The sequence below is a fragment of the Stegodyphus dumicola genome, chromosome 5 (genome assembly GCF_044657685.1).
Source record: "Stegodyphus dumicola isolate Sdum_Otavi_A_Nest chromosome 5, ASM4465768v1".
Taxonomy (NCBI): Eukaryota; Metazoa; Arthropoda; class Arachnida; order Araneae; family Eresidae; genus Stegodyphus; species Stegodyphus dumicola.
In genome coordinates this window covers 196,350,083-196,411,030 of record NC_140772.1, presented here as the reverse complement: position 1 = coordinate 196,411,030, position 60,948 = coordinate 196,350,083, and the positions used below count along the sequence as shown (strand labels likewise).

At 33.0% G+C, this 60,948-nt stretch overlaps 2 protein-coding genes across 2 annotated transcripts; both read right to left on the bottom strand.

The window, feature by feature from the left end:
• Positions 1-264: 264 nt before the first annotated feature.
• LOC118199076 (peroxisomal sarcosine oxidase-like) lies at positions 265-27,403 on the bottom strand. The gene is made up of 8 exons (XM_035370866.1): positions 27,246-27,403; positions 22,135-22,283; positions 15,717-15,942; positions 13,380-13,568; positions 9,814-9,954; positions 5,579-5,734; positions 3,377-3,452; positions 265-701 (listed from the first exon to the last, which is right to left on the bottom strand). Exons 1-8 carry the CDS (start codon positions 27,345-27,347, stop codon positions 577-579), a joined length of 1,164 nt encoding a protein of 387 aa, XP_035226757.1. The 5' UTR covers positions 27,348-27,403; the 3' UTR covers positions 265-576.
• A 9,410-nt stretch (positions 27,404-36,813) lies between these two features.
• Positions 36,814-37,674, bottom strand: LOC146997383 (zinc finger BED domain-containing protein 5-like). The gene has a single exon (XM_085817859.1). It carries the CDS (start codon positions 37,672-37,674, stop codon positions 36,814-36,816), a length of 861 nt encoding a protein of 286 aa, XP_085673985.1.
• Between the last annotated feature and the right edge of the window lie 23,274 nt (positions 37,675-60,948).

Genomic DNA, 60,948 nt, shown 5'->3' with positions numbered 1-60,948 from the left:
TTTTCAAACTCAAATAATAGAAATTCACGAGTTTTAATGAATTTGAGATATTTCCCATACAATATGAAATACAGTGAAGAAAGAAGTAGCTGTATTCAAAAAATGTAGTTAATACAGCATAAGATACCTAGGATTTAATGAAAATTATTTTAATGGATTAACTGGATTAAATTCTATATAAAATGACAGGAAATAGATACTTATGTTTTTCATTTTAATTTGTTAAAATTAGCCCTGTAATGATACAATCAAAAATAGTACGGAAACATTTTATAGCTCTTTATTATCATGTTATCAAACACTGAAATTATTTTACCAAATTTTAATCTTCAGACTGAAATTCATGAAATAACATTTCAGGAAAATACTATAAGATATTTTATTCAACATAAGATATTTTCAGAAAGCATGTACTATTAAATTCATTTTTATTAACTTTTTTCTTACACATTGCCACAGACGAAATCAAGTCAATCAAAAAACCCAAACCTCTGAACAATAATCTAAAAGTTCTATAATTATGAAATTTCGTCAAAAATAAGTTCTTTTTTAGTTATTATGGTACCAAAAATACTACTACAATTTTTCTTTTGAATCAAATCTTGATAGACAATAATGCGAAACATCCAAAAACGGTTCGACGCCCACAGCCATTTCACTCAATAATCTTCCAAAAATAGGAGCAGTCTTGAATCCGGTCCCTAGAACATATATAATTTATTCAGTAACAAAATAAGAAGGCTAATTAGTAATATCAGAATTTCTGTAATTTCCAGTACATTTAAATACATAATTCATCATTTCAAAATGGGAATATTTAATTATTAGTGAAATTACACGAATTCAGAACGGAATGCAGCCTAGTTTCGTTTATTTTAAGAACATTTCAGAATTTGAATTATATATACAGTTATAGATGTTGTTATATGTTTATTAGCTAATCAACTGGAGTAAACCTTTCTAGAAAGAATTGAAATTGGAAATGGGAATCTAAAACACTGCGGCAACTTAAATCAGATCTTTTAGATTAAAAGATGTGAGGTTAATGATATGATTCCTGGTTTTTCAGTAACTTTTGGGTAAGAACTGAAAATTCATTCTTATGAAAACTTTCGGCAGCTTTGTATTATGTATATGTGACTTATTAAACTGTAGTTCTATCTAAATAAATCTATAAATCTATAAATTAATTAGAGCGTTTTCTTGATTTACAATTCAAAACGAAAACCAGCAAATTCTTATCAGCAAATTCTTTTGGTGCTTTAAAGAAAATTTTGAATAACTTCCGAACATTTCTGAACGGAAACCGCTTCACCAGGCATTGCGCTGAGGATATTTGTAAACTTTCATATTATTAAACGCTTAATATTCTAAACGTTACACTTGGAAACCTTAAACATTAACATTAAGAATAGACTGTTATAAATGTGCTTAGCCAAGCATGTAACCCATGCTTAAGTAACCAAAATTTAATAACAAGAATTGGCTTAACGTAAGTGTTATGTAGTAATTATAGATTCTAACGTTTAAATCAGCCTTCTTCAGAAGAAGTAAATTCTGTTTCTCCCTCGAAACTACAAACTTTACGTTTAATAACGTGGTACCGATTTCTGTTGCTTATACTAAAATTTCCTATTTCACAAAACTCTGAAATTCCTTGCATTAGTTTTAAAAAACATCAGTATATTTTCAACACATCTAAAAAGCTATTGCTTTGTTAGCAAATTTCCTGCCCTAGTAAAACAGAAACTGTATTCAGTTGATTTGCGGGGAAATTTTCGTTGCATGCCTCTTCTTTAGGCATTCCGGTAAGGAAAGGTATAGCTCTCTCTTCAATAATTCTTTTTATAAAAGGAAAGCAAATGTGTCCATATGTAGTTAATTTTAACAAGTTATTTTTGCTACATATTTCTCGTTGCAATTTGAAACAGCTAGATTTAATTATAGAATTTCATGGTCTGTATATTAAATTCCTGGAAATTGGAATCTGAACACAAAGATCACATAGCAACTTTTATTAATTAATTTTACTTTTTATCAGTTTTTTCATTTAAAATTTTTAATTAATTAATTATTTTTAATTATAATTTAATTTGTTATAATCGTCTTTCGCAAAGTCTTTCTAATTTTTTTTAATTGTTATATTAGCTTACGTTACAATGGTTTATCAACAGTTCGCCTTGACAGGTCTTGCCAAGACGCTTTTCTTTCATGAGATTCGTGCATAACTACAACTAGCATTATAACAATTCTGTTGTAGAGTCATTTGAAGCAGGATTCGTCTTCTGAAGCTGAATTTGTGTAAAATGAGCAATAACCTCGCCGGGACTCGAACCGCGGATGTCTCGATACGAGCCGAGGCCATTGCAGAGTCATTAGGTTATTTTGAACCTGGAGTCATAAAAAATGAGCTATGCACTCGCCAGGACTCAAGACACGGATTTCTAGATACGCGCTGAACGTGCTGACACCACGAAGGCATGCTAAGAAGGCGGGAGAAACACCTTATACGGTAAAACATAAGATATTTAAATTCAGTTTTCAAGCTTAATAAATTTGTAATTAAAATGTGAGCTTTAATAGTTAACAATGTATTTTTCTTAGTTTAATGGTTTATTTTTACATAATATAACTACTTGATGTAAAGTAAAACACTCTAAAACGCATGTTTGTAATTAATGAAAGAAAACATTCACTTCTTAGTTATTTACACGTGGAAAAGCATAGATGTTATTCTCGAAATACAAACATGAATTTTATGAGAAAAACGGAATGAAAGTATGAAACGCCTTTTTTTATTTTAATTCGTCTTAAAAACCTATTTGGAAAATAAAACTATATACTCCCCCTTTTAAAGAAAGACTGGTGATTAGGGAACCAATCACTAAATCCTGGTAGTGGAGAATAATCATCCACCACTTTTTTTAGTTCGGGAGCCACAGTAAAGTCTACTAGAATTTTTTTTAAACAAGAAATCGAAGAAATCCGCAATGCCCTCGTCAGAACTAGAACCTCTCGAATACACGCCAATTGTGCTGGCGAAGGCATGCTAAGAAGGCGGAAGAAACATCTTACATACTCCCCCTTTTAAAGAGAGACTGGGGATTAGAGAACCCAATCACCAAATCCAGGTGGTGGAGAATCATCATTCACCACTTTGTTTTAGTTCGTGCGCCACAATAGAGTCTGTTAGATTTTTTTTTAAACAAGAAATCGAAGAAATTCGCAATGCTCTCTTCGGAACTAGAACCTAAGGCCTTTCTAATACGCGGCGATTGTGCTTACCATTACATCACGAAGGCATTCTAAGAAGGCGGGAGAAATACATTATAAAGGTACCAATGTCCAGTTTTCATAGTATTAGAAAAATACTGACCTGAAAACCCTGCTCCAATGATAACATTTTTATGCTTGGGTAATTTATCAATGATGAAAACTTCGTCTGGTGTCATCTGTAAAAGAAATTGTATTATGTGTAGGTTAATAATTTATATCTGAATGCGAAAAAAGATTGTTTTCATTCTTAAAGCCTCAAAATATTTATAATTTTTTATTAGTTTATCTCATTACATTAGAAACCGCTAAATGGGATCTTGATTAATGTCATCATTCGGATATTATTATCGAATTGCAGAAGTACCCTTCCCCATTTACATACGAAAACATGGAAAATAACTTTGCTTATTGTGATCAATAATTTGCCTAATAGCGTCAAAGTGTTATCAAGTTGTTTTTTGATGCAATTGAAATACAATTGCCAGACAACGAACAGGTAGGTTACAAAATTTTACAAAAATGAGAAAAATGTCTCCAAGTAAGGGTTTATGCGTCCAATCAGCCTTTTTCGAGTTTAACCAAAACATTTAAAATTAGGCAAAAGAATAGCCTTCCATTGGTTTAGATTTTGAATAAATGTATCGAATTTGAGGGTGATCAGACACAGACACAGGTCCCTCTTCATCAGGAGCAAAAAATCTTGCAGAGTTCTTTTTTTTTTTACTTTTTTCCCTGCCTAGATTGCATTTTCCCTAGTTTTAAATTTTATATTCGCATGCACATTTCTAATGAGGAATACCCTCTGGGTATTAAGACAGGGAACAGGATCGATCAAATAATTTCGAGAAATTTTACGAACAATAAAGTCAAAATCTATGCGTTATGAACAAATTTACTTTAAAATGTTTTCGCATTTTTCTAATTAAACGTCTATGAAAGGACTTATTTATATGTACTTGTTGAATTTATAGTAAACCCATTGCTGTTTCGAAGGATATTTTTACACATTATCATTTGGTTAATGTTATAAAAAGAGCAGTGTATATGCATACAAAATCACGCTTTGAGAGTAATAGCCTTTTTGGGCTAATAAAGAGGCAAATATGTAATTACGCTAGTATGAGTTTAGAGACACCACCTTTTATATATGTCCAATTATACTTAATAAAGAGTAATCTAAAATATATCGTATCACAGATATTTCTATGTACTGGAACAATACATTAAATTTTATTTACAAAAGACCAACTGGAAGTGCTCGTTGCTATATAACCATAAAATTGGCGGGAAGTCATGTAATGGCCATATTAGACTTTTCATATGTATGCATATAAATAAAAGCAATTCTTTCAACGAAGCTAAGATTTAATGAATACTAACACAGAATGGAATGTTCTAGAGAATATAGGCTTTCAAATTTCGTTGCACTAATATTTTGCGTAGTTTATATATATAGTAAATTATCTTAGGACTTGCCTCAGCTGTTATTTCACACATATTGCGAAATGAATTGTCGTGAGCTTTGGAAATAGCAAGACATCCTGAATAATGAAATGTTAGTTTTAATGCGTAATTTTACAACTTTAAAATAAGCGTTTACTGTAGTCTTGAATATCAGACTTAAGGACTATCTTTTCTTTGTAGCAGAAAATCTTCCTTTCGGTACAGAAGTTCTGCGTTATTCCCATGGCTTGCTGGCTAATTTGTTCTTCATAAATAAGTTTATTTTCGTATATTCCTACAATACCATACGTCTTTACAATTTGCTTCTTTGAATACAATATTCAGAGGAAAGAATATCATAAACAATAGCCCTAACAGTGATTAAAGTGCAAAGTTTGATAATACGCAATAGTAAAATACATAATAGAGTCATAAACATAATATTTATGTTATTGCAAAATTTACAACGAGACTCATAAAAAACAGCAATGATATGCAATTTGAAAAGTTCTGAAGAAATATCATTTAGCTAGTTTTTCCTCCTAAAATCGTTTCCATTTTGATAAAACTGTCCTCTCAGACAAGTAGCATTACATCATTTTGGAAACATGAGTTGAAAGTTTTCTCAGTAAGAATAACATTACATTTAGGACACCTGATTATTATGAAAATCATTTCTGAGACGAAAGAGTAAAAAGGGAACGCCATTTTCTAATTTGTTGGTTTTTTTCCAAGAAACGTTTAGGAGAAGTAACTCAAGAAAGAGTTAGAAGATTTTTCAATACTTGTTATTTTCATAACTTCTAGAGAATACTTAGAAATTATTTTATTGTGGAAACAAATTGCAGAGGTGCCTCACCGTATACATGCAGTTTTCGACAATAACTGGCTCTGTTTCCAGGAGAGGTAAATGCTCTTTAATGTAGTCTTTCAGACTATTCAGTATTTTGTTATCCGTTGGGGTTTTGTCCCTTTCGTCTGGATCATTGATAGCAGGCCCTCCGTGTAAGCAGACCTAAACAGTATAAAGACAGAGATAGAATACAAAACATATTTCACTGAAACATTTTAATGAGACAGATTCAGCTGCAGAAAGTACACAGGTTACTTGGAAAAGAAAGTATAATGTTTATTCTTGTTAAACGAAGAGAATGGAAAGATTTATTGGGTGCGGTAGCTCTTATTCAAAGCGGGTCTAAAAATCGCTAACACCTCGCGCAGTCAAAACGCAGTGCTGAATTTCCAATATCATTAGCTATCAATTAGGTCGCTAACATGTAATTGGCTGTCAATAAAATTTTTTGGGCTATATTTCGCATGTATTGTATTCTTAAAATGGTATAAATAAATCAATGAAAAATTATTTATTCTATAATACCATAAAAACGTAATACTGTAATATTATTGTAAGGCATTCAATGGCAGTGTGAATTTTCTATGATAACTCCAGAATCAATTTACGTTATGAATCATCTATTTTTAGGCATATATCAATACTATTTTATATAGCAAAAACCATTATAAGTGTTATACGTATAACTAATACTAGATAATAAAAATGAAAAAAGTACTTTTTATATAATTCATATGCAAAGATTTACTTTATAGAATCTCATGTTAATTATTCATTGATCTTAATATTTTGCCTGAATTATGAACTTTCTTTGTCTTTCTCCAGGATGCAAATTCTAAGAAAAGATCACTTTGGCAGCACTGATCTTCTCTATATTAACACTCCTGCTTAAAAATAAGCAACAAAACCAAAACATGGAATAAAATAAAAGTAATGTAATGTATATGCGTGAAATTGATCCAAGAACTTGGTGTAGCATTACTAGACCACACAGCAAACAATAAAGCAAAAACATACAAAAACACACGTATCACGATTATCACATTGCGAAAGACGAAATGGGTCGCAAGACTGTTGTAATAAAAATATGGTGGTGTGCACAATAAACCAGATATGCTCGATAAAGTGCAGAATGAAATGTGTGATCTGAAAGAAATATAAATTTAAGTAACTTACCCCAAAAGGATGGCACTTCAAATAATGTGAACTAAGTAATATTTATTATAACTTGACATCATAAAATTTTGTATTAATACTAGCATAAATTAAGTAAATATCGCCAGACAGAAGCTTATTAACTGTGATCGAATAGCGGCTGAAAGAAATAGTCCTACCACTCTAAATCCTAACCTTTCGTACAAGAAACGCGTTATATTCCAATCAAAGTGAATCTCAGTACATCGCCTTCAAAAAAGTTTCATGATAAAAAGTATCAAATTTTATAACGGAGGAAATAACCAGACCAATATTGACTGGCTATTCCAATATATTTTTGAAGAAACACAAGGCGAATATTCGTATCATTAGGAAAGTGGAACACGTGCACATGAAGTCCTTTCGAGGATACTCAAGTCGTAGAACATCATTAATTTACTGCAGAAGTCAGCATCTAGATAATTTAGTTGAATCTCCAGTACCAATTTCTTTACTCGGCGAAATACATTACTCTACACACAATATAGAGATGGCAGTCAAAAAACAACGAAAAAAACAAACATGGCGCACACTTCAACCGGAGTCAAGACAGCCAGAAGAACGACCTACACCTTCGGAGCCAACAGCAGGAGGAGGAAAATCCTTCCGTAGTCATCAATTTCGCTCTGTTATTGAGCGGTCGCAGTGAACAGACTTGATGTTGAATAAATGTGGAGGCTTTCCTGCACATTCCCTCCGGCCAAAGAAGAAAGGAAAACGTAGCACAGTTCACAAAAATCATATCACAATATTTTGATGAAGCACAACACTAATTTGTAGATGAAACTTGATCTATTTAAAATCATGTAAATCAGAATTTTGGGATCTATTATCCATTTGAAATGAGCACATGTTAACTTAATCAAATATGTCTGTCTGGCATAATCCAACTTATGATCAAATATTAAATTATCACAATCTCATTCTGGCATAATCACGCTAATAACGGGTATCATAACCTCTCTAGCTGAAATGCATGCTTGACAACGGCGAGTCAAGCTGGCAATAGTGTCGTTGGTCGTTTGTTGTAGCAGTAGCGTCCATTCCTGTAGTAATGCATGTCGGAGATCGTGGAGGGTTCTCGGAGGCACACTGCTATCCGTCATCTGAACATGTTCCACACATGCTGTAAGAATATCAAGTCCGGTCATCTAACAGACCACGGCAGATGTGGAGTAGTTTCACTCTCCAGATAGCTGTGCATCACCCCCCCCTCGAGCTTTATGCTGGCTAGCATTATCGTCCATAAATATCGTATCGGTACCCACTGAATCGACAAAAAGATGCACAAGAGAAAGTATGATATCGGCGCGATATCGGATGGCTCTTACGGAACCACCAGAAATCGTGTAGAGGTCGGTACGGCCGTTCGTTGCTATCCCAGCCCATACAATCAAGCCTCCTTCTCCTCTGTAATGGCCTCTTTCGACGGCGATGTTCACGGGCTCAATTCAACAGCACTCTATTTGAATTCAAGGGTCTCTACGTCATACGTAAATTGTATTCTTTAGTTTCAATTTTTACATCTGTACGTTTTCTTTTAGCGTTTGTTGCTTATTTTTTGAGAACCAGTGCATTTTCGCTGAGTTTTGAAATTCACTTAAAACATTTTAAGCTTTTGCTAGCCATGCTGATTCATATGAGTCGAGAGCCCAAGACCAAACTTATAGGCGGATTTCGTTTTGTAAATACCACATGAAATTTTACTTTAACTCTTCTTTTCTGTTAATCCTGTAAGCAATCGATGTCTTGTTAATGTTTGTGATAATACACGAACTGTCCAAATTTTATGAGACGAATGAAAAATTATTTTAAATCTTCTTCTAATTTGGTATTGCTTTAATGAAGGATAAGAATGAGGCGACAAATCACCTCGATTTCTTCGCGGAGAGAGAGAGATTAACAGCATTAACAGTTAAAGCAATTAGGTTGCATACAACTTCCACATAACTGATGATTACTTTAAATGATAATGATCAGTTTAAATGTGAAAAATGCAATCCGTGCTATTGCTTGATCAATATCTGCCTGTATAGAACTGGGTCAGTAATACGAAATTGAAACTATTTTGAAATATCATGACTTTTTTCTATTCTTGGAAGGAAACATAAATATTGCGCTTGGAAGGAGACTTGTGTCACTAAAGTTTTCCAAAATTATAACGAAGACGATATAATGTATTCTCATAATGTCAGTTAAGTGAAGAGAAAAGAAAATCTTAAGACAGAAATTCACAAAACAGAGAGAATGTATCTACACGCCTGGTACTACATTTATTTATAATATTCGAACACCCTAATAAATTATGTTTAATTGAAATGCTTAGCTTCAAACGAATAAAGTTTCAAGCGTAGATGCGCAACATAATAAGGAGTTTTAAGCAGGCATTTAACGACAACTGAACTCACTGCAGTACTAAGAGACTACGAAATTATTGGTGAGGGTACGAGGTGCAGATGTCTTTATTTAATACTGCAAATTTAGTACTAATTTAAGTTTTACATTAAGAAAGAGCGCCAATGGAAATCTCGAAGATGTTAATATTCTGAAGAATTTTAACGTTTTGTAATTGTTTAGTTTACATCATTAAACTCATAAAATATAATAATAGGTTTGTTCATTTTATTTATTGATGACGTACATAATTTGTAGGTCACCTAGCATTTTAATACCTTTTCATTTTATTTTTTATTTAATTCTCCCGCAAGAATTGTGTATTTGATTAAAGAATTTTGAATCACATTTACAGAAATTTTCAATATAAGCAGATTCAAGCAGTTTAAGCTCGTAGTCAAGTGTCATTTAAATGATACAAATTAGAAATACAAAGCGTCTTTTTCCCCGTGAACTTTCTAAGAATTTGAACACTTTTTTATACCAAAACACTTACAAACATTTTGCCTAAAATAAGCGATATCGTAAAAGCACTCTGTTATTTCATATATTTTCCTTTATTATTTAAAGAAACTATATTACTGAGTTTAGTTGTTATTAACTTCTGTATGAACCTCTTTATGCAATATTTCTTTTAACAGAGCACTACTTACTTTTAAGAGACCAGGATATTCAATACCGGGCAGCCCATAAATATGAGGCTCTGAGATTTGAAGAAAAGCTGGAAAACCAGATTTTGCAGAATAGGCTCCCTTGACTTTCTCCTTCCAATAATATACCTTTATTAAAAGTGGCTGAAAAATTAAAGAATTCTATTTTAGATACAGAAATATTAAGCCGTGTATTATATTCGATGTAAAGAGTTTAGCTAGCTAAGGTAAAGGAAGAATAAATAATTGAGAATCAAGTTTTAGAGAAATTCTTAATATATTATTGTAACCGAAATACATATAGAAAGCATGTTACCAAAAGCTTTCGTAACTGTTTTAGTGTTTGCATATCAGGTTTTAGTGTTGCATATCTAAGAAAGAACCTTAAATTTATGAAAATTAATATTAATTTTAAAATAAGCATAATGCAAGTCTCGTTTAGAATTAATTTTAAATGCTTATGGTTTACTTTCGTTTGCATGTAGCACTGTTAAAGCAATGTAGACTACATGTGTACATATTAAAAACTCATACTCTATTTCAGCGAACGGGCTGGCTGCATGGGTGTTTTCGTGGTTTTCCCCGTGTGTAACGTGTATACGAGCCAGTTTCCCTTAGAATGTCCTCCACGAAGGCATCCCTTCCCTTAGGAGGATAGCCCTAGTGTGCTTTGCCATAATTAACTACACATACACATACTCTATTTTAGCAAAAATATGTATTACAGCTTTATTAAAGAAACTTTAGTTTACAGTACTTCATTTGATATACAGTATTGATTCAATGTGATATGTTTTATGCGATAAGTTTGTTTACATATATATTTCATATTAACAAATTACGGTTCATGCCATAGAAAGTAATTTATTACATCAAAGAAAATGAAGTTTTCTACTAAACGCATAAAACTACTTTTTGACACATTTTCGCAATTTTGATGATTAAAAACAAATATGTTCAGGCTGTAGAGCATATTTATATTAATATTCAATTTACAGAGGTGTTTTCATAAAATTCCTTCTTTTCTTTTCTGTTTCTTTCCTTTAAGAAACCTAGCTTAGCTTTCAAAAATGAAATTAGCTTTTAAACAAACTACTAAAATAAGGAAATTTAACGTATTTTTTCCGCAATTGGTAAAACCAAATTTTGTTTTTCAGACTTTGCTGGCAATGTAAGATGCATTCAAGATTCTTCGAAATTATACTTTTATTTGTATCTAACTAGAAAATACTAAAATAAAACACTTAACAAAAATTACGGTTCACCAGTGACCAGTGGCCCAGCAGTAAAGTCGCTGAACACTGGTAGTTCGGTCTGGGTTTGAATCCTGGCGAACGGGCTGACTGCATGGGAGTTTGCGTGGTTTTCGCACGTCTAACGCGCGTACGAGCTAGTTTCCCTTAGAAAGTCCTCTACGAAGGCATCCCTCACCTAGGAAGTTAGCCCTCGATTGCTTTGCCATAATTAAATAAACCAAACCGAACTTAACAAAAGTTTCAGAAGACTGTCTAAAGGCATCTTAAACTAGCAAATATAAATTGTAAAACGTAATGTGCAAATGAATATTATAAATGAAGAAATAACAATTAAGCAGTATTTTTAAATTATATATTTGTCTTAAAATTATCATAATTCTAATAACTTTGCATTAATGTTTTACAGGATATTAGAAATAAAATATGGGGAGGTCGTAAATTAAGTTGAATTACTCATAGGTAGGAAAGCGAGGAATTAATTGCAGGATAACTAAAAGCCTCATTGTGTTTTATATACGAATAGAAAGGAATTATAACTATCATAGTTATAGTTAATTTAAGACAACAAACATGATACGTTCATTAAGGGAACCAACTAAAAGTGTAATCTGATATCAACCTAAAATATTTAAAACATTATCCAAATCCAGAAATTTATCTCAAAAAGAAAAAAAACTGCATCTTATGACAGTTTATATGCATTTGGTAAACATTAATCTTATCCTTATTTCAGTGAATTATAGTTTTTTATATAAGCTTGGTTTTAACGGAGCATTTTCTAAACGAATCATGACATACTTAAGATGTTTATACTAATTATTGCATCCCTGTTTGTGTAGTTGTAAAATAATTATAAATCAATGTTTAAGGGTATCACTGGATAATTTCTGCATCAGATGTAATATATGTCGTTCGTATTTATTTCGAGACTCACAACTAAGTGCATGTAATCAACTCACTAATGCAATTTTTTAAAAACTACAGATTTTAATGACCAACTTTTAGAGTAAGGTATTCTAATTACAGAAAATAAAAACATGACCAGTTTTAAACAATTTTAAAATATATTAGAAATGCTTGATGGTCTAACACAAACAGGAAGAAAGTGTGACAGATGATTGATAGTAACAAAGTAAGTGAGTTAATACTATATCAGTTATTGACAAATATTATTGGTTGAGTATTTTAATCAGTACTTAAAATGAGCATTTTTAAAATTGCAAAACAGAACTCATAATATAAGTTTTCTGTTCATAACAAATAGAATCTTCTTTACATATATTAAAATAATGTTTGTTTACAATATAAATTTAAGTGAAAAATAAATATTTCCTAATTTTGTTCCTTTTTATACATTATTCACTATTTGTCGTTATGAAAAATTTATAATTTTGTTCATAAAACACTATTGTTAAAGTTGTAAAGGTCCATTTCTGAGGACACTTTTCAAGAACCTCTTCCTCCGGAGAGACAAAAGAACTGGGGGGAGGGAGATTACGACGGAAGAACCTAAAAAAACTGTTCAGAAGGACTGATGGGCCAAGAGAAGGTGAAATTGGGCAACAAGGATTACCGAAGAAGAACGTGATGTGCATGTGTGGGGATTGGAGAAAAGAAAATGGTTTTGAGCACAATGTAAACAGAAATGTATAGGGATTTTTTTTGTGTGTGTAAATTTAAGATGTGCATAGTAATACCGTGGTTGTTGGTGGGAGTTCCTAAATTGACGAACCTACTTTCAAAAGAACCAAGACTCAAGCGAGGAGTTACAAGAGCGACATAATATAGCGACTTCTACAACAACACTCATATGTAATTATAAAACTCTTGAATGAGATGACTCCATTAGTCACATCAAGAGTCGCTATCGACGATTCTGTTCTTCTGTAAGAGGACTACTCCAACAGGAAACCAAAATAGTTTAAAAGCATAAGCGATTGTCTTACAAAAGGTTCATTATATATACGTCCTCAAAGCAGTCTCTTTATCCTTCGGTGTATGGAAGCTCTTTATCCTGGTTTCTCACAACCCAAAAAATCTAGTACCTTCTCACTTTCTTCTTTTCGCATGCCAACGTTTTTGCAATCTGAACACATTTTGGACCTGATAAGAAAATCAGGCTGATGAATCTCCTGACCTGTCAAATTAGAAGAAAAAACTAATCATCTTCTTTCCCACTGTTTGAGAAACTTTATCCCTCATATTTCTCCAAATTACTTTTTGATTTCCCTTACTCATAAAATTTTACATTGAATCATTAACATCTTGTATTACTTACAGTATTTTACATAGAAGGACAATATTGATACTTACCTGAAGTGGCAGAGAAGGAATTAGTGTAGGAGTGAGCAACTTCTTAGTCCATGGACCTGCACAAACCACTACAGAACGGACAACGACGTCTCCTTTAGCAGTTACGATCTTTACCTTTTCTTCTTCAGGGATAATTTCAGATACTTGGCAGTTGTCCCAGAAGGTGCCGCCACGTAGACGATATAAATCCTGGCAAAATAAAATGAAAAATAAAATTATACTAACTTTCAGATACTATAAATATCTAAAACGTGTGAATAATCAGTTACGATTTTAATCTTTGATATTAAAATCCGGAAATGTTGTTTCCAATACATGAATACAAAATTTCATTTAAACCATTAAATAGATTAATTCGTTGTAACAAACAGATTACTTAGGAGCTGGAGCTCTACTTATGTTGTAGGATTCTCCACTGTGTAGTTCATGTGACAAGAAACAACAAGATAGAAGGGTAAAATAACCCCTTATTATTCCAACTAAAGTTTTAACAAAACTCCGTCTTGGAGTTATACAATAAAGCCGACCACTTGAGCTTGAACGCAAGAACGTAAGAATTAAACTAAACTAATCTTAACTAAAGAGATATAGCCGAAGCTACAAGATTATAACAAAGTTGGCCCCTTAACGCTAATCGACTGTGAAGCTATCAAGGGTTTAAAGTGCGGCCGAGCGTAATAATAGCTTACGAGAGAGTAGCCTAAAAAGGCGGACGCGTGCAGGCAGAATATCTTAGTATATCTCTCACTAAGACTGTAGATCTTCGCGGTTATATACCGCTCTTCCTCATTAACATTCAGACGTGATTCTGAAACTACGTTCTGGCCGGAACGGGTACGTTGAAGTAAGAATCGATAGAAAAGGAAGTTTAACTCAAAATTTAACTGTTCATAAAATTAACATAATCCTTACAATGTTATTGTTCATAGTATTTGTAGTATATTATATCGAAAAACAGGATGATATTTTATTTGTTTGCAAAATTTTTCTAGCATCTTGATATAAAAGAAATGTGTCAGATACGATTAATAGGAAACCTAAGCAATGTTATATTTCTGTATTTAAAAGCATTTAACATGGCTTATGGGAATAAATGCTTTTAAGTGTAGGATCAGCACAAATGCAAAAGAAGATTATGAAGTAAGCTTTTGATTCGCCGAAGTCTCTAGAATCTGACTCAAATTGTAATGTTGTTTTTTGGAGATTCGACAAAACGTTTGCGCACGCACCATCTTTGCCATTTAAAAGAATTGAGGCAACCAGTTGTTGTAGTACTCCATTTCGAATTACCAAGCAATTACGGTACTCAGTAAGAAATTACTATTTTTTAATGCATTGATAACTTTTGCAAAGCGCACACAAATAATCATTGAGATCTGCAACGTCAAACTCTTATCTTTACTCGTTAACTCATTAATTTACTGATAACTTTAACTAGTAAATTTAACGAGTTAACTCGTTAATTTTCTCGTTAACTTGAGATTTGATTTCCTTATACAAAAATTAGATGCTGAAAAATGACATATTATTGCATTGCATATATTGCTCTATATAATATTAAATAGAAAGTGCAATATCACTTTCAGTCACTTGGTCAGTTACTTATAACTGACCAAGTGAAGTTCAAAAAAAAAAAAAAAAAAAAAATGACAAAATGCCTTATACTTCAGGAAAAAGCATTGTAAATGGCAAATATAAATACGTTCTTATTTAATTTTTATTTGAGAACTGTAATTATGCATGAAGTGAAAACTAATATTTTCTTAGAGAAATTGACCAAAATAGAAGATATTTTAATTTATTTGTCTTTAATTTTAATTTTAATTGTTTTAATTTTAATTTTTTAATATTATCCGCTTCTATTTAAATATTAAACGTCTATTTAAATCTCGTATTAGGTATTAGTACGCTCATTCATATGTAAACTATGTAAAATCTTAATTACAATGTCCTGAAAAATTTACATCATATTCTTCCATTACATAGTCCCTCCCATAGATAACGCAGGTTGGTTGCCTTTAAGACAGAATTTTTTTTTAATTTACTTCATATTGAAGGTAAATAGGTCGTCAAAACATGCTCGATGTCGAAAGAGACGACATTCATAAATATTGCAGGTGGATATCCATCGTATTTTCAAACGTTCATCGTTTTAGCAAGAAAGCAATAAAGCCTCCTGAATTTCATTTAAGCCAGTTTTAGTTTTCAATTATGATTTTCATTGTCTCAGAACGTAAGGAAAATATGCATCAAAGAAGTACTTCTAATGTCAGCTCTTTAAATAATTGTAGCTGATAAGTACTTTGTATGTGGTTTTAAGAATACTTAATAACTTACTTGAACAGTGAGAAGCGCTTTGTGTGCTAGCATTATTCCTCCAGTTTTGTCCAAAAAGACTCCGCCAAGTGAATCGTATTTAATTTTTCCGTCATATTTAGCTACCATTTCTGTAGCAGTCAACTCCACAAAGTTCTCTGGGGAGGTCTCCTTCATGTACTTTACGTATTTCTTATAATCATCACTACTTTCTTTAGATGCATCCAAACACAGAAATCCAGTTTTCCTGAAAGAATTCAGATTAATCAAGGTTAGGCTGCAAAAACCGGGCAGTCTCCCTAGCAAAAAATCTACCAACCTATCAACAAAATCTAAACATGGCTTTAAAGTACTCTTCCATAAAAATATTTTGACTTCTTTAAACTTCATAGATTATTTATTACACTAAGTAGTGCTCTCTTGAATCCATGATTTTAATCAGATTTTCATCCAGTTAGAAAGACCCTGTTTACCAATAATATAGTTTCTTTCTTTTTGTTGTATAACTTTCTCAAATTGTGACAATCATAATACATTTAAAATCGTAATATGAATTCCGATATATTCCGATTATCTTCTACAAAAAATAAGAGATCGTAATATAGAGAGAATGTTAGAGAGTATATTACTACTGTCTTTTCTTTATCTTTCAGCATACGCAAACTAATGCAAAGTATAGGACATTTTTAAATAAAAATTATTTAACGTTATATTTGAATCAAGGAATAGACGTTAAAATGATAAAGTGTAAACTTGTTATAATCATCTCATAGTAAAGTCAGTTAAAAGTTTTCTTCTTTAAAGACATTCAAGTAGATGTGTTCTATCCTTTTGCGGCACTCGCTAACTTCCGTAAACTTACACGAGTCTGCATATTCTGGCTCTAGTGTTTTAACCAAATGTGTCAACAGATGTGACAGAATCATGTTAAATAATTTGATTTTCCATCTTGAGTGAATATAGCAGTGGTTCTCAACCTATTTTGCCGTGTGATACTTTCCACCATTGTTAGAAAATCATAACCCTCGCGTTGCAAAACTCGAAAAATACAAGTATATATTTGTTTAAATTGAGATTACGTTTTAACGTGTTTTATAAATTAAACAACAATAAGTTAAAAAAAACCTAAAAAACAGAAAAGTAGTTTCTTATAGTCATGAAATAAAATAAGTATTTTAGAGTTAAATAAAAGGCTGACCTCATTCCCCTTTAACGCAGATATGCCAAATGTGCCGGGCCACAATTTTCCAGAGATTGCACCAAGAAAAAAGAGAACAAACCACACTGTGCCAACTGTCATCATACACACCATTTCACTGAGGAAGGGCCCACCAATGGCAGAGTAGTAAAGTCGCTGAAGACGAGTAGATCTGACCTGGATTCGATTCCAGGCAAACTGGCTCGCTGAATGGGCTTTTTCGTAGTTTTTCCGATGCGTAACGTGTATACGAGCCAGTTTCCTGCAGGAAGTCCTCCACAAAAGATCCCTTCTTTTAGGCAGATAACTCTAGTGCGCTTTGCCGTAATCAAATAAACAAAATCGCCCAGAAAGACTAACATTTTAGACTTAACACTTACGAAATCTTGTATCTCTATGGGAACAGATAATAGATGCGCTCACTTCGGACCACATCTTTATCATAGTTGCACTGGTAATATTAAAAATCAAATAGCCCAGGATAAAGCTCATACAGAGTGGCTGCTGTTTCATAATATCCTCAACACAAAACCTGCCGAAAAGCAAAGGTCTCTCAAATATTTGTATTGGTAAAACAATTGACGAATGTGCCATGAGTTTAAAAGACGCTTATCATGAAGCCATCAATATTATGAATGTAAAGAATTCTGCAGGAAAAATCTACAAAAATAAAAAGTAACTTATTACAATAAGAAAACCTCTACGTAACGTGGGATCCGGCAATCGAAACAGAATTAAAATGCTTTAGCAAGAAGATTAAAAAAGAAATTAGGAAATTTCGTACCGAAAATAAGGGAGATAAAATTGCAGATGTAAATCAAAACTATCAAAATGCAATAGGTAAGTTGGAAATTAATGATGCTCCTGGCCTTGAAGAAAATATCAACAACATATTAGGCAATATATCTTCCAACATTATCGCCAAATTAACTGAAATTATCAAACCCTGCCCGACTCTTGAAATATTTGTCCAATCCTTAGAAAAGTGCCATTTGTTCTCGCGAGTCTTGGAAAGGACAAAACCAAACTGGAGAATTTTCGCCCAATAAGTTTGTTTTACAATATCAGCAAAATTTTCGACCGCATTATTTTATAAATGATGAATCCATATCTTAACTACTTTTCTCCAACCAATATGGATTTAGGAAGCAACCGTCTACTTCAGAGCAACAAGTCGAGCTGGTTTAATTTATCATGGCATCTCTGTACCATATGAAATGCCATGCACTTCTTATGCTGGAAGTGGCGAAAGCATGCGACCGACTCTGGAATAAGGAGGTGAATTAAAAACTGAACAAGATGAAAATTTGTCGGGAAATTATTCTTCTCCTCAATTTCTTACCTACCGACAGAATTTTTACTGTCAGTCAAGAAAATGTCCATGCAGCCTCCAAAAACATCACTCCAGATGTGCCCAGAGATCCTGTCTTGCACCCGTTCTCTACCTTTTTTATATAATTGATTTTTAAAAAGATAAACTGGATCATAACTGTATGTTAGCTTGCTATGTCGAAGATACGGCGGTAGCCATAAACTCTTATCCAAGTCAATAATGCCATCTCCAAAATTCAGGATTTTGTTTTAGGTATTGTGGATTGATACAAGAAATGGAGTATCAGTATAAATGCCTCAATATCTAAGTTCCTTTTGGTAAAGAGGCGCAAGATTCGGAAAATAGCATTGACAGTCTATTTAGAGTCTATAAAGTCTACTTGTTGGAGGAAATTGGGAATTGTGTAAATAATATAAGTTATCTGGGGGTCATTATTAACCAAAGCCTCACATGGACTTGTCATATTAAAAGTGTCGTAGGAAAATCCTGTGGTATCACCAGCCAACTTTCTGTACTTCTAGGATATTACTCTGGGCTGTCTCTCAACAAAAACAAAAGGATATATCTATGCATTTTAAGGTCAGTTCTATGTTACACATTTGCAGCCTGGGGGTAGCTTCAGAGACATAACCCCACAAACTTCAGGAAATACAGAATAAGATTCTGATAAGAATAGTTAATGCTCATTATCTGATTAGAATCAAACTAATCTATGACGACTTGAAATTCAACTGTATAGTGGACCACATTACTAAATAAACTTTTCTTCGAAACTAGACCTAACCGTGATTATTAAAACTTTTTCAGAAATTCTTAGTTACCAAACCCTTTTAAAAAATAATTTTATCAGATCATTTGCTCTTCAGATACATAAGAGTTTACAACTGGCTTTGCCTGACAACTAGGCTGACTTTGTTTACTTCTTCTGACGTGACTGTTTTTGTTTTCATGCGTGGCCTCACTTTTATCTCTCATCACTATCCATCTGAATGGCCCACATGCAGTACGGGAGACAACGGTCTCGCCACTTTTACCTCACTTTCTTGCCCTTCTTGGAGTTTCACCTTCTAGTTTGTCAACAAATTAGGGATTAAATTATATGAATATGTGTGTAGCATATTCTCTGAATATAAGTCATATGTCCTCAGAAGTTTTATTTTCTTATCAAGCTTATTAAAGCTCCTTCTGGACCACATAATCAACTTCATAACCCGTATCCTCTTAAATTATGAAATGCCTTCAAAAGGAATGGCCCCCTAGTTGTTAACACCTGATCAATAGGCCAAAAAAGTGAAAATTCGTGCAATTAAATTTACGTGCAATTAAAGTATCATTACATAGCTCATTAATTCAGACAATTAATGCGTGTTTTTCGTTGTTCAAAGTAATGGTTTTTCCTTCTGGTACTTCTATTGAACAGGTCTAAATATTTTGCTCAAATGACAAACTCTGTCGCGCTAACCTCATTCGGATAGTTTTTACTATGATAATTAAAGAAATGAAGAACACTATACCCATTTTTGGACAAATATATGCATTTACATAAATGCACATTTTGTATAAATGTTATCAAGTAGGTTACATTATGTAGCGGTTTGCCATTATTATCCACATTCTGTTTTATATATTCCTTTGCAATAATTCGAAAAGTGATCAAATTAAAGATGAATCCATTTGCTGCTGCCAATTTATTGATGCCAACATGACTAATTACTTCCCTTTATATTTTCTGTTGTTTTCCCATACTAAGACCTTACCTTTAAGTATACTGATATTAATAAACCACAATTCAGCAATACTTACTGAGATATTTCAAAGTTTCATCAGTTAATTCAGCAATATATTTTGGTTGAGAAAACGATGATGAAGAGAATAATCTGATAAAATAAAAGTGAAAAAACCGCAGTGAAATTAACATTTTCCATCTTCTATTTAATCTGAATTCATTCCATCTGTTAAATATTTTCTGGAATAATAATAAAAATCTGGACGAAATTATGCAATCTCATTGCCATGAAATTACGCTCACAGTTTTTATCTTAATTGTGATAAGACAACTTCAGATGCTTCTTACCTAATTAATTGTCCAGGAGCTATCTTTCACTTCAAAGTGATGACAATCTGATGTTAATAATTATTAAATATTCGAAGATCAGTCACCAGCGATTTTGTTTGCATACAAAAATTATGTAAAACATCTATATGTTATAATAGTAAGTTATTTCAAATAAAACATGTCACATCTTAGAATTTTAACTTGTTTCTTTAGCAATCAAGCTGAAGTAATTGTTAATTTATTACGATGTAGTTTTAGCACTATTCCATGAAAATGAACAATTTCAACAATAAGGGACAATTTTGAGAATTTGTGTTTGGCTGGTTGATTGAGTTATGGCACAAAGTCTATTGACACTTGTGCCATTTAATTATAATAATATAAAATTCAAACTAAATTCAAACATAAAAAGAAATTTCAGTTGAAATGAAAATTTAATACAAAATATACAGATTAAATTCTTAAAATTTAATACAAAATGTACGGATTAAATTCAATAAGTATATCTGTAACATATTTGCTGAATATATAATTCAATTATTTAAAATCCGTTTCTACAATATGGGACTGAAGGAAGAAAGTTTAAAGTTTACATGTATAAGCAAGGTGGATACTAAACAAGAAAGAAAGGATTACAAAGGTAAAATATATCTGAAGCTATGAAATTACATTAAACCAGACTGTAATAATAAATATTTTTTATAAATTCAATAATTCAAATATGGGGATTCTTTCGAGTTAAAAAATTATAACGCAGCTGTTAAAATTATATTCTGGGAAGTGATTTAAACTGGGCATTCGAATGCTGTCAGCTTGGCTATTACAATGCTTTTGCCCCGTCATTTAACCTTTGATATATAAGTTATAATATACGATGACATGAAAATCAGATTGTTTTAACCCTTTAAGGACCTATGGAATTGAAAATAAATTATGAAATAATTCACAAAATCAGAAAGACGCGATTGAGCAATTTGTAATTTAAAATTATAACAAATTATTATAATAATTAATTTACAATTATAACAAAGACAATTATAACAAAGCCATCAGCTCTCATGTACATTATAAATTACCTGAAAATGTTCAGATTCCTGAATCTTCTGGTTTCGAGACTTTTGATTTCAAATTACTATTCTAGAGTGGTATGCAGTTGAGTTTATTTATTTTTGCACTCTTTAGGATTATGTGCTACTGGTCAGCACAATTTCATATTCCTAAATTTATTGGCTTGCAAATATTTTAGCATTTCCTCGCATCATACATCAAATTTTTACTATGGTATTTATGTTTTCGATATTTATGTTTTATGTATTATTATGTTGATATTTATGTTTTTGGTGTCATTATGTTATTAATAATGTAATTCTGCATAATATATATCTATTAATTTATTGACAAACTAGTATTAATATGCATATTATGTAAAATATTCAAAAATTAATGCATGATCAACTTGTTGAAAATTATGCTTATAGCATTTAAAATGTGCAACGCAATAACCATATGTACTCTGTTAAATGTACTTATGTTAAAAGTAGATGAAAAAGGTAAATGATATAAATATTACAGTTATCGAGACAATAAGAAAGCAAATATCAACACTTTACTTTGGTTTCAGGCATTGATATCGAAACGATTTAATTTTAGCACTTTTTAATTTATTATGTATCCAAGCAATGGTTGCATATTCGTGACAGTAGATCTCATACAAAATCTGATATTGCTGTATGTAGATATAATTTCGACTAACGGTTTTTTGTAATATGTTATTTTTTTCTCTTAATTGTATTTATTTCAAAAAAGAAATCAATATTTCGATAATATGAGTGAAAAAGAATTTTATTCTTACACGATTAGTTTCTTCTTGGTATATTCTTCCACTTCTTCCCACATTTCGAATGCTAAAGGCATCATTTCTGTAATGAATTTATCTATGTGAGTTATCCGTATGATCCGACTTTGGCCTTGAGAACTTCCCCGAGTATGTGGTTCTCTGAACTGTAAAAATTCATTTAAATAATAGTTATCATCATCAGTATCCCAGAATATGAGAATTTAAATATAAAATTATATTACATCAAATAAATTTGCATAACATAGAATTGGAATAATTATTATAATTGACAAATGTCACACCCGCTCTCGAACGGAACCATCCATAAGACGATCACCCACAGTTTTAAATGACTTTAAATTATCTCTATTGCTTTTTAATTATCTGTACAGATAGTCGACTCAAAGACGATGCTGTAGGGAATGGTGAATATTGATTTGTATGATAGATTTACTCTTGAAATGCATTATAGAGAAGGAAGAAAATGTACATCTTGCGTTAGTGAGTAAAGAACAGGAAGCAAAATTTAGGGTAAAATGCCTTATATTTAATTTCTGAACTATATTAAATGATTAATGTTTTAAAATGCAAAAATAATTTTTCTGTATAATGCAAAAAGCATAACGAAAGTCATAATTCACTATGTAAGCCCACCAGAGGCCGAGCGGTAAAGTCACTGAACATTGGTAGTTAGGTCCGAGGTTCGAATCCCGCGAACGGGCTGGCTGCATGGGCGTTTTCGTGTTTTTCCCCATGTGTAACGTGTATACGAGCCAGTTTCCCTTAGAAAGTCCTCCACGAAGGCATCCTTTCCTTAGGCAGATAGCCCTCGAGGCTTTGCTATGAGCACACACAGGAATTCACTATGTAAACCAGCTACTTTATCATTTACTAAGTTATGACGTAATTGTTTAAATTGTTCACATACTTTGGGTCTTCATAAAGCAGAAAACTGTGGGCATTTCTTCACCTTCTTCCTTTATCAGAATTTCTTCTTCCCTACTCCCCTAATTTTGTTGATACTGATCAATATATGTTACCATTAAAATGTATATCAGGTATTCAGTTATTTCATACATTGCCTAGATATTTCTTGAAATAACAGATTCAGTTAAATTTTGTAATAAATTAATAATTCCTAATTTTAGCTAGTTATTTCAGAGAATAACTAATTACATGTAGTTAAAGTGTAAACTGAACAATTTAACAGATTTACAAAACATACAGAATGTTGCAACATGGATTATTAAAATGACACTTAAAACTGCATAGAACATTATTCCGAAAATGAATAAATGTTTTTTAACACATTGAATTTTCGTGAACATTTATAGAATTCCTGACTGGTGCCTAATCTTTGAGCTGTGCAAACCGGCCACAGCGATTTCAATCTTAATTAGTTCATTAGTTTTTCAAAGATGCTGACTCGGCATCAGGAATACTGTTTTGGGGGCTGTTTCTTGTTCCCAACCGGAAACTCCTTCTTCGATTATTTTCGCTATAACAGCTAAAACAAATCTGGCGTCACCTCTTCCTCCGTCAACATTGTGTACCTGCATACGAGCTGTAATCCCCTTTATCTGACAAAAGTTTCATTTTCAGAGCTTGAATTTATAAATATTCTTTAGAATTTTCTCCTTCTCTATGAGCATTCAGCTTGTAGAGTACAGTGAATGAACTTCTGTCTGTATACTAGAGTAGTAGGAAACTACACAGGAGAAGGGTTAAAATACCCTTTATTAACTCTTTAAAATTTACAATGCGTCAGCTCGACGTTAACAAACTTCGCCCTTACTTGGGCGGTAACTACTAGCGGTAACTAAGTCAGATAATTGAAACTAAAAATTGAAATGTTTAACAAGTGATAACAGGGGTACTACAGGGCTCAGCGAGATCCCATAATTTTAACCCCCTTCTAAACTAGAGGCAGCAAAGCAATGCAATTAAGCCACTTAAAGCAGCAATAAGCAAACGTAACCTACGGCACAGACGGCAGTTAGAGCCTAACTCTCTGTTTCTCCTACCGAAACTCGGCTTTTAACGGCTTCCTTCAATATAGAGAAAATCTGTATTCGTTCACCCGCGCTACATCATTTAACTGACAATTAGGGGAATGAAGACTTACAGGAGAGGTCTAAAATCAAACTTTAAATTGTTAGTTAAAATAAATATAAATCCCTACAAGCTCATTAAAATATAATCTGCAGATCTTGCAACATTGACTTCTAAATCATGGTTTTAAACATGATGTGTAGATAAGCTCATTTCATTTTAAATAGTTGCCTTTTTACTGGATTCTTGTGAACATACCATACCTATTTCACTAATGGCATTATGTAATCTTCTTTTTTAAACTAGCACCTCGTTATTAAATTGAGGCGAAATAATACTCAATACTGTCAACTGTATATATCTTCCTAATCCAGTGAATGAAAGCACTATTTTACATATTCTTAAGAGAAACGTAATATTAAATATCATTGTTATAACACTTAATAGTAAGTTGAAGATTATGTGTTATTTCTGATTATGAGTTTCACTTTACAATCTTTATAATTCGGCATTTTAAATAAAGTCATCCTGTTTATTGCAGTACGAGTATAGTAGTTAATACTAAAAAGCGGGATAAATATTGTCGATTATTTGACACTTGGAATATAGATCGTTATTGTGTGTTATAAGAACTTACAGCACGAAATTGATAATTTATTACATATTTTAACCACGTGATTATTTATTTCATAAATTCACTAGGTAATCTAGGAAATAACAGATTTCGCACTTTAATGGTTACAGTCTGAATCTGGAAGAAGCCCGAATCTTGAAGTATAGGAACATTAATTCTGCAAATTTTGTTTTTGGACTCGATTTACTCAAAATACTTTTTAATTGGTCTATTATTTCACAATTTTTTAATTTCATAATTCATTTCATATATAATGTAGGTATTTTAACTCAGTGTAATTATTTTGTTTGTAGCATACGTATTAATTCATTATTTATTATATTTCTGTAGTCAATACAAGAAAAAGCTTTAATCAGTGGCAAGCAATATGTAGATATCTTTTATTTTGTTTTAAGCAAAGATGATTTGGCACATAAATTGATAAATTGTGTCGAGTTTTGTCTGGTAACAGAATTAAAACTTTATTAATTCAATCTTTTTGCAAGCATTGCCAGTCAAAACAATACAGTATACTCGGAATTTTTATTATCATCTGAACTTAGACCAGCTGCCAGTTTCACTATGTTCTACAGCAGGGTTATCTAACACGGCTTACGAAAGAGTTTAATCCAGCCAAACATTTTAATTAATTATTTCAAATTTAAAAACAATAGAAATTGTAGAAAACTCTTCAGGATTAAAGAAAGTATCATTTCCCCAACAAAATAAGGGCTTTAACAAGCAGTTTGACAATTTCAGTCATAAAATCGCCTTTCATGGTCTGTCAACTACAAAAAATGGTCTCTAAACATAGAAATGTTTGAATTTCGATGAGTTTAAATTTCGGTCAAAGTTATGTAAGAGGTTTTATACGCTTTTAATAAAACATTAAATGGAGGAGAGTATAGAAAGGTTTTTACAGACAAATTTAGTCATTCGAAGAGAAGAATTTAAAAGGATTTTACACACACTGCGATGTTGGTTTGTCCAGATCTTGATTTTTTACCATTCTCAGGCATAGTTCTGTGATAAAAGAGTACCCTTACGTTTACATTGGTAATCCAATTTTGCAATTAAACATTTTTCTCACAGAATTATTTACATTAGCTAACCATGGTGCTTTGTTATTTATACGCAGAAGAAATTTTGTAAAATAGATGACGTTGAATAAATGGGACTCTCGTAAAAAAATAAGCTGAACACGGAGTATCTTGAGCAAATGAATTTCCATTATTTAGCAGAAGGGGGGGATATCGTCTTTCTTACAGTAAGCGACGAAACGGTAAATAAGCAATCGTGTAAAATTTCTCTTCTTTTTCATATCTCATTTTTCGATGGAAACATTTTTTCAAAATAGAGCTTAGTGTCTCTTTTAAACCCCTTCACTTAAGTTTGTTTGTAGATACATTAAGTTATTTAGACCCGGAGAGATGAAAAAATGAGCAAAACCTTCTCCGAGAATCGAACCTCTGGAATACGCACCCAGCATGCAGACGACTATACCACGAAGTCACTCTAAGAAGTCCGGAGAAATACCTTATGTACTCCTTCTTTTAAAGTACGACTGGGGTTTTTAGGGGACTCAATCGCCAAATCATCATCCACCACCCTTTTAGTTCAGGCGGCACTGTAGTTGACATAAGGATTATTTTTTTAGAAGGAAAGGTGAAAAATGAGTAACGCCCTCGCCGGGAATACGCGCTCAGAATGAAGGCCACTGCATCACAAAAGCACGCTAAGAAGGCGGAAGAAATACCTTATATGTTTATATAAAATTTAAAGAAATAGTGTTAAACAATATTTCTTTAAAACTCTAGTGGATTAAGGGAAACGAAAATCCTAATACTTCCTTAGATACTACAATTTAACTCTTATATAAATAATAAAACCTTCTTTTTTCTTTAATCGGAGCTTGAACTATATTTTAATATGACATTTATTAATACCATCGTCTACATTTGTGCGTATATCAGTAATTCAACATTCAAAGCATTTTTTAAATTATAGCGTATGAAAAGTACGCATTTTTAAAAATCAAAATAATGTAATACATTAATCTAGCCTGTCATTTTCAGATTCTTAGACCCCCGGGTAAGTTGTTGCAGAACTTAAAACTTCTTTAATTTACTTAAACTTTTTATTGCACATATGTGTTTATTTAAACACACATTGGAAATTTGATTATCATTTAAAACCAGTTCTAGGTCAGACAACTGGCAAACGTATCATTATCTTAGTCAGTAACTAAGGCTCAAATATAATTTAATTTATATAACAAGAAGAAGTGCTCTCTACCGGCGAGATTTTGAACTAAACATGTTTGCTGGTAAATAACATCTTTCTTGCGAGCCTTTTCTTGCAAACTGCACTTCTTTATCATGATTTCTTCCTTTTTTATGAATTTTTAAAATTTTAACGAACTTTTCGCTCACCCTGTAACTGAAATATTTAAAATACTTACTTGATCTAACAGCAGTACTTTTTTTCCTAAACCCAGCAGGCGAAGAGCTGTCCATGATCCTACTATTCCCGCCCCAACGACAGCATGATCAAATTCAGTCATTGTCACCCTTCAGTAGAAGTGATTTGTGAAGTATAATTACATTTTCCTATGTATATATTGTTAAGCAGCTTATCTGATAAAAAATAAGTGACGATTTTGAGTCACGTGTTGCTTAAGCTCAAACGCTGAAGTATTTTATATCCATATTACTACGATGATTAAAATTTATAAACCAAGAAGAGAACATGGCTATGGTTTGATTGACAGATAGATAACGATCTGTGAGATAAGCGTTTCAAAAAGGGCTTTTTGCAGAGAATGCGAAACCGCACTTTTCAGATAAAACAAACTTTTTCTGTAGCGATGCTGATTAAATTATACATTCTTAAGTTCCAAATGAAAGTGCAAACTTAAAGCGTATTTTATGTTCGTTTTAGTTAACTTGAAACATCGAAGGAAAATGTAATGAATCACTTTCACACATTTTTTAATAAACATAACTTATTTTCCTTCTACCGTGTCTGAGTTACATTTTTGGGAGATTCCGGAAATTTCTTGAAAGTAATTTATAACTCAGATTATTATATGAAGCGTACGCAATTTTTTTAGATAATACATTTGCTTTGGAAGTTAAACTATTCAATTTTAGAAACTCGGTAACTGAATATAATGTCAACACCATCGTATAGTAGATTCTATGCATTTTCCCAGATCGTTGATCATTATAATGAATGGAATCGTTTCAATATCCAGCAATCAATATGATTTAAAACTGATATTTAAACAGAAATGCAATTCGTTTAGACGTATAATATATGAACAAAATTGCAAATTATGTTTTGTTTAAAAAAATACTAAGCCATTAAGCAAAATGCATTTGCTAAATAAATACAAATCCTTGCATTTTAGACGGTCGAATGTTTCCTCAAACATCCTTTTATCTAAAAAATAAAAACCTTCTATATAAAATGGTTTATATTTTTTTCATACATCTAGTTCCTTTCACTTGTAAACTTTAAATTCGACCTAGATTGCTACATCTATATAATATCTAATAGTATATGATTGTTACTGTGATGCTTCTCTGGCGAAATGAAGCAACTCCAATGATGGAACATAGCAATAACTTTTATTTAACACTCAAAAAAATGGCGACATACAAACAAGAAGATAAAACATACTCTAACATTTTAAAATAAATTACATTCTTCGTGCGAGAGTCGCACGAGGCACTCGAGTCTGGTTTCAAATATTGCCATTCACAATACCTTAATGTTCATCTATTTAAATTATTTAAACTACAAGATTTTAATATTATTTAAAGCTGTTACAACCTCTTCCCCAACGGAGAGACTTTTACCGAAGGGAAAAGTTCTGTAAAATTCGAAAGTTTATAAGCTCGGCTTGCTCAATTGCTTAAAGAGAAAAGATAACTTCTCTCATAAGTTTCCAAATTTTCAGGCCGAACATTTTAAGTTTTAAACAAATATTTTTACACCACATTTAAATAGGAAGAAAAAAATGGAAAACGTTAAAATACATCAGTTGAATATACATTAAATAAATAAATAAATCCTGAACGTGGTTACATTACTTAATTCTATTCAGAACATCTACGTTCTTGTGCAAAGATCCTTTGCGATGAATGACCTTAAAATTATAAGGTTGTAATGAGAGTGCCCAGCGCATCAATCTAGAGTTACATTTGGCGTTGGATTGTAGCCAGACCAAAGGATTATGATCAGTTTGAATCAAGAATTCTTGCTGACCATCCAGATAAAAATGCAGTTTCTTGATAGCGTAGATGATAGCAGCGCACTCCTTTTCAGTAGTACAATAATTCTTTTCAAACTTAGTAAATTGTTTGCTTATATACAAGATAGGATGTTCACGTTGTTCATCATCTAATTGGCATAGTACTATACCCATGCCATTGTCTGAGGCATCGGTTTGTATAATAAACCTTTTATCAAAGTCGGGAGCATACAGAATTGGTTTCCTGCATAGCAACTCTTTTAAATTTTTAAAAGCTTTGTCACATACTTCAGACCATTGTATATTTCCTTTTTTTGTTACCCCCTTCAAAGCGTCCGTGAGAGGTGAAGCAATTTCCGAAAATCTCGGTATGTACTGGCGATAATACCCTACCAGTCCTAAGAAAGCACGTACTTCTGTTTTGGTTTTAGGTGTAGGATACTCCTTTACAGCCAGGATCTTTACTTCATCCGGGGTTCGTTGTCCTTGTCCCACAACATGGCCTAGGTATCTCACTTGATCTTGTGCAAATTTACATTTTGATGGTTTTAGTCGTAAATTTGCTTTCTGTATTCTCTCTAGAACAGAAGTTAAGTTTTTAAGGTGCTCTTCCCAGTTTTCTGAGTAAATGGCAATGTCATCCAGGTATGGTACAGCGAAACCTTCGCATCCAGCCAGGACTTTAGTCATAACTTTGCTAAAAAAATATGGGGCATTTTTTAATCCAAAGGGTAAACGTAGAGGCCTGAAACTTCCAAAACTAGTTACAAATGTTGCATATCTTTGGGCTCTTTCTGTTAACGGAATTTGCCAGTAGCCTCTAGATAAATCTAATAGGGTAATATATTTTGCTTTTGCTACAGTTTCGATACGTTCTTCAATATTAGGCAAAGGATGGTATTCAGTTTTAGTAACAGCATTGAGTTTACGATAATCAATACAAGGCCGAGGATCCTTTGATGAAGATTCTATCAAAATCATGGGAGATGTATAGTCCGATTCTCCCGGCTCTATAATTTTAAGATCGAGCATTTTCTGTATTTCCCTTTTGAGAATTTCAGTCTGTCGGGGTGACAGTCTGTATGGCTTTATTTGTATTGGTTCGTTATTTAATAGCTCAATATCGTGACAAACTAAGTTTGTTAGTCCAGAATTATTTGAAAAACAACCAGAATATTTCCATAAAATCTTTCGTAAATCTTCTACTTGCTCGGGTTTCAACCTTTTCTCGAGTTCATTCTCCTCTATGATGTCCGAGAAATTTAATATACTTGGATTGGGAGGTAAATGAGGAATGTTCATTTCTAAGTCTCCTTCCACTTCAGTTATCATATTAATAATTTCTGGTCTTTTGTAATATGGTTTAAGCATGTTAATGTGATATACTTGATTTGGCTCATTTTGTTCCTCGAAACTTACAATATAATTGGTTTCTGAAATTTTCTGCTCTATTTTTCCAGGTCCTTTCCACTGTACTTCTAGTTTATTTTGACGATTCGTTGATAAAACAAGAACTAAATCTCCTCTAGCAAATTCTCTTTTGACTGCATTTCGATCGTACCATGTTTTCCTCCGTTGTTGAGCTTCTTTCATATTTTCCACGGCAAGTTCTTGGCATTTCTTCATTCGATTAATAAGTTCGAAAACGTAACTGACAACATTATTACTTTCTTCAATCGGTTCTAGCCACTGCTCATAAAGTAAAGTGACTGGTGTTCGTAGGTTTTTGCCATGAACTAATTCTGCTGGTGTAAAACCAGTGCTTTCGTGTGTGACTGTTCTGAGAGCAAAAAGAACTGATGGTAGATAATTCTCCCAATCCGAAGTCGCTCCTATACATACGACTCTTAACACCCTTTTTAGCGTTCTATGGAATCGCTCAACGGGATTACTCTGCGGATGATACACAGAGCTTCTTACATGTTTAATGCCGAAACGCTCCAAAAATTCCTCTGTCAAAGCACTGACGAAAGAGGTCCCCTGATCTGTTTGGATCACTTTTGGGAAACCCATACGACTGAAAATCTGTAAGAAAGCATCAATCACAGATGGCGAAGAAATGTCTGTCACCGCAACAGCATCTGGATATTTGGACGACATACACAGAGCTGTAATAATATATTTTTTTCCAGTCTTTGAAATAGGTAGCGGACCAACGGCATCGGCATTTATTTTAGTGAATATTTCGGAAATTACTGGTACTAATGTCATTGGAGCCTTCTTTTTGTCATTTCCTTTTCCAGCGCGCTGACAAGCATCACAGGTTCTTACAAAATCTTCAGTTTCTTTGTAACACCTCGTCCAGTAAAAATATCTAGCAAGTCTGTCTTTGGTCTTTTTGACACCCAAATGACCAGAAGTTCTTTCGTGGCACATCTTTATAATTGACGGCTTGAGTTTTTCAGGTATAACGACAAGCTGTCTTTCAAAGCCCATTTTATCCGTCGTTTTTTTAACTAAAAGTCCTTTTCCTGTCAGACTATAGTTCTCATTTTTGCATGTACCTTCTTTAACTTCTTGGATGATTTTAGACAGTTCCTTATCAGCAAGCTGAAGTTGTGCAATTTCTTCTGAGTCAATGTTTACCAGTTTCATGAGAGTTTCATCTTCCGAATTTAGCTCTGGTAAATTATCTTCTTCTTCAAAAACATCTCTGGATGCTTTATTTTCTTCCTTCATCAGTTCCAAGATCTTCTCTTCGGCTATTTCTCTTTTTTTTTTTTTTTTTTTTTTTGAGCTCTAGTAGAGACAGCATTAACCTGGTGAGGACAACTATCAGGTTCCTTTCCTTGTTTATTCAACAGTGCAAAAGTTCGATTGCCTAATAAATACCTTCCTTTGTCGAGTTCATTTCTAATAATGGCAGCCTTAGTTATTACTCGTCCAAGATCGCAATTTAGTTCGATCTCAGCCAATGGTAAACAGGAGATCGCGAGTTCGTATCTCGCCGGTGCCTCCAAAATAATTAAGACTGTGATGCTTCTCTGGCGAAATGAAGCAACTCCAATGATGGAACATAGCAATAACTTTTATTTAACACTCAAAAAAATGGCGACATACAAACAAGAAGATAAAACATATTCTAACATTTTAAAATAAATTACATTCTTCGTGCGAGAGTCGCACGAGGCACTCGAGTCTGGTTTCAAATATTGCCATTCACAAATACCTTAATGTTCATCTATTTAAATTATTTAAACTACAAGATTTTAATATTATTTAAAGCTGTTACATTACGTAAATATAATATAGTAATTTATTGTAATAAAATTAAAGAGACAAAACTAGATAGATTTTACAATAGATTGTACATTAAATTCAGATTTCTTGGAATCTTTTAGTTATATCATAATTAAAGTATTTATCAATGGTTGAAGATTTGTTTAATAGATGAAGGCAAAACACACAGGAACTAAGGAAAGAAAGCCTTTATTGGGGTCTTTCTTAGCAAAGTTCAACGAAAATCGTTGCACATGGAAAAAAAAAACTGATGTTGTTGGAATTTACAAGAGTATAAACATTAGGTACTCGAGACCTGTCTTATAAGAACTGTAAGTCAGTTTTTGGATGGAAGCCAAAGTTAAAATACAGCGGGAATGAAACGAAAATTATAAGAGAATGCCCGTCTCGTCGTTATCTAAAGTATAGCACATAGACGTCTTTTGTCGGTGCTGCTAATATCTACCTTAGACGTTTGCAAAAATGGCTTCAGCCAAACTCCAGGTACTCCATGTAGCATCATACTGACATGATTACGTCAAACAACAAAAAACTTTCTTGAGGCTAACAAACACGCACACTGCAGAAACGACAGTTTATAGATCTTTTGTGTTGATCTTGTTTCTTTGCTTTATCGTCCTTTCCCTACTTAGTTATAAAAATGTGAGATAAAAATGTGAGGTGTTCAGTATCAATTGTTATCTCGAACAGCTTCTTGACTTGTTGCTCACACATTGAATAATAAGCATTCCTAACCACAATCGTAATTATTTTCATTATTGAAAATGCACATAGATTTGTACGTGGCAGAAACTTAAAACGAATCATTAATTTGCAGTATCATGAAAAATTCCAAACTGGCTAGCCCAGATGGATTCTGGAGAGGTACTGTTCGAACTTAAATTCTTGACATTCAAGTTTCATGCCTGAATTATAAGTTGTGATTAATTAACTTACGACAGAAATTCTGTAATAATTTACACTCAAAAATATTTACCTTCCAAATAAAGACCATTCCCAAGCATAAAATTCATATAAATGTTCTACACGCTATGTAATTTTCAACAGATGAAAGCCACGTGCGACCCAGCTTGAAAGAAATACTATTATGAAAAATAAACAATGTATAATGATTCTAATGAATCCAACTAATCAGCTAATGAACTTTTATAAAAATATTCAAAGATTTTAATAATGAACCAACAAGAACATACGGTATTTTAATATTCCAGGAAGTAGCTCCTCTACTTCGTTGTAGATACAGTAAATACAGCAAAAATATTGGATTTTGATTACACTACTTTATTCAATCACTCTAGCAAAGCCATTCCAGACATTAGATACAATAAAAACAATACAGTAAACAGTAGTGATTGTTTCTTATTATGCAATTTCTTTACTATGGTAACTACTATTAAGTATACTCCAAAAATGACAATATTCAAGAAAAAACAAAATAAACCATTGTATTTTTCACAGCACAAATGTATCTTACTGTTACATTAAATACATCGAAAGAAATAAAACGTTTAACGAAATTCAATTATTTCTTTCAGGTCTTCTCAGTTATATTTATATTATTTATAAACTTTTTATTTATTTACTGTATTCCTCACATTATACTGGCAGTACTAATGTTAGCTCAAACATCGATTAGTTCATTAACTTTTTGTTCAAATATTCTATGATATGGGAGGCAGTTGTCATTTTGTAGCAATCCTCATATAAATTTGTGATCATTTAGAAGTTGATGTCGCAGTGGAGCAGAGAACATGACGGAAATCGTATAGAACAGGCCTGTCCAATAAAAACACTTACGTGGAAATACATTTTATGCGCTTTGGAAAATATTTGCTTTAGAAATGCAATCAATGCGCTTTGGAAAAAATTTGCTTTAGAAATGCATTTTATGCGGTTTGGGAAAAAATTTGCTTTATAAATGCATTTTATTCCGACGGGTAAATTAACAGTAGTACAGTTAAACATTTATAACTATATACGAGTATAAATAATTGTAACACTAATAATCAATAAAACCATCAAATAATATTATATTTACTATAATGACGGCGATATTTGTTTCTCTTTTCTTTTATTTAGTTTTTTTCGATCGATCTCAATACTTGTATTTGCCCATCGTAATGAATTTTTAAAAATGCCCGTGAATTATATTTCGTCAATTCCATTTTTGAAAAACGATTCACAGATACAAGTTGATCCAAAAGTACTAACAAAGATTGTGCCATATTTCTTCAAGTTAAAATTTTCCTTTTTTATGTAAGTATTCATTTCATCGTTGTATATCAATCAGCTCTGTTTGGAGATTTTTGGAGCCGATTCGATATCATTGTGGAAAAGAGTTGAATATCTTTCAAATACTGCATCGCATTTGCCTAAATTACTGAATCAAATGTCAAAAGCAGTTACAAACTGAATTATTTCTTTGTCATGTTTGGAATTATTGTCGCATTCCGTATTTTTAAATTCCTTCAATAATCGAAAATATTCAATGTTATTACTCGTATTTTTAATTGCGATTTAAATAACATCAAATTCTTAAGAGCTTTAATCTGTTTAAATATATCGATTATTAATTATCATTCTCTTGTAAAGATATGCTTAGTTGATTGAGATCTTTTTACTATTTGCGCTGAAAACCATAAATCCAGCAATCACTCATGATTACTTAATTCTGGCATTAGTTTTATTTACTTCTCATTCATAAATCAATTTCTTGGCATGACTCAAAAGGTCGTTCTAAATCTTTTCCACGACTTAACCACCTGACATTCCTGAAATATATAACGTAACCATATTCATTTTATAGCACCTAATTCTATTAGAAATTCCATGAAGTGGATGTGATAGAAAATTATTTACAGTTTTTATGATTACTTCCATAACGTAGGACACTGATAATACTTGACAGCCCAAATTTTGTTTGATAAATCAAACAAAGTAATTAAATCTACGGTTTTAAAGTTGTTTGATTCTATTTATTTACTAGTAATTTTACAGCTTCCTTATCTTGCCTTACAGCCTGAAAAATGTCTTCCGCTTTTATACTGCCATTCAGACTGATCAATTTCACCACTGATCAGTCTGAAGGTTACTAGAATTCATTCATTTATTTCACTAACGAATACTACACTTTGAGCTGTGTCCAAAATATATCTACTTTCGTCAAATGCCAAAGCGAAATAATTTAAATTCGGATAGCGCAGATTTTCGATAATTTCATTTGAAATGTTGGCAGTTTGACCAAATACTATTGTGCAAAGGTAAACTAATATTTAAAAATAAATTATTTTTATCGCACGCAATATCTTTTGCAACAACTTTCAAATATTCTTTTACAAACCTGTTATCTGAAAACGGTTTTAATTTTAAAGAATTAAATATTAAACGGAATTACTTGCCTTCACAATATTAGATAGTTGTTGTAATGCTGAAGTAAGCATTCTTTGTTGAGCTTTTAATCGCTTTTTAAATTCTGTCAACTTCGATTCTTTTACTTTTTCCTCCTATATCATATAATCGCTTCCTTTGCTTTGGTAATTAGTTTTTGCATTTTACTCTTTAAACACAGCTGCAGTTTCTCTACAAGTTAAACACGTTATTATGGAGTTTTGAATAGTAAAAATGTGTTTTTCTTCCCTTTGTTTACTGTATTGTCTACTCTCATCAACAAGTTTTCTATTCTTTGTACTCATACTAAAGACATCGAGCAGTCAGTATGTCTGTATTCATGTGTATCAGTGCCTAGTACAGGGGTCGACAACCTGTTTGTCCTTAAGGGCGCAATACTAAATTTGAAAATCACCGAGGGCGCATATTTTACAGATAATCAACAGGTATAAATAGGCATTAAAAAAAACAGATTTTTTATAATTAAATGCTTTATAATTTTGTTGGTGTCATACATAATGATACATATAATTCAGTGTGCAACTTGGGTGTCCATATTTTCAGCTAATTTCTTATAATTGGGATATATTTAGAGTTCTCGGTCCTTAAACGATTATCTAAATGTGAGTCATTAAGCTTTGTTCGGTATTTTGATTTCAAATATTTCATATTTGAGAACAAAGACTCGCAATTTTATGTTGTTGCACAATATGAATAAATTTTTAGCGCACATTTCCTTAAAATAGGATACTTATTTTCATCGACTAAGTTCCAAAACATTTTATCATTACTATGCGCTTTTAAAATAATATCACTTTGCAAGTATATTAGTTCTAATTCTAGGTCTTCGATATTATGAAGCTCGAAGTACACTGAAAATATTTCAAGGACATCATCTTCAGTAACATTGAATGGATTTATGAAAAATCTTAGAACGGGTTCTAATACTGCAAAATCTTCAAATATAGAAGAAAACTCTTCTATTAGCTTATCTATAATTTCTAAATATGATGTAGCAGTAAAATTTTCATTATTCAAATTTAAACTCTCAACAGTATATTTTATATTTGGGAAATGTGATAAAGATTTTTTCAATAGATGGAATTTCAACAACACTAACTTGCATTTGAATGCATTTACTTCACTAATCATTCAGCGATATGCTGAATTTTCCTTGTATTTTTAAATTTAATTCATTCAACTTTGCCGTTATATCTGTCAGAAATCCAATGTCGATTAGCCAATCCTTATTTTCTAATTGCTCGTAAAATTCACCTCTTGATGCAATAAATTCCTTTATTTGTGGCAAAAGCATGATAAACCGCTCAAGTATTTTACCTCTGCTCAGCCACCTCACTTCAGTATGTAAAAGAAGATCTGTGAACTGAACGTCCTCATCTTCTAAAAGTAATTTAAACAATCTGTGTTGCATAGCTCCCGATCTTATGGAATTAATAATTTTTGTTACTATCGTAAATACGTGTTGAAAACCGATTGTTTTTTGCGCATAACATTTCCTGATGTATGAGGCAATGATAAGAAATAAATTTCGGGAATAAAGAATCCTGTTTACATAAGGCAATAAATCCTTTTTCTTACCAGTCATCGCTGATGCCCCGTCTGTTGTAATTGACGATAACTTTTGTACAGGTAATTTTACATCTGTTATATACTTTTTAAAAGTAGAAAAGATATCTTCTCCTCTGGTGCTTCCCTTTAATGGCAGAATTTTAAGGAATTCTTCTTTTGTTGTAAAATCAGAAAATACCATCTTCACGCAGATTGCTAATTGTGATATATTTGTCACGTCTGCCGATTCATCCATCTGTAGCGAAAAGAAAATACAATTTTCCATATCATTTGCTAATTCTGCCTCCAAATTCTCCGCAATTACTTCAATTCTTCTAGTAACAGTTCGTGCTGATAATTGCAACGTGTTTATAGCTGAAATTATTTCCTTTTTATTTTTAAATTCTTCAAAAAGTGAATCAGCAGCTTCTAACATGGCTTCTTTCACTAATACTCCATCTGTAAATGGTTTTTTATTCTTAGCTAGCAAATGAGATATTTTATATGACGCGATCGTTGCTGCTTTATGTTGTTGCAGTGGTTTAGTAAAAAAACTTTGCTGGTTAGTTATTGAAGATTTTAAAGAAATAATTTTTTTATTCTAATTTCAGAGTTCATTGGATAGTCACTATCAAAATTGGTATGAACGGTCTTAAAATGTCGTTCAATATTACTTTTCTTGGGAATAGCAACACTATTATTACACAACAAACAAATACACTTCCCTTTGTAATCAACGAAACAATATAGATGTTCCCATTCATCGTTTAAATAATATGTTCTTTTTCTTTTACATTTATCCATGAAGGATTTTGAAAGAAAAGAATTATTTCGGATTACTTGGTAGTTTTAAATGCACGGTCTACGCGTGGTCTATTCGAAATACGGTCACACTCTAACAAAAAATACGTGCGTGTTATTAGATACGCTCAAGGTTAGCAAACTGCTAATCTATGCACAATCCTAAACTCAACTGACTACTGTCTAACCACGCTAACGAGAGCAGTTTGGCTGAGGGCCAAGATGAGTCAGTTTAATTGAAGGGGTGTGTGGGCGAAAAGCGCAGGTATTTTTCCCTCTCGAAGGTCGAAGGGGTGTGGGTGAAATCGAAGGTCAGGGGACATTTAGTGTCTACCGGGCTACTGCACTCACCCCTACATAACTGATAGATGTTCTCGCTTCCGCCCCAAACCGGCTGTTAACAGAGATCTGGAATACGTGGTCAGACAGTACTTCCTGTATATCGCCGTTTGACAAGAGTAAGTAAATCGCTCTGGCTATCATACATTTACATTAGTCCAAGGAGGGCGCATTAAAAATCGATCGGGGGCGCCATGGCCTAGCAATGTTAAACGTGATTGTCACGTAATCGCTCCAGCCTTGTCTTTATTGTTTCTTTGACCAATCAGAAGTCGTGACGTCGCAGTTGCAACATACTTCTTTTGACCGCTACCTTGACCGTCCATCTTTTTTTTTTTTTTTTTTTTTTTTTTTCCCTCAAGTTAGTACGAATTTTTTAATTTTTAGTGTGTTAGCAGAAGTTATCAAATTATAAATTCGATTAAATCATAAAGCGCGAATGCGGCGGCAAATCGCAAAATCTTACCAAGTGGGCCGCTGATTGGCCCTCCCTGGCACTGAAAATATAGCAGACGTATAGGAAGATTAAATACACTTTTCTTTGTTCTTGAGAAGCATAATCTAATTTGCACACATAGTAATGGGCACCCGTTTGGATTACGGTTGTATCTTTTGCACATCTTATATCTTTTAGCAGCACGATTGACGAAAGAGAGAAGCAACATGCTGTATCAACTTGGCTGGACAGCAACTTAACAAAGAGCACGAATATGATTTGTTTAGGATAAAAGCTAGTTTCAGAGTGATTTGAGTTCTGGTTCCGAATTTTCCTATTGGCTATTAATAAAAAGTTTCAGTTCCAGTTGAAATTTTGTTTGCTGAAGGCTTTATATATGCGAGCGCTTCATAATCATCACGTAAGAATCACATGACATGGATTAATTTGGAAATCAAGCAATTTAGAGAGATTTCTTATCAGCAGTTACTATTTTAAGATAAAAAAATTTAAATAGCCACACTAAAAGCAGACTTAAGCGACTATTGTAAATTAGACGAAGTAAGAAGTTTGAACTTTGTCATGTATACTTTGTTTTTACTTAGTTAGAACTTTTTGTATATATTATGTCTATATTTCTGTTTAACAATACAATGGAATCTGGCTCAACGTTTCCGAAGCCCATCAAAAAAGATCAATAAATGGGCTTAATGATAATATCACAAGATATTGAATAGAACATAATAAATGTAGAAATAAACATAATGAATATAGAAAAATTTACTTATGAATTAATAACACGAGTCTAATTAGACAAGAGAATTGCCTAATTACACTAATAACATGCCAATAGTTTAAGTTTTATTTGATTAATATTAGATTAGTTGCCATATTAGTTTCATTACATTATTAGGTTTCAATTAGGAATCAGTTCCCAAGCTCTCCAGTGAAACTTATTAGATATTCCAGATATCATCAAATGGCGATTACAGTTTTTCTAAAAATGGATTTACATTATTCAACGCTCTAGAGTCTGTTATAGAAAAATAATTAAGTTAAAGCACATTATTATAATTTATTTATATGAGTATTCTAATAAAATTGCACTTTTTTCAGAAAGAATAATTTAGTCAAAAAAATCCAATATTTAAATTTATATAAAATATTATATAAAATTTGTTAATATAATTTACAATTATACAGAATTTGTTTTTACACTTAGTTTTCTCAGAAAGGTATAAGAGAATAATTCATAAAATACGGAAGCCCACCAGCGGCCGAGCGGTAAAGTCGCTGAACACTGGTAGTTCGGTCCGAGGTTCGAATCCCGCGAACGGGCTGGCTGCATGGGCGTTTTCGTGGTTTTTCCCCATGTGTGACGTGTATACGAGCCAGTTTTCCTTAGAAAGTCCTCCACGAAGGCATCCCTCCCCTTAGTCAGATAGCCCTCGTGTGTTTTGCCATAACTCAACACACCAACACCACCATAAAATACGGAAAACAGCTTATTGCAAGAGTATTCGAAGTAATAAAAATCATTCTCCGAGCTTGATTTCGTGATGTAACTGCTTTCATTTCCGATTGAATCCCTACAAAAACATAGATGAGTTTTTCAAATTTCTAGTTCTAGGAAACTTAAAGATTTAACTGTCGTTTGATTAAAATGTAGGGAACGATAATCCATCCTCAACTGTATTTATCTGACAAGGTCTCATTCATCTCCACGTAGTCGCCATTTAACTAGAATATAAATAACTACCGCTTTTTGTGTGTGTGTGTGTGCTCTTGTAGTGTAACTAGTAACATATGACTAATGAAGGTTAAAAAAACACAAATTTAATGTGAAAGAAAAATTTCTAGATATTTATTATTAATGCTTTTCTACACATGTACTAATATACTGTTATTATAATTAGTTCTGCTGCGTTTGACCTTACTGCTTTTCGTCGTACTGACAGAGGTATGTGAAGCAACGTACTTAAAAGTCAATCTCTGTAAAATTCAATTCTTCTTAAGCTAAGCTATCCTCGCATATTATAAAATTCAGTAATAACTTTATTCTCTGTCAGTTTTTCGAAAGGCCAACAGAAAACGAATAGATCCAATGATATCAACGAATCCACTGAAACCGAATGAAAAACTAATATATAACATTTTCACATTTATAGATACTGCCAAAATCTAGGTAGAATATACATCAAAAAATTTTTTAAAAAGAAAGAAAGCCAATAATACGCCACAGAAACGCTAATTTAGAAATTTATTAAATAAACAAACAAAAAAAAAATAGGTAGCTATAGATAAGAACAAATCTCTACGTATCAATAAGTACGCTAACAGAAAAAAAAGAGTCGGGGGGTTCTGATAATGACCCCAGGGTGGCTTGAAAGGCTTAAAGGATATGGATTTCCTGGGTTTGCTCAGTAATTGTTTTAAATTAATTTCAACATTTTTATAATAATGTATATGTTTTCAAATCATGAGTTCAAAGTTTTTCGTTCATAATTTCTGAAACACTGAAATAATTTGGAACAATAAACTCAGCAATAATAATGTTACTTGATTTCTAATTACAACAGATCGTGAAACCCTTCAGTTTACATCATCATTTTGTCATATCTCCTCAGGGATATATACTTTATGCATTGCACATACGCATTATGAAACTATAAATTTTTATTATTAGAAACTATATTTTTTTGCAGTATGGAAGAAATTTGTAAATAATTAGATAATTTCGTTTTTATAAGATAACTTTCATATCACAGGTTTTTTCAATAATATCTAGATAAATATCTACGAACATAAAATATCTCAAACTGTCATTGGCAAAATGAATCAATAGTTATCTATCGTTTGTAATTGTGCTCTTATCAAATGATCAAGATAAACTAATAATTTCAATGATTTGTTTTCATGAACTAAATGAAATATCATGTCATGCAGACTGATTTGTTTGCTTCAAAATAAATCGGCCTTATTTTAAGGCCCATCAGTCAATCATACGTTCTTAATCTTTTTACATTATACCTGTTAGATAATTTATAAAGAACTAGCAAGTGATCTGACGTAATATTACTGAATATGTTACTTTGTTAACGTATTACTGTTTCAAATTTACTCACACACACACGTGTCAGAGGAAAATGAAATCATCTCTGTTCTATTGTGCTGTCGTGATATTAAATTGCAGTGGTTTTATCTCCGTAAGTTTTACGTAGAAAGTAATCTTTTTTCACTATCAATATATAGCCTATTTTAAAACTAAATATCAAAATGTAGCAAAATTATTGTTAGACGAAGAAAACGATTTGTTTACTACCAAGTATCTAATACATAGCACTATGAATGCTTTTATTTTTTAAATAATAGTGTAAATATTTATACGAATGATTTCTTGAATGCTTTATAAATTATGGAAAATAAGCATGTAGTATATTGTGGCCCCAACTTGTCAGCAACTGCGGTAGTGACTGCTATGAACTTTAAATTTACACAAACACATAAGAAGGATTTAAAGCCCTTTTTATTCCACTTTAGAAATAACAGCTGCGTTCCCTTGACGCTCACAAACTACGCCGACCCGGCGGTTTAACGAAAACAGAAATGTGAAACTAAAAATTAATGACAGGATGAATAAACAACTAGATCACTACCTACGAGGCTCTCAAATCGTAACTAACCTAATCGCGTTCTAAAATACAGCTGAGATTCAGCGAGCTTACTGATTAAGCAGTTGAAAGATTCAGCGAACTGCCGAGATAGGCACACAAGCCGAAACGCGCGGTTCTTAAATTTCTACCTAGCAACCTTCACGTTAGCGATTCAAGAAGCACACTTACAAACTCGTTTCCCTTCTATTTAAACTCAACTTACTTCTGCTAAAATTTGAATATACTGCACATTCTACTGCAATTTACATACTCTGGCATTGGCAATTCTAGGGGAAAGTAAAGGCTTGACAGGAAAGATAGCTTAAAATAAATGTTAGTTAAAATAAATATAAACCTTATATTTGCCGCTGCCAGAATTTGGTAAACCTGGGAGCAGGTCCTAGAAACGACCTGTAGAAAAGTTTCCATAATTCTAACCTAAGACTCAAGAACCCCGTTTACATAAAACAAACTTTTACCTAAAACATTTACAATCGTTTCTGTAGATGGTTAGGATACAGTATCTTCTTACAGGATCCTTTCTGCTGTTTGGTCTTCATCAATCAATCTTTTTCTCTTCCTTCGAGCATCTGGAAGGAATAAGTATCAGTGTATTCCAAATACATTATGATTTACACTTTCTTAACACTCAATAAAGTTTTCGTTTCGATCCTTTTCTTTTCCTTAATTAACTGCTTACATTCACATTCATTCAAATATTCAAACATGAATTTAACTGGTTTTCCACCATTTGCGGTGTCAAACGGGAATCTTCGTGTTTTTGTATTACAACACTTCCCCTAACCACAATGATTTGTTATAATTCAAACGACCAAATATGACACACCTTAATCCAACATACTGAAACTCGATGAGCTATGTTTAACATTCTTAAATTCAAGTGTAGGTGGAGAACCCTAAAAAACACTTTCATTCTAATTTTCCCCCTCATTCATTTTTCACATGCAGGCTTTCGCTTTAAAGCATGATTTTATCTACTGTTTAACACTTAGGTTTTAACTCGTTTCTTTTAGCATCTAAAATTTTATGCTTCTAGACTAAATTCTACTTTTACGTAACTTTCAAGTATTTACCTATATTTACAAAATTCTAATATATATGATTTTTACAATTTACCATAAGATGAATAAGAGAAAATAAAAATTTACTTCACGCTTTCTTCGCCAAGCTGGCGGCACTGAAACTAAATTTTACTTTAATACAAGACTACGAAGTTATTTTACCTTCGGCCAAATTTTGGCTTTAACATAACAGAACCAGTCTTTCGACCAACACGAACTGCTTGCTCTTAGATTTTACACTTAAAGAAAATAATGCTTTTGCCTTAGCTAAATAAAGTAAAACAAAACTAAGTCTCAACCGAGACAAATTGACTTCCGTCACCACATAGAACTTCGTATTTACACATAACATTTCAGAACAAAAGAAAAATTTATAGAAGATTTTAACTTACCTTTGACTTTTCGATGCTTGGAACTCCGACATCCTCTTCTGGCAAAATTGATCCCAAGTTACAGAATTCATGGAAGTCAACCTTCTCTTCTGGTTTCTTCGAGTTTCCTCCATGGTGACTTTTCTTTTTCGCCCTCTGTACGCCGGCCTCTTGGGGTGGTAGTCTTCGGGTTCCTCTATGGTGACTTTCCTTTTTCGCCCTCTGTACGTCGGCCTCTTGGGGTGGTAGTCTTCGGGTTCCTGTCTTTTCCGTTTAGCCACTGGACGGCTGGTCTTGGCGGCCTCCGGTCTATCTGGCCCTGGAAGTGGTTTCATCGACGCAGATTTTCTACTGTGGAAAATTGTACCTGGTCTTTTCCTGTTTACCAAAGATTCTTTACGAGGCGGTGTTGATTTCCTGCATTTCTTGAATGCTGGAGTCTGACCATTTTACTTCCTTCTTTTCGGGACCCTAGAATGACCTGTAGAAGGGCTAGGTTCCTCATCTGTTCTCTGCTTCTTGGGTGGTGGAGCGGGCGGCGTTAATTCTGGAATTTCCACTTCTTTTGCCCTTGAGTCCTGTAAGGAACTTTTAAGGATTTCGAAATTATTTTTATTATAATATTTTTTCACCTGGTCGGGACTTGCTTTACAGGTTTCCCCTCTCTCGTTCTTAAGGTACGATACGACCTCCCTTGATTTCTTGTATTACATAGGGGCCTTCAAACTTCGGAGCCAATTTTGCAGTGAAATTATCTGGGGCACTTGATAAAGAAAATTTCCGCTTTAACACTTTATCGCCTACTTTAAAATCTGCTTCACGGCGTTTTCGATCATAGTAAAGTTTCTGTCTATTTCTTGCCGTATCCGAACTTTTAACCGCCTGATCAATAAGTTTCTGTATATCTTTTTGTTTAAATTCTTCTTCCCTTTGTTGCACAAAGAATAATTTATCTAGTGGCGTAATTAACTTGCGTCCTAAAAATAATTCTGCTGGAGTTTTTCCAGTAGTATCACGATCTGCTGTTCTTAAAGCATAAGCTAACTCATTTATGTAGCCATCCCAGCGCTTGTGATGTGCGCTAATATAGCTTCGAATTATTTTTACAATATTTTTATTAACTCTTTCTGCGATATTTGCCTGTGCTCTATACGGAACCATTTTGATATGGCGTATGCCAAGTCCAGAGCAAAGTTTTCAAAAATTTGTCTAAAGAATTGTTTACCGTTATCGCTAATGGCTTTTATCGGTGCACCGTATTTTAAAATGTACCTGTGTAAGAATGCATCTGCAACTGTTTTGGCTGACGCGCGTTTAAGTGCAACAATTTCTGTCGACTTTGAAAAATGATCTACAATTACTAAAAGAAAAGGATTTTTATTTAACTCACTCTGGGGAAAAGGACCAGGAAGATCTATGCCTAAAATTTCATTCGGAAATGTATCGCGAATGCTATTTAAGTACCCGGCCGTGCTGTAATTAATATCATTTATTAATTGACATTGATTGCAGGACCTGACATACGCAGTTACTATTTTGTATAATTGCGGGAAATATACCGCCTCGCGTACCCTTTTTATAGTCTTTCTGACCCCTAAATGACCCGATGTTGGCGCGTCGTGTAATTCCTTCAAAATGCTCAATCGAAGAGAGGCTGAGATGACTGGTCTATACTCAAAATTTTCGTTTGTTGATTTCGTATAAAGCAATAAATTATCTATTATTTCATAGTTTTCTGCTCTACTTCTTATTGCGGCGACATCTGTATGTTCAAAGATTTCGGGGTCTTTTAAATAAGCATAAATACTTCCAACTTCAGGATCAGCTTTCAATTCAGCAATAATTGTTTCTCTAGAATCTAAAATTTTAGAAGTAAACACAGCGCATTTGAGTTCATTCCCTTCATCGTCCAGTTTTATTCGGGATAGTGCGTCAGCTACATTATTTTCTTTCCCTGGTTTATATTTAATTATTAGATTATATTCTTGAAGTTTTAAAGTCCATCTTATTAACCTGGGCGTTAGGTTTTTCCCCGAGTAAAGTCTACCAACAGCCGCATGATCAGAAAAGACTGTTACTGGCGCTTTGCCGAAATAAACTCGAAATTTCTGTACAGCCATTAATACGGATATTTTTTCTCTCTCTGCAGCTGTATAATCCCTGCTAAAAATGCCCCGTAGAAACCCATAAATTTTTTTACGGGGTATTGGCCTACGGGTACCCGTACAGCTCTGCGGGTACCCGTACCCGTAGGCCAAATCCCCGTAAAAACCCACAGACAGAAACTCGTACAACTGTACGGGTACCCGTAGGCCAAATCCCCGTAAAAACCTATAGAAAGAAACCCGTACGGTTGTACGGGTACCAATAGGCCAAATACCCGTAAAAACCCATAGAAAGAAACCTGCACGGCTTTATGGGTACCTGTAGGCCAAATACTCATAAAAAACCTGTAAACAGAAACTCGTATCCGTACGACTGTACGGATACGAGTAGGCCAAATCTCTGTAGAAACCTGTAGGCACTATAAACAAAATCCCAGTAAAAACCCATAGCCAAAAATCAGAACTTTATATGCATATTTATTGGCCAAATTTCCATTAAAAAAATGGATATTCCGTAGGTCTATGCCTTGTAAAAACCAGTAAACAAAAGCATGTAAACCTATACAGGCACCCATATGCCAAATCCTGTAAAAACCACTACACAAAAGTCCACACACCAATAAAGGTACCTCTTGGAAAAATCGCTGCACAAAACAGTAAACAAAAACCCATAAACAGAACCAATAGCATTATACCATAGTGGAGTATCCGTACATAGAACGGGTATCCATATACAGAATCCCTATAAAAAACAATACACAAAAATAGAACTGTAAATCAAATTTCCATAAAACATAAACCAGCAGAAGTACATAATTAGCACTGATGAAATGTACAGAACTAAATGGCGGAGAAAGCATGTAAAGTAATTTTAAATAAAACTCAATGCGAATAAATAAAAATTTTAAAATATCCAAAAGCCTACGAGCCCGTCCTTCTTAATGCACGTCAATATTTATAAACATATTACGAAATATTTGTATAAATTCTCTTTACAAAATTTTAAACTACCATTATAATTCTGAAAATAAAATGAATAGAAAGATAATAACCAAAGTCATGATTCACAACCATTGAATGATATATGTACATATATATATGTAAGAAAAATAAGGAATATGCAAAAAATTAAATTAGCAACGTAAAATTAATTTTCCTTCTCTATTCTAAAACAGTAATCTTTCTGCACTGCATCATTTCGAGATTAATTCATGTCATATGACTCTTACATAATTTGATGTTGTGAAAGAAACTAAAACTCAAACAGCCAATAGTAATTTCACAGCAGTATTAACTATCAAATACGAGTAAAAATGCATCAAGAACCAAAATTAACTCGATCTGAATTAAGATTTCACCCTTAACATAACGCATTTGCTTTTTACGCTTTGGCCTAGCTGGATTGCAGTCTGTCTGCTCCTTGTTTCTTACTACACATTTATCAAAAATGTTAATTTTTGGAATAGGCATAAATAATGTGCCAACTTGTTTGTGGCTGCAACATATTTGCTGAAAGAAAAGTTGAATTAAATCTACCTCGACTGCCAAATTTCTTATTCATTGTGGATTGGAGTTTCAACATCTCTAAGCCATCAAAATTCTTGCTGTTCATTACGGATTCAGCTGCTTGTATTCGACTACAGAATCTATTACATATATATCATTTCATTTGATGGTTGCGAATCATTACTTTGACTGTATATATATTATTGATTTCATTATAAATATATACATATAGTACTGTACCTCACTGCATATATTTGTATTTCAGTTCTTTAATTGGAAAATTAAACAATTGTATTTAATCACATCAGCTTGTTTAACAATTTGATACCTAATGAGAAATGTATTGCCTAAGGATGGTACTTTCTAGCATCTGCTTAAATTTTAAGTTACCTACAATGCACTAAACCAAATTAAAAAAACAAAACTAGAAGAAACCCAAATTTTCAGGAAGAGAATCATTATTAACAAGCAAGCAAAAAGAATACGGAACTTGCAAATTAGAAACTTAACATAGAGTTCAAATTTAGCATACTTGCTATCCCCTTAAAGCTCGCTTACCAATGATAGTAACACCCTGCAGCTTATTATGACACGCATACACATAGATGTTTTGCGTCGAAGAAAGGATGAATCCTAGAATATAATGTAGTGAAGAAATAATAATATACAAACACTGTGTCGACTCCTTATTACAATACTTTGAATATTACCTGTATCTCTCAAAAGATAAATGAAATATGAAGATAACATATAATAAACTTAATAATACCCAAAATACAATAAATTATATTGTAACAAAACGAATTTTAAAAAATTTACAAGTTTCAACAAATACCAATTCTCAACGCACAGTTCGGGAGTTAAGGAAATATCTCATAGCGTATAATGTTTTATTCCGTATCTCACTTTTAGTGCTATATAATCTTCCACAAATTTTATATAAATAAAATCTATAACATAATGGGTATTTATACTATATGTAGTTCTTGATGATCATCTTTCGTACTGTAAAAAAAAATCAACTCAAAAGATCAACTTTCGTACTGTAAAAATTCCATCTATGTGAATAAGTATGAATATACTCATATACACATAATTATAGTAAATAACTAATTTAATGAAACTAAATTCCTATAGAAAAATGGGGAAATTGTAGAATCGCCCACTGCTTGGCGTGTTTTTAAGAATTGCACATACTCGGTATCCATGTACACATCGACCTATTTTCACTTAAAAAAATATACCAGAATTGCACAAAAATGCCATTGTGCACTCCTTTGACTTTATTCATGTACACATCGACCTATTTTCACTTAAAAAGTCAAAAGAAAATTGACAAAAATCCAATTTCTTTTACTTTTGTAAAAAGTGCCAAATAAATAAGTGGGCGATTCTGCACTTTACCCGAAAAAATATATAAAAATACCATTTACCTATATATATTAATAATTTATTATTACACAAGGTTTTTCATATATCATCTCAAAGGAACATAAATTTAATTAAAGCGATGCATTATTTGAATAAATTTGAGTCAGTGTTTTAGGTGTAAGTTATTTAGATTTCTATTGTAGAAAGAATACTTTAGAAAATGTATAGAAATATTATTTTGAACCATAAAAATTCTAAATAGTAAAATTTAAAGTACTGAAAAGGTAGCTATTGTTTTTGACAGTAGATTATAAAAATACCTCATGCTGAGCATTTTCTGAAATTACAATGGCAAATGAAATTTATATAGTGCTTTATTTAGAAATAATAACCTTTTGTAAACAAATGTAGCTATATTCGCTTAATTGTAATGACAGTAATTTTACCTGCATTTGTATAAGACTGTACAGAAGATTTATTTATATGGGTTTTCATCCGCAGAGAACAACCAGATTCTCTGTGGAAGTGCTTCCGAAAATAATGTTTAAATATTACTCTTACTATATCTGAAAGCAATGCTATAACAGTGCCCTTATAAGACTCATGATCCGAAAAGCTTTGGTTTTAATTGTCTCGTAAAAACTTTCAATTACTTCTGCAAAATTCATACCCACGTAAAAATTACTACACCGAAGTCATTTGATTATAAAGCAAAACATTCTTAAAACAATCAATTCCACAATTCGAGAAAATGCCAGTTTCCTGTAGCCTGACAAAACTATGAACGATTTTTTAAGTCCTGTTATTTAATTATTGTCCTGATTAAATTATTTTTAAGTCCTGTTATTTAATTATTGTCCTTCTTATTTAATTATTGACATTATCAGAGGTGGTCATTTAAGAAAATAACCACTATATGAGGTTTCAACTTAATGTAATTTTTTTCAAATAAATAATTCACTTTTTATACTCCCAAGACTAGTACATTTAATATTACATAAATCTTATTCACAAATCTATTTCTATTTCAAAAGCAATTTATGAAAAACACATTTGAAATTTTCTTCATCAAACTAATAATAATGAAAATTAAAGTATGTATAAAAATGATTATATGCGTTTTAACAAAATAGCACAAAATATTTAATGTAAAAATGTGGGTCTAGTCTCGTACTTGTAAAGAGACATAGACCAAAAAGAAAAAAAACAATGTAAGCTACTACGATCATCTAAATTTTCACATAATTTTAGTAGTGGAAAAAAAGATTCCTTAAGCTTGTATGTCTTGTCTACCCCATTCAACAAGTAATAAACACATTAAATATTTCAATGTTTATTTCATTAATAAAACTTACCTTTTTTGCTCGTGAAATATAATTAGTACATTTTTTAAAACATATAAAAACATTCTTTTTGCTCGGCCACATCACATTAGTCGAAAAATTGAAAATTGAATCATGCAAGATCATTTTTAAGTAAGGTATGCTCAAATTTATTAGTACATAATATTCAAATGACAAAGCAATCTACATGAACAAGCTTTAAAAATGTATTTCTAAACTGTAATCAAAAAAATAAATTTTCCAAAATACAGTTTCAGTAGAATGCAAAAACTACATTTCTGCATCTGCACACTGAAACAAATTATCAAGCCTGAAATTATCACTTTTCAGTCTTTAAGCACATTGTTTTTCAGGTTAAAAGTAAAGATGGAACATTAATTTCACGCACAAAAACTCCATTTCACAACTAGTCAGTTATCAGCAACGTTCTCTCAAACATTAGACACGATTACACGTGCATGACTTTAGTTGTATATTCATAGTCAGTGCTGGTATTTTATTATTTATTACTAATTTCTAAACAGTAAAACATAGTAAAATTTGTAATACAGTAAATCCTAGTAAATAATATATTGCATTACTACAACCACGAAGAAAATAACATCACCATCGCACAACAATAACTAAAGCGGCGCCATATTGCTTGTTTGGGAAACTTCTGAGAGTGGGGAGGGGAGGGGAATTTTTTTCTTCTCGTCAGCGTTAACAGGGAGAAAAGTTTTGCGATTGTGAATGAACTTGTTCGCGTTAAAGAGATGTTGGTTGACACCGGTGTTTATTTGTAATTCAGAAATGTAAGTGCTTATGTGTGTGTATTCAGAGAACCAACTCGTAGCAAAAACCACCTCCCTAAGACGACCGCCTCTGAAAGAAACCAGTATTTCTGAAAACATAAGGGTATTGAATTTCTTTGGTATTGAATATTCCCTCTGTAAGGCGACCATTCACAAAGAAAATTCTGCAAGTGTGTCTGGTCGCCTTAGAGAGATTCATTGCGTAAATGCAATCTTCCTAAGACGACCACCTCTAAAAGATAAACGTATCTCTGAGAACGTGAGTATATATTGGTATTGAGCATCACCTCTCTAAGGCGACCACTTGCAAATATGAATTGTTATTTGCGGCTGGTCGCCTTAGAAAGACCTCGTTGTGTGTGGTGTATATGATTACTGTTATTGTTTCCGAAAAAAAATTTAAATCAAATAAATAAGCATATTTAGTAAAAACCCTCTCTAAAACGACCACCTGCGTTTCCAGGTTACTCTGATGGTCTTAAAGAGATCATATTTTCATTCTGTTAATTTTATTGTTTACAAGAAGTCTATTAACGTCAGATAAAAAAGTAGCATAAACCCATATACACCAACAGAAGATTTATTATTATATTGATACCAGTAAGAAAACCAGTAAAAGTCAATGTAAACCTATACAAACCAGTACAAAGTTCTGCCATTGAAATGTTGGTTGTATGGGTGTCAATTGATACCAGTAAGAAAAACCCACAGAGATCAATAGAAACCAGTAAAAGTGAGTAGAGACCATCAAAAATTCTATAGGTACCAGTAGAAAGTTTTACTGGTTTCTATGGGTCATTTTGAAACCAGTAAAAAAAACCCACAGAGACCAACAGAAACCAGTAAAAGTCAATAAAAACCATAAGATTTTATGGGTACCCATAAAAAGTTTTACTGGTTTCTATGGGGCATTTTTAGTAGGGATTCCTTTGCGTAGAATTTAAAGTTTTACTAAAAAATGCCAAAGGATGGCCATTTTGCATGAGAACCGCACCTACGGCATAGTCCGACGCATCTGCTGCAATTTCCAGGTTTTCGTCCCCTTCCGGGAATTTCAAAACAGGGGCATTGATGAGTGCTTCCTTTAACCTTTCAAATGCTGTATTTGCTTCTGCTGTCCACGTAAACTTACTTTTTTTCTTTTAATTACTAACAACGATTCAACAATATTCGCGAAATCTTTTATGAACGACCGATAATAAGAACATAACCCAAGAAAAGAAGAAAGTTTCTTGGTGGTATTGGGAGGTGGGAAATTCTTGATGGCTTTTATTTTTGAATCCTGAGTTTCTATACCCTTTTGCGAAATTTTATAACCCAGATATTTAAGTTCTTTAGTCGCGAACTTGCATTTTGATGCGTTAATTGTAAGACCGGCCCATTTTAATAATTTAAAAACCTCTTCCAAATCTTTAATATGTTGTTCCAACGTACTACTCGTTATAATTACATCATCTAGATAGATTCATCTAGATAGAAGTCGATTTTCCTAGGACAGGCTTTAGAACAATGTCCATAGCTCTCTGGAATGTTTACGGGGCCCCACACAACCCAAAGGGCATGCGTAAAAATGCATAAGTGCCCGATTTTGTGATAAACGCAGTTTTATGTATATCTTCAGGTCTCATAGCTAGTTGAAAGTAGCCAGACGTTAAGTCCAACGTAGTCATGTATCTCGTAGACTTAATCTTTCTAATAATTTCCTCTATTACCGGCAAAGGGTAAACCGGGAACTTAGTAATACTATTGAGTTTCCTGTAACCGATAGCAAACCTCCAAGCCCTTTTATCTGAAAGAGGGAAATCGTTCTTTTTCCTACATAGTACGACTGGACTCGCGTACTCACTATTTAAGGGCGTTATTATCTGGTTCTGCAGCATTTCCTTAATATGTTCCTCAATAATTTGCTCTCTCTGTTGATCATACCTGTAGGGTTTAGTCCTACAGGGTTTATCGGCAGTTAGTTGTGTATCATGTGTTACAATTTGACAGTTACCTCTCCGTTTTGAAAACAAGTTTGAAAAAGTACTTACCACTTGCTGGATGGCTTGGCTGTTGATCTTTCTGTTGATCATACCTGTAAGGTTTAGTCCTACAGGGTTTATCGGCAGTTAGTTGTATATCATGTGTTAAAATTTGACAGTTACCAGGCCGTTCTGAAAACAAGTTTGAAAAAGTACTCACCACTTGCTGGATGGCTTGGCTTTCATGGACACTCAAATGACTCAAGTCTAGCTGAGGTTCTTCCACTGGCTTCACCACCCTCCGATCCATTTTCAGCATGATCGAATTCTCCTGAAAATTTAGCTTGGCTTTCGCGGCCTTTAAGAACTCCATGCCTAAGATGACTGGATTCTGTAAATTTTTCACCACAAAAATTAATACTTTAAGGCTCTCATCTTTTATCTGTATTTTTAATGATAATTTCCGGATACATTGACAGATTTTTCCTTGGCCCGCTATAATTTCTGTGTTTTTATTTTGAAATAACCGTAAACTATTAAAATTCTTATTGAAAAATTTATCACTCATAAAATTACCTTCTGCCCCTGTATCAATGAGGGCTTCCACTGGTACATCGACAACCAAGACTTGTATAATTGGTAATTGTGAATTCTTTACCACGACCGTATTTAGGTATATTCTTGAGGGTTTTTTCGAAACTTCCGGGGTCTGGACCCTCGCTTTTACAGGCCCCTCTAATCGTTTAAAGCTTTCTTTTCAACTTCAGTCTTTTGGGTACGCGGACGTTTTTTTTTTTTTTTTTCAAATTTCCTTTTTGTGCCTTGACCTTCGAGCTTCAATGAGTTGGCTTGATAGCTCTCTCTCCCATAACAGCGATTTGTGTTTCCAGTCTGTTGATTTGAGAATTGCCTTCGGGGACCTTACGAATACGATGCCCCTCTAGATTTTTCCTCTATTCTTCGGTTTTGGAACTTGACCGCCAACTCGAAGAGTTCCTGCAAGCTGCTTGGATTTCGGATTTCCAAGTAATCTTGGACAGCAGGTAGCAATCTTGGTAAAATTATTTCAATTATCTCCGTGTCGGGTTTCTTTCCATACATCATGTCTGTCAGCTTAACGTTTCGCAGAATAAAGTCCGTCAAATCTTCCATATTACGTTGATAAAAACTATATAGTTCGGCTTTTAGCTTTGCTCGGTCTTTCATTATGGGGAAGGCCTTTAATAATGATATTTTAAAAATTTTAAAGGTATGTGTTTGGCCTCCGAATTCTCCTAATACAAATTGCCCTATATTCTTCCACCATAGTCCATCCTGTCCTCTTAGTGCAGACGTGGCAAAGGCAACTTTTTGTCTTTCAGGCACAGGGTATAACTGGATTTTTGAGGCCTTCTAATAATATCGCCACCGAATTTTTTCCGTCGAAATTGACGTTTGGCTTGATCTGTAAATTTACACAAACACGTAAGAAGGTTTTAAAGTCCTTTTTATTCCACTTTAGAAATAACAGCTGCGTTCACTTTACGCTCACAAACTACGCCGACCCGGCGGTTTAACAAAAACAGAAATGTGAAACTAGAAATTAATGACAGGATGAATAAACAACTAGATCACTACCTACGAGGCTCTCGAATCGTAACTAACCTAACCGCGTTCTAAAATACAGCTGAGATTCAGCGAGCTTACTGGTTAAGCAGTTGAAAGATTCAGCGAACTGCCGAGATAGGCACACAGGCCGAAACGCGCGGTTCTTAAATTTCTACCTAGCAACCTTCACGTTAGCGATTCAAGAAGCACACTTACAAACTCGTTTACTATCTATTTAAACTCAACTTACTTCTGCTAAAATTTGAAGATACTGCGCGTTCTACTACAATTTACATACTCTGGCACTGGCAATTCTAGAGGAAAGTAAAGGCTTGACAGGAAAGATAGCTTAAAATAAATGTTAGTTAAAATAAATATAAACCCTACAAGCATATTTTAAATAACTACTCTGATTGTCTTCAAAAACCTATTTGCTAAGAGATAGCTAAGCAATTAGTTTATACCTAATGCACAAAATAGTGTTAACGCATCTTTTATTTATTACACCTGGTGTGGTGACGGTACGCCGGCTCCATATAAGGATTGGTAACTGATTGTTTTCCGATTTGCTTAGGTTTCGTGTTACACACTGCATATAGAACTAAAACCAAATTTATTGTAAACATATAAGAATTTCTATTATTAACATAATAACGACAGTTAACAATTAATAGTGAATGCATAAGTAAAAAAACAATCGTGAGTTATTGTCCTCATTATGTTAGTATCTTGCGAGCAGTAAGTCCTTCTAGTTGAACGTTTTACACTAATCTCAATTTTTGCTTTGTCTAAAACGGTTTGCAAACTGAATCAATCGCGCCTCTTAATTTTTGTGTTGTATTTTACGTTTCTGATTCGTTATTGTTAAAACGATATCAGAGGAGAAACAGGATCATTGGTTCGTCACCCTTTCTGAAATCGAGAATTTTTGGAGTTAAATCTAGCGCAGACCGCCACCCTTCACACTAACTGTGAAATTATGATTTTTATAATGGAGAGAGGAGCGGCAATTGAACGAAGTATTGTTCGTCCAGTCAGAATCTGTCGTCTCACACCTCCTAACGCTTCAGACACTGCGACCTGTGGGGGACCGCACAGATGAATTTCGTATCTTTGGTGTGGTCCGTAACAATATATATAAGCTCGTGACGAGTTTTAAGAAAAAGCTACACCGAAAAGTAAAAAATACAGAAGCACGCGCATTTAATATTTAATAAATCGATATCTCGTAATAAATCGATATCTCGTACTCTTTTGCTTTCCAAAACCTCGAGAAAATACCAGAATGTTCTCTTGCATGATTAAAAAGCTGATAAAAGTCGGAGGAAGACATCTCAATTAAGTTGTTTACTAAGATTTTGTGTTTGATTGTAGCAAATTCACAGTGAGATCGGATTAGCTTTTTCGATACGTTTTAGATTGAGTTCTATTTAACGTTTTAATCGTTTAAAATATAACTACTGTGTGATATTGTATGAATATCTGTTGTAGAGTCATTAGATTAATTGGAAGCACAAAAGAGGAAAAATATGCAACCGCCCGCCTTCGCCGGGAATCGAACCACGGACCTCTGGAATACCGGCCCAGCGTGCTACCGTTGCACCACGAAGGCACGCTAGGGAAGTGGGAGAAATACCTTATACCGTAAAGAAAATTTTAAGCATTTTTTTTTTTTTTTTTTACTTCTTGTAAAAGAATAAATTTTGTTAAATTTTCATCAGTCTTGTGCATTCAATCTATTACGAACTCGTACGCACTCAACACATTTTGGTGTCAGGCTGGGGTAATTGGGAGCCAATTACAAGAGCAGTTAAGACAGCTGATAGCAGCCTATGTTGCATTTATAGAAAAATAAAAGCGGGACAAGAAGAAATGAAAGCGGGCCACGAAGAGATGAAAGCGAGTCAAGATTCCGTTAAAAAAATATGGAAGCGGATCAAGAATCAGTTAATGAGAGATAAAAGCTATACAAGAAAGTAAGAAGCAGGAAAAGAAGAAATGAAAAGAGAAATTAGCTGCATGATAGAAAAGTCGAGGCTATAGAAGGCAGAATGACGCTGTTGAAAATAAAGTTGGACCCATCGAACAACGAATTTCTTCTCCCTGAAGGGTCCATAACGTCGCTTTGCTGCACGTCGTTTGTAAGGTATTTTACTTCTTCCTTTTTAGCAATCGATACACGTCTTGGATGGTGTGTGATTGTTAGATGATCAGTTATATCGATTCTATGCTGCCCCAAACTTATTTGACGTACAGGAAATCAATGAAATATCATTGAAGTTAATAAAACTATAAGCACCATATTTAAAGCAGAAAAATACGCATTATTCCACAGTCCCAAGTTCGTCTCCATGTGCCCATGGATTCCAAAAGAATTAGCCGTGGTCTGGCTTAAGAGAACAACAGAATAATGTTATATTCATAGTCTCATAAATACAGAAGATATTGGAATGAAAGAACTTGAACTGGATCAGAGAACCCATTCTAATTTATTTGTTTAATGATTACATGCATCGTATGATATTTTAAGGTACAAATAGCTCTGGTTCTTCAAACATTTGGAATTACAACTACCTCTTATAACCTTTTTCTAAAACACAGAGAAAGGCGAAGGTGAAGAAAAAGCTAAAACAGTTCCTCCGTTATCCTAACATCTTTGGAAAATTTAGTAAACAGTTTTAAATTCAATAAAAGAAAACTCTCTCGAAGATATCATAAAGTTCTTTATATCCGATTTTCATGCAATTTAAGTTTCGCTATAGCCGTATAATTCGCATTAACAGTGTAGAAAATCGGACGGATCTAAGGTGTTCGTTCGTTTCATCCAGCGGCAGGTTATAAACTAGATTCGTTATTGCGGGATTCAGAACAAACTGTGAATTCAGATGAATCCAATTACAAAACGGCACGTTAAATAAGTAATATCATAGTAAACACCAAAGCAGAAAATTAGTAAAACAGTGGCTGCTTTAAGTAGTTAATGATCTACTGAAAATTAAGGCCTTTCAAAAACCCTTCGATGAGCTTCATTAGTCGTCCATGATCCAGTTATTTTTAACGAGTTTATGAGACATGTTCCGCCTTTACCATTACGTCCCATCTTCGATTACTCCGTCAGAGCATGGTCGAAGCTACAATAATTACCGAGGAAGTTCGCTTTGATTATTTCTTACGTCTTCACACTGAAAATAACTTTCAGTCGATCCGCTAATCTGCCTTAAGTAAAACGTCTACTTATTTCCGCCGTCTTTGAAACAAAACATGCTTTCCAAAGAATGCTGAAGCCGAAGATTTTAAAGTGTCTGAACGAAGCTAATCATGCCAGATCGCAAATCCTATATATCCATCTTCTTGCCGAGTTCGGTCTGTGAGTGTTGCATCGCCTATCATGGCGAACTGTCAAAATTCCGATCGCAGGGGAAGTAGCACGCATTCTATTTATCATTCTGCATTCTATCTATAAAAAAGGCAGGTGATTGTTCTAATAATTAAAAATATATTTATATGGATTGTGTAAAATCTGTCTAACCTAAGAGTAAATTATTGCCAAATGTTTTTTTGTTTACGTTAATATAAAGATATTTGTGTTACTTAGCTTTGTTTTTTTTTCCGTTTGTGTATGTTTATTGTAACCATTTTTATTGACGAAGCGTGCTGCCAGATTTGAGGTTTAATCTTTGTAGGATACAAGAAGTTCCTTGAAAAGCTAAATATTGTCAATTTAACTTGCATTAGTTCAGGAATAATAGCATCGTAATCTAAGCATAGTAACAACTAAACACATCATATCAAAGTTTAGTATGAGAAAGAAATTCAAGTTGTAATATTTCCTTCTTTTCTCCTGAATTCGCACAGAAAAAATAAACAAGCACAGAGAAATTTAACACATATTCTTTTCTGGAAGTTGAAGCATTCCAAAATCAATCAGCTCCAAAACTCAGCTTTCCATTCGGTTCCGAACGATATATTTCTACAGATTTGGAATTTCAAACACTAAGCGTTGCTTATGTGGCAAGTATACTTTCCCAAAAATAAGTATAGGAACCGAAGACGTCATTAAATGTTTCATTTCTTTATTTATCCAAATTTATTTTTTAATTTGGCATGTCCAAAACTTGAATATTTTGGTCATTTAAAAGAATTCTGTAAGTGAAGGTATATGACTGCACTCAACGATTACAAAAATAAAGGTCGGGTAAGTTGGATGAGTAAATACATATATATATATATATATATATATTTCATTCTGCCGCTTGGTAATAAAAAGAGAGTTGCACAACTAAATGTTATAATAATTCCATATATAATATTTCAAAGTTCTATGGCTAATAATTTTTTAATTATGCATACCTACGTATGTACGTATGTACGTACACAAGTCAGGAAAAAAGTCCCTTTTGAATCCAGTTTCAATCCAATGTGGAAAAACGAATCCTCTGTTCTGTCCGCACGTACACGTACAGACGTCACGCAAAAAAATCATGCAAATGGATTAGAGAACGGTCAAAGTGGATATTTTCCTCTAAATATAAATATATCTATAAATGGGGCCCTTATAATTTTTCTCGATTACAATACTTCCTTTACTTTGTAGAAGGAAGTAAAACGTGACGGTGAAAAAAGCAGAACAGGTTAATCGATAACAGCAGTGCACATAAAGGTCATTTAGCCACGAGAACATGGTGCTCGTGAGGGTTTTCTATTGAAGACTGGTTAGTATTCACTTTAGAATGGAGCTAATCCTGTACGCAGCGTGTTTGCAAAGGATCCAACTAGAGCCGAAATCCTAACAATCTGTCGTCTTGACGACTTGGCTACTGTTGAGAGTCAAGACACAGACAGAAGAGTGAGTTAACTCATTGGCGTCCTCCTAAAACACTGACCGTGCTGCTTTACGGAATGTTGTTCGTTCCCAGAAGGACCTGAGCAAATGTTTAGACTGTATTAATGGACTATTTTTGTTGATATGAGGTAGTTACTCATACGGTTCTATTTCATTTAATAACATTATTTACAGCTTCATAAGGGATGTAATTTTAGTTTGAAAACTTAAAATTAAACACTAGAAGAATTTCATACATTTCTTAATTTGTATTCGTTAACTTCATGTGCTTTGTTCATTTTTTTAATTAAAACTTCATATCGAAATTCCTTACCTCGATTTCATTATTATTATTATTATTATTATTATTATTATTATTATTATTATTATTATTATTATTATTTTGCTGCTAAGTTTGAGGTATCGAGGTTCGACTATATGTATTTGTGCTTGTGTGTGAAAGTTCAGCTTTAAATTCTAATATTTCCTTAAATTTCTTTTTAATCTAATTACCTTATAAGATATTTCTCCTGCCTTCCTAGCATGCCTTCGTAATGTGGTGGTCTGCACAACGGACGCGTATCCAGAGGTCCGTGGTTCGACTCTCGGCGAAGGCGTTGTTCATTTTCCATGACTCCTTCAAAACAAAATCCTAATGTCTCTACAACCTAATCCAAAAATTAATAAATTTGATTATTAATAATGTTTACATAATCATACTATGATAAAATTGTGGGAGTACTCGGAGTGAAATGGAATTTATCAGATGACACATCGTCCTGTGACTTTAATTACAGTTCCGGAAAATAGGTTATCAACAAAAGAAATCAGCTTGCACACAGGATTTTTGACGGGATCAGGTAAGGATTTCGACCTAGGTCGTGTTACACTGATTCCAAAACTAATGCTTCAGGAATGTTAGAAACCAAAGATTTCATGGCATAATAATTCATCAAGAAGCATTTTGGGCAAACTGTAAAAGCAAATTACATAATTTGGAAAAAATAGCTATACCCAGAAGAATTTTGTGCCAGTTTCGATTTAGAAAAAATAACTATAGCCAGAAGAACGTTTGCTAATTTCGAAAAAACTCTGAACTACCTTTACACATGTTTTGTGAAGTGAGTAAGTCTGCTTATGTCACATGTATATTTACGCGAAGCTGTAACGAAAATTCAGTGACATGCGAACTCATCTCAGCTCGATCCAGAGTGGCACGTACCATCGGATCTCCATATCACGACTAGAGCCTTTAGCTCGTACGATTGGCGCTAGACTAGGACATCGTGTTTCCGAAGATTTCAGAAGGGAAAATTTACATATATGTTTTTCAACGGACTGTATAGATACATTATTTTGGATTAAAAGGTAAGAAAACTGAGCTATTTTCGTCTACAGTAGAGTGACAGGTGCTCTAAGTGATCCAAATGACTGGAATTTTGTTCCTAGAATGTATAATGGAGGGAACCTCCTTTCGCGAAGATGCAGTCCAGAAGCTTTAGTGAAATCGAAATGATGGGAGGGCCCCTACTGGTT

Bases quoted from the DNA above. Each gene is read 5' to 3' on its own strand.
- LOC118199076 (XM_035370866.1), bottom strand. From the start codon at position 27,347: ATGACTGAATTTGATCATGCTGTCGTTGGGGCGGGAATAGTAGGATCA. The intron at 22,284-27,245 runs GTAAGTATTTTA...GAATTTTTACAG, and splicing joins AAGTACTGCTGTTAGATCAA to TTCAGAGAACCACATACTCG. The intron at 9,955-13,379 runs GTAAGTATCAAT...TTAATTTTTCAG, and splicing joins TTCCTTCTCTGCCACTTCAG to CCACTTTTAATAAAGGTATA.
- LOC146997383 (XM_085817859.1), bottom strand. From the start codon at position 37,674: ATGTTAGAAGCTGCTGATTCACTTTTTGAAGAATTTAAAAATAAAAAG.